A 72089-nucleotide genomic window follows, 5' to 3' on the forward strand; every position below is an offset into this window, starting at 1 on the left:
AACATGTTATTTATCACTGTAAAATGTTGAAAATACTTAAGATGATATGATGATATGTTTCAAGTTTTAAATACGTTTGTTTGAATTTATATATACTTTGTATATTATCGTGTAAATGTAATATAGCCGTTTTCCATTGTGCATTTTGTATATTAGTATATGTTATCATACTGATGATGTTTTCCGCTATTGTGGGACTTATGCATTTATTGTAAATAAAATCTTGAAAAAATATCTTGTTTTCCGAAACGTTCGTTTTAGCATTGATTCATTAAATACATTTTATTTGAAAATAACTAACGTGAAGTAAATTATTTACCTTAAAAGAAACAAAATGCTTTTTTGAGAAAACATGGGATACTTTAAGAGAAGATTAAAACTGGTTGGTATATTCAAATTGATCTGAAACTTAGAAAATGTTATTTCTAACACAATTTAGTCATTTTGTAGTATTCTCATTAATATTCATGAATATAGAAATTAGTTAATAAACATAAAAATACTGCTTATATAAGGCCGGTGTCTAAGTTCTATTATGCTAACAGTTTTATGATAAAGTTATGGTGGATTCTCACCTATACGGTTGTCATTTTCAAAAAATGAACGGAAACAGTGAAATAATATATATTTCAAAATAGAGAAAAGTGGAAACTTCACAGGTCGCTCAACACAACAAAAACGAAAATGTTGCAGGCTCGGTTTGATTGAGCCTGTTCATGGACGGTAGTGGAAATGCATGCTACCGTCCACGCCCTCTAGCCCCGGGTTGAGCAGAACTCAACATTTACACATGCTAAAAGTACAAAAAGCAACTTAGAGACATCCGCAGATGTATTCAAACGGCGGTGAACATAGAACCTTCAATGATACACGTGTTGAGGCGTGTAATTCCATGAAGAGCGGCGTTTGGTCCCCAGATAAAGTAAAGGGTTTGCCCCAAACGAGAAAAAACAATGGGCAGAACTAGACAAACTGGAATTTAGGAAGGGGATCTGAGGTTATGGAGCCTGCGTATCACAGGAACTGTCAAAGCCTTGTTTTCATTGGAACATTTTCACAGCTTGAAACAATTGACCCTACCAACAATTTACTATCTAAGAAAAATTGTCTAGAAATGGAGGGGCAGGAAAGGGTGGAGTTGCGTGGTAGACGTTGCTAGCCATTTACCTAAATACTTGTAACCTGATTAAATTGAACTTTTTAATATTAGATGGTGAATTATAGCTGCATTCTTCACACAAATAGTTATAATCTTTAGTTTCTACAAGCATTTTAGATAGAGGGATATTTTTGATGCTTTGTTGTAATATTCAACATCACTCTGCCTCTCTCTCGAGGCAGATATTGTGAAAATTTTGCTTCAATTATAATAATCTTTAATCTCTTTAAATGTTGATTAATTTAGGTAACTAGTCTATAGATAGTGTGGACAACAAGCTGAAATTAAATCATTGTAACTTGCGCAAACAGTGACGTTATCTCCGTATCTTGCGAGAAATCTACCTTTACCTATTATCTTTTTCTATTTCCATGTTATACTGATGCTTTTTACTTAAATATTTGTGAGGGTGTGAGGACGAACAAATTCTTATTTTCCTTTGAATCATTTAACTTAGTGAATAATTTCATGATGTTTTAACAGATTATTCGATGTTTGTCACGTACTTTAAAAATATTTACATGAAGTCAATTTAGAGACACTTTGGCATACTGGAATAACTCCCCAACCAGAGAGTAGACAAGCAGTTCAGTTATTGTCTCCTTAGATTACTCAGATTTGTTATATCATAATAGAGTGTAACGAAAATCAGCAGCGTAGCTTAATGTTATTTGTTTGGACAACAGGGCTAACCATCCGGGTTTAATTCATTGTCACAACTGATATCAGGACTAGTGTTTGCTTTTAAATTGTTTTTAATTTAAATATTTACTAAGTTGTTATATAATGGGGTTAGTATATTAAACTGTATCACTACATTGCGCTCTTTGTTATCGTCATTATTAAGAGAGAAAATCATTGTCTACGAATTTATATCAGAGATTGCTGCGGAAGAACACAAAATCGTTCTGAAAGTTTTAACGCTTTATGCGTAATTGTGACTGCATTTTGTTATATCAGTAATTCAAGATATGAACTTTAAGCTATTCACTTAACTGGGCAATAAGAGAAACTGTATCCTACTTGTTGCGATATATTTTAAGTGACAGCAAATACTCTAAAGATAAATATGCTTTTATCCAGTTAATCTCTTGGTTGTTTTTATTTGAAGCTTTCAAGTTTTATCTAATAATTGTACGCTCATTGTGATTGAGTATTCTGAATGATCTCGCGTGATTGTAAAGACGAAACGGCCGTAAAATGTCTCCCCGTTTTTCAGTCAGAACTGTTATACTTAGATCTCTTTAGATCGTTCACCGTATTGGCTTAGGTTCCAATACTCCCGCTTTAATAGTTTTCGTAATTGTTTACAACCCAAAGGCTATGTTGCCTCCTTTTGGCAGTTTTTGCGATATGCAGGGCCCCATAATCTCAAATCCTCTGTCTATATTCCAGTTTGTTTACTTCTGCCCATTGTTTTCTCGTTTAGAGCAAACCACAAATTTTAACTTGGGATCATATGTCGCTTTTCATCCAATTATATCTGCGTATCTTTGAAGGTTCAATGTAAAAAGCTGTATAAACTAACCTTTGTGTGATTCTAAATTTTATTCCAGTACTTGCATGGGTAAATGTTGAGTTCTTCTAAAATCGCTGCTTGAACGGAAGCTTGCATTTCCATCACCATCCATGAACAGGTTCAATCAAACCGAATCTGCATCTTTTTCATTTATGTTTTGTTTGGTACCCTGCGATACAGCAGCATTATTACAGCAGCATTGTTTGTGCCGTGTGACGGCCGTAAAGAGTCTCCCCACTAATATCAATCAGAGCTGTTATATTTTGACCTCCTCAGATGGTACAGCACGACATTCATGTTGTGTTAGTGTACTGTTTAATTTTTCAGCTTGAACATTTCGGTCTGGGTGGTTCCAATATTCCCGCTTTAATAGTTTCGGTATTGTTTAATCACCCTAAGGCTATGTTGCCTGCTTTTAAATATTGTCTTTTGGCAATTTCTGTGATCTGTAGGCTTCATTACCTCAGATCCCCTTTCTAAATTAAAGTTTGAAAACTTTTGCCCATTGATTTTCCGTGCAGGTCAACCCACTAATTTTAATTTTGGATGACAAGCAGCTTTTCATGAAATTGCATTCTGTTTATCATTGAATGTTTCATGTTTATCGCCGTATGAATTATCTGTAGGTGTCTCTAAATTTTATTTCGGTACCTGTCATATATGAAAATGTTGATTTCATTTCAACCCGCGGCAAGAGCGCGTGGACGGTAGCCTGTATTTCCACTACCGCCCATGAACAGGCTCAATCAAACCGAGCTTGCAACATGTTCATTTACGTCGTGGTGGCCGATCTGTAGTTTTCCACTTATTTCTATTGATAAGCATTTTTATCAGCAATCCTGTTTTTCAAATATAATCTCTAGTTTTTTGTACAATGATAAATTTGAAAACCGATAAAGCAAAATATCATACAAAGAGAAAACCTTGATAGAAGTAAAGTAGATAATTCAAGTATGTTTTTTGCCGTATTTGTGAAAATTTTGTAAATTTTAGAAACATGCTGAAACTTACCATCTTTAGGTTCAATGCCATAAACTTAGGCACATAATAAAGTGTTTTTAGGGAGGATATTAAGATTACAAGCCAGGAACAAGTCGGCACTCTCTTCATAACAAGTAAAATCGTGCAGCTTATCATCTTGAGATGAGTCTTATGATTGCATGTTATATAGCACACACATCGGGAATTTAAGACAATTATACAGAGAACTTTGGGATATCAGGTAAGACTTTTTTAACTGACCAATCCAACCGAATGTTCCGTTTTGATAGCACATGTGTGTTTACTTGATTGCGATCTAGTACATATATACACCACACACATCAGGGATTTAGAGAAAAAGTATACATAAAACTTTACTACGGTGGCATAGAGGGGACATAGGAAATATTTTATTTATCACGTGCGCACGTGTTAATTATCACGTGCGCACGTGTTAACGATCACGTTCGCACGTGTTAGCTATCACGTGCACACGTGTAAGCTAACACGTGGGAACGTGACAATTGACCAATGAAACTAATCGAAATATCAGACATTTTTTTCAAAGACGAGAAGAACTTACTTTATAAACTAAAGGTAACTACAGCTACTAAATACTTTGGACTTATTGCTGCAATCTTAGTCTTTGGTAATTGATCCTTATTATGTGAAAGTTACTTCCCCTGATGATAAATTCACCATTTGTTTACTGAAGACGTTTCAAATTCAAGTTGTATATCGTCAGTATATTTTGATGGTGTATAGCCAATTCACTGTACTGTAACTGTTTAAAAAGTTGAAAGTTGGCTAGCTACAATGGTGAAATGTTGAAAACTACCAAGTGTCATATAACGGTAAGTTAATAGAAGACCTTTCTGTAGAAAAATAAAAATGTATTTTATATTTCTTTGTGTAGACAGTCACACATGAACCTGTGGTGTCCATCACGGCTCAGTATAGTTTGGACATGACCTCTGAACCTGGACCTTTAGCGCAGTTCATTTCAAAAGGGGAAACAGGCAAAGTCTTGTTGAGGTTATCACGAAACTCGTGTTTACAAGTTATAGGCTATATCAACTGTGTTCCCATTGAACGTCAAAACAGTGCAAAAGGCTCTATGGTGCAATAGTTAAGACATTATGAATGACTTCGAATCGCAACACGAGTTGTTTGATATATTATTATTATTATTTGTTTCACTTTATTTGACTTAAAAATCATTATGCAAGCTCAGGAGTTACTTAATTCTGTTTGTCTTTGATTTTCCTTTACTTAAGTCAGTTTAAATGTATTTTGTTGCAACCTTTCTCATCGTTACATATCTGTTGTTTGTTTGTCTGTCTGTCTGTGTGTCTGTTTGTCTGTTTGTTTGTCTGTCTGTCTGTCTGTGTGTTCGTGCCCAATCAGCACGATAACGACAAAATAAAGGCGACTGCCAATCTTTCCTGGATAAACCAGTGCCCACATTTGGTCGAACAAACTGAAGGCTAACCAGCTTCTTTAATCAATGGTGACAGACAAATTACCGTGGAAAAACACTTTCGGAATGATGTGTAACAGAATGTTGTGGCTGGGTTGTGGATCGAACTAGTGACCCCCGTATTGTAAGCTAGGTGCACAACGACCAGACCACGTAGCCTGGCACCTCATTGTTGCTTTGGTTGTATATGTAGAATTAGCCTTATCGACAGTTCTGTTGAAGGGTGTTAATATGCCAGGAACATGTAACCTATGTATCTGATTGTGTTAAGTATCTTTTCCCTATATAGTTCAGATGAGATTAAATTGCAAATCTTATCAAATCATAAATGTACTAAAATATAGAGAATGAACTTGCAACATATATATCCAATAAATATAGGCAAAAAAGTCATGCAATGTAATTCAGAGAGAAAAAAGCAAGACGAAATGAAAGGCCATGCCGGGATCGAACTCGGAGCTTTAGGGTGACAGACCATATCCTAAACCCCTGACATATTCCCATTGTTAAGTCAACAGTGAAGAATGGAAGTCTACATAATCCTTGCAAATCATTATTTCAACCATTTTCAGCTGAAAATTATTCATATGATAATCTATAGGGCCAAATTCTTAAGTTAACTGATCATGACCTGGTGAATGTAAAATGTACTGTATGGTAGTCTAATGTTGTGTTTCTATGCATATCCCATTAATTTAGAGAAATAATCGTTCCAAAAAAATGTCAGAAAGTACTTTTTCTCATAGATGTTTATCACATGGGTTACTATCTCTCTCTGAGATTGTCACAGCGCTGACATAGGATAATTTCAAGATCAGGGTAGACAAGTATATGGCAATGAAGTATTCACAGTACTTCCAGAAAGGACATGGGTTTGTGAAAATATGCTGTGGCTTTCAGATGCAGAGACCATCTTGAGCTCTGGAAGGATAATGCAAATAAAATGTAAATATTTTTTTTATATTTGCAGCAGTATGTCTGACAAACTTAACGAATTTCTTTTGAAGAGAGGCATTTGGCCGGCTGTATTACAAAGACTTGTCGCTGATAAGGTATATAACTTATAACACTGGTATATAATTTTCTACTGCATACTGCGTACGGAAATCTGGATTATCAGGAACACAAATTACATTTCCAATGTGACTGTTCCTTTATAAGTTTCAGTAATGATAGATCTATATTGAACTCTCCACATAAGAAACTATAATTTTTATTTTATCATGGCCCTTGAGCAGCTATTATTATCAGTGGTTAGCAGTTAACTGTACAACAGACAAAACAAGCACATTTGTAGTATTTGGGGTAATAATATAAGACAAGTGAAAGGATCTTGTGTGGATATATGTGATTCTTTTCCTCAAGCTGTTGCTTGGAGAGACAGGATATGCTTGTTACATCAGACACAAACATACAATTGTGTACATTTTGATGCTAATAGTATTATTTCTAATAGTATGTCGTATTACGGATCACATAAGAGATTTTTGGAGACATATTCCAAATTTTTGAGAAAAACAGAAACAAGTTGCCCATTGAAGAATTCAAATTCATGACGAGTCCAAGTAAGGATGACAATGCTAATGAGCATTTCACTTAATCTGCACTGCATTTACGGTGATTACTTTGTAGAGATATTTTGCACATCTGCATTAAATTTAGATCCGCAAACCTGATATTTATGTACGGTATATTTCACTTTACGTAGGCCTGACACACATTGTGAAAATTTTGTATGGTCACCAAAGTCCAAAATGCATGGCTGACAGAATATCTAAAACTTTATAGCTTATCACAGAAGTTATCATCTGGTGTCAGAAATAGTTCCAGATGTTATCATTCTGCAAACATGATTTCTTCTAAAACTGCAAAATTACATTACAGTTAAATTAATTTTTGAGCTTAATTTTTTCAACTCATCCCTGTATCACTATTTAGCGTCCCATCACACCTCACTTTAAAGTGTATGTGCAACGGCATTAAGTGCATATTTCTGCTACCATTGCATACATATTCACACTACACATGAGTGTTTCTAACCGTCTTGACTACAATCAAAGTCATGTTTGGTAAATTTAGATGGGTTACAAGAATGGCAGTCCAAAAAAAATTGTAGAAGTTGGGTTTTGGGTTTTGTACAGTCACATCTCTTAAAATGTATGTATTGCTTTAAACTACACACGATCTTTAAATCAAGGCTGTTTTTAAAAAAATTGGAAACATGTGACAAAAACTACACCCTTTGGGAAAAGGGGAGAGGGGGAAATAACGAAAAAGGGCCGGCATGGATTGTATGTGAATTGCAATATCGTGTAAAAATAGCCATCTAAAAAATACATCCCAAGTAAAAGTAATTTTTAGATAAACCCCCTTTTCGTTTTTAATTAAAATAGGGAAATGGTGGGGAAATTTTTTATTAAAATCTTTTATACGGGTTTTTGTGGTCTATGAGGCAGAAAAAAACGTATTGACGACTTGAATATTTTATTTTCCTCATTTTGGGGAAAAAACTGAAACGGTAATTAGTACATGATAACATCCCCAATTTGTCATGTTTGGAAAACACTGGAGCATTGTATTTTCAGTATAAAGTTAACGACCCTGTGATGATAGCTAGCAACAGTTTGGCTAGGGGATATAGGGTATATAGATACCATGCCCCAAGTTGTAGGGGATAAAAACACGGAGCATAGTATTATCAGTACTATTTTTAACCATGTTTAGCCGTTGTCGGGGTTTTGGTAGCAACAGCGGGGGGGCGGGATATTTGAGAAATAAGTTAACCATGCCCTTTTAAACAGTTTAATGCTCCAGTAGCAACCGCGGGAAACTGGTAAATGAGTAATATAAAAAATCATGCACCAATCTTGTCCTGGTTTTTAACAACAGCATATACGTAATGATTGTTAAAATTTCCAAATGTTGCTTTTGTTCGATAGCAAAAATCAAAAGCCCACTTAGTTAACACAACTGTACAGGGTAGTATCTTATATATTTATTAGGGTTTAAAAAAACAGCTGGGCAGGTTTACGATATCTTAGTAACCTACATTGACTTTTGCCCTGTTGGGTTTTACAACAGAAGAGTTTGACATAACGTAATGACTTAGAGTACTGTACCAATTTGTTGCTTTTGCGACGGGGCATGTTTTATATTAATTCCTGTTCAACTGTTGTCCCTAAACCCAGCTGGAGAATGGAAATTACCAAAAAAATTTTATTCCTTTTCCAAACTGTATAATGATTCGGTAAAAAAGCAAACATGGTTAATACCAATTTATAGTTTTCAATGCCCCAGGTTGAAAAATTATAAGTACAACCCCCCCAAGGCGGCCCTCTTTTAAAAAAGGAAAAACGTTATATAACATCATCATAAAAATTTCCCTAACAAATTTTAACTATAAAATATACCTCCCCAGTTTAAAAAATATCCCCTTCCGAACAACAACCCAATAACGTAAATTTTTTGTATCCCCCAAAGGGTGTTGCTTAAAGGGGTTGAATGATGGTTTTTTGGATAAAAGCCATACTTTGATTTGGGTTTTTTAAACCCTCTGAAATTTTTTTCCTTTACGCTTCTTTTTGTTGTGGGCCCTACTATCAAATGGTACTTTGGGCTTTTAGGATGGGTATATAATAACCATGTTCGATTTGTTTCGCTGTTTGCTTAAAACGTGGAAAAGGGGTTTTATATCATACAGATTAACCATATAAAAAGCTTTACATAATCCACCAAAGCAAAGACAAAACGTGGTACCAATTTGAAAATTTCTGGCTGTGTTGGGGTTCAAAACAAGGGGGAAGGGTAAATATAGTACTATAGATAACCTTTCCCCAATTTGTAGGTTTGGTAAAACAGGTGAGCGGTATATTCATTTACAAAAACCCGTTCGGGGTTTTTTTTTTGCGGTCAGAAAACAACAGTGGGACATGGAATTGTGCACATAGTCCCCTGCCCAATTTGTCATTTTGGAACAACGGGGAAAAGCAGGTTTACAGTATTTCAGATGACCATTTTTCTGACGTGTTGTGGTTCATAAAAACAGTGGGAGATGGAAAATAGTTATAAGAAAACCTTTTCCCCAAAAGTTGTCGGGTTTTTGGTAACAACAGGTAGACATGGATATATCAGTTTTAAAAATAACAGTTTTGGGCTTTTTTTTGGGTTCAGAACACAGGGGGAGCATGGTAAATAGAGCACAAAGGCCCACGCCCCACTTTTTCAGGTTGGGTAACAACAGGTAGAGCATGGTAATTCAGTATTAAATAACCTATTCTGGTTTGTTTGGTTCAGTAACATCGTGGACATGGTAAATAGTACACTAAGATATCCAGCCCCAACGTTGTCAGGTTTGGTAAAAAAAGGGAAAGCGGAAATTATCAGATTTAAAGTGCCATGTTTAAATGTTTTTTGGGGTTCGATAACAGTGGGAGCATAGTAAATATTTTTACTATAGATAACCATCCCCCACTGTGCCATGGTGGTAAAACGGGGTTTAGAGAAATGGTATATATCAGTATTACAAAAAAAACCATTTCTGGCTTTTTCTGTGGTTCAGAAAAACATGGAATTGATAAATAATATCCTTTTACGCTCCATAGGATCTGAGAACGACCATTCATTCCCTCTTTTGACGCCCTTTTTGCTACCCAATCGAGCCTAACTTACAACATCTTGCAAATTCCCTGTAGCTTTGACTTTTGATTTTTACAATTTTAGTCAAATGATCGATACCCGGGTTACTCAGTCGGAAAGGCTATTGTTTTGTAAGCGGGGGGCCCCCGGGTTCGAGCCCTGAAATGCCCCTGACATTTTTTTACTCTTTAATTTCAAACAAGTCGTCTGTTTGGCTAAAATAAAAATAGCAAACGGAAACCAAAATATACAAAAGACGAATTGAAGGGTCGTTCTCAGATCTTCTTTTTAAAAGATCAAGTCTTTAGTAAATTTGCAACAGTGGGAGCGTGGAAATAGTACACTATAGTACCATGCCCCAACGTTGTCATTTTTTGGTAACAACGGGTAGAGCGGGAATATCAGTTTTTAAGATGACCGTTTACTTTTTTGTTGTTTTAGAGAAAGGGGGAGCATGGTAAATAGTAGTATATAGTAACCATCCCCCAATTTTTGTCAGGGTTTTGGTAACAACGGGAAAAGCATGGTATATAAGTTTTACAATGACCAGTTCGACTGTTTTTGGGGGTTCGATAACATGGGAGCATAGTAAATATTTTTTACTATGGGAAAACCATGCCCCAACTTTTGTCAGGTTTTGGGTTAAAAACGGGAAAACATGGTATATACAGTATTACAGATGACCTTTTCTGACTGTTTCTGTGGTTCAGTAACAACATGGGAGCCTGGAAAATAGAGACTATAGATAACCAGCTAAAAATTGCGGGTTTTGGTAACAAAGGAAGGATGGTATAATCATTTTAAGAACCGGTTCTACGTGTTGTGGTCAGAACAAACAGTGGGGACATGGTAAATATAAAATATAGATCCACCCCCAAAAGTTGTTTTTTGTAACAACGGGAAAAGCTGGTAAATCAATTACGAAACCCCTGTTCTTTTTTTTGTGGTTCGATAACGGGACCCATAGAAAATGGTAATAGATAAAAACCCCCAATGTTTTGGGTTTGGAAAACAACTTTTAAGCAGGTATATATCATATTACAGATAACCCATTTTCTGGCTTTTTTTGTGGTTCGTAACAACATTTTGGAGGCATGGTAAAAAGTAGCAAAATAGAAACCCCCCCCCAAAACTTTTGTCATGGTTTTCAACAGTTAGAGCGGGAAATATATCAGTATTACAGAAACAGTTTGGTGTTTTTGGATTCATAAAAACATGGGAGCAGGTAAAAAAAGGCACTAAAAACCTTCCCAACTGGTAGGGTTTTTGGAAACAACAGGGAAAGCATGGTTTACAGTTTTTCAGTGACCTTTTCGAGTTGTTGTGGTTCGATAACAGTGGGAGCATAAAAATGTGTACATAGATAACCACCCTAACATTTGTCAGGTTTTTGTAAAAACAGAAAAAATGGTTATATCGTTTACAGATCCCAGTCCGACTGTTGTTGTTTTTCAATAACATGGGGCAAGTAAAAAGGTATATAATGACCCCCCAATGTTGTCAGGGGTTTGGAAACAACATAGGCATGGTATAACAGTATTACAAAACCAGTTCGGTTGTTTTGGGGTTCAGTAACAACAGGGGGAGGGGGGGAAATAGTAGACTAAAAAACCTCCCCCAACTGTGTCAGGGTTTGGAAAAATAGGTAAGCATGGTATATTCATATTTACAGAGACCATGTTCACGGTGTTGGGGTTTCAGTAAACAGGGGGGCATGGTAAATATAGTATTATAAAAACCCACCCCCCAACTTTTTCATTTTTTGGTCCCAAAAAAAAGCATGGATATATCAGATTAAGATGACCATGTTAACTGTTGTTGTTGTTCAAACAATAGATAGTAAAAGGGGTTTTAAATAGATGACCAACCTAAGTTTTAGGTTTTGGGACAAAAGGAAGCAGGTATATATCAGTATTACAAAACCATTCTGGCTGTTCTGGGGTTTCAGTAACAACGTGGGAGATGGAAAAATGTGCACTTAGATAACCATCCCCAATGTTGTCAGGGTTTTGGGTTTAAAAAAGGGTAGGCATGGTATATTCATTAACAATCCATTTTGACTTTTGTTGTGGTTCGTAACAGTGGAGCATAGTAAATAGTGTATATAGAAACCCCCATGCCCTAACGTTTAGGGTTTTGGGTTTCAACGGGAAAGAGATGTTTAAACATTTACGAGAACCATTTTCAAATGTTTTTGGGTTAAATAACAGTGGGGCATAGTAAAAAGTGTACTATAGATACCTACCCTAAGTGTTGTCAGGGTTTTGGTAACAAAGGTAGAGCATGTATTATCAGTTTTACGAAAACCCTTTTTTGGGGGTTCTGTGGTTCAGAAAACAGTGGGAGCGGGGGAATAGAGACTATAGATAACCAGCCCCAACTGTTGTCTGTTTGGGGTAACAATAGGTAGAGATGGTTATATCAGTTTACAGGCCCCTGTCTACTGTTTTTTGTGGTTCAGTAAAACATGGGAGCATGGAAAAATATAGTATTATAAAAACCATCCCCCAACTGTGTCAGGGTTTGGAACAACGGGAAAAAGGGTTATATCAGTTTTACGATGACATTTTTCTGAGTTGTTGTTGTTCAATAAAGGGGAGATAGTAAATAAGGTATATGAACCATACCCTAAGTGTTGTCATGATTTTTAACAACAGGTAGAGCATGGTAATACAGTTTTACAGATAACCATGTTGGCGTTTCTGGGGTCAAACAACTGGAGCATGGAAAAAATTAGCATAAATAACCTCCCAACTTTTCATTTTTTGTAAAACGGTAACAGGGTTATATATCAATTACAGGACCATTCTGACGTTTTTGGGGTTTCGATAACAGTTGGAGATATTTAAATATGTGTACTATAATAACCATGCCCTAACTTTTTAGGGTTTGGATCAACAAAAGCTTTGATATCGTATTACAAGAACCCAAATTTTCAACTGTTTTTGGGTTCAAAACAGTGAGAGATAAAAATATGTTATAAGATCCCAACCCCAAATGTTTCAGGGGTTTGTAAAACAGGTAAGCAATATATCAGTATACAGATGACCATTTTGGCTGCGTTTTGGTTCGTACCAACGCGGATCCGATAAATATGATGCTATAGATAAACACCCCAAACTTTTTATTTTGGTAAACAACAGGAAAAGGGTTTTTAATAGTATTAAGTGAAATGTTCTGGCTTTTGTTTTTTGGTTTATATATGATTCTTTTGAAAAGTTGATAAAACGCATTTAAAACGTACTAATTTTACCATGCCCACCAGTACAAACGGGAAACGGGACAAGAGTAAAAAATAACCAAAAGCCTGACTTTTGTGGTTTGATAACAACAGCCGTGTGTATTAGGGTTTGGGTAGCAGCACGTAACATATATAGAGTACATAGGGAAAAGGGGGTTTTTATTTATCATACTTTGTTTAAAAATGACCAAAAGTAGTGGTGGTTCGTAGCGAAAGATTTAGTACGGGATAAAGTTTATAGATATGAAACCAGCCCCAACTGTTTCATGGTTGGTAAAACAAAGAAATAGTTTTTAAACAGTATTACAGATGAATAGTTATGGCGTTGTGGGTTTGATAAAAATCGGGGCAAGGTAAAAATTTCAAATAATCTGCCCCAACGTGTCATGGTTTGAAACCCAAAACCTAAGTACGGATCAGACTGCTCTTACTTTTTTTACTTATTTTTTGGGGGTTTTAAAGTGTCCGAACAAATTTTAGGTATATGGCGACTTTCCGCTTTATGGTGGAGGAAGACCCAAGGTGACCTCCGTGCATAATTTCATCACAAGGGGACCTGGGTAAACCACCGACCTCCGAAGCACTTGATGGGTCCTAAGAAAAATTAACGCCCCCGTTGGCTCGAACCCACAAACATCAGCTCTTACTTTGTTATAAACCAGACAACCCTTGGGCCTTTATATTAAAATAGGGTGAGAACATTCACTTTGTAACAAAACCCTGACAACAGTTGGGGCCTTGTTTTCTCCTTTTATAGTACTGTACAAACCAGTCTTTTTGTTGAACGAATCTGAAACAGCTGGGGCATTTTTAACCATAGTAATATCTAAGGCTGGTACAAACCCGCCACTGTTTTTACAAACCATGAATCATTAGGGCCGGTTTTTTCATTATCTGATACAGATTTGGCTCCTTTCCCTTGGACCAGACCATGACCACAGTCAAGGCATTTTTACCATAATTAACAGAAATGCTCTAATGTTTTACCCAACCCCTGCCAAAAGTTTGGGGTCGGTTTCTTAAAATCCAAAACAGCAATGCTCCAGTGTTGAACACAACCCTGACAAAGTTTGGGGGCCCGGTATCTAGAGTAATGATAAAACCTTTTAAAGGTTGTCACACAACCATTGCAAAGTTGGGGGGCCTTGTTATCTAAAGTACTGTACAGAAAAAAAAGCTCCCGGTTTTAAAAAAACCATGACAACAGCTGGGCCGGGTATCTAAAATACTGATACGACCATGATGTGCGTTGCAAAAACAACCATAACAAAATTTTGGGCAATTTATCTAAAATACTGATACAGACAATCCCAAGTGTTATAACACAACCCTGAAAGCATTGGGGCCTGGGTTTTATTTATACAGATACAAATTTTCTTTTGCTTTTGGGAACACAAACCCTACAACATTTTTTTCCCTTTTTTTCAATTTTATAGTACTGAACAAAAAAGTCTTTCTGTTTTAAACCCAATCATTACAACACGGGGCATTTTAAAAATAGTACTGATTTATACCATACTCCCCTGCGTAACCAAACCTAAAACAGCGGGGGTGGTTTATTTATACGATTGACCATCTCTATGTTTTACCGGTAAAAACAACAGCCCCAGCATATTTATCTTTTAAGAATAACTATGCCTAAATGTTGCTATCGGCAATAAGAAACAACCGAGCAGGTTTTTCTTTGTACTGAACAGACTATGCTCTTGCGTTGTACAAACCATGAAAACAGTTGGGGCCTTGTTATCTTATACTGAAAAACCATTTTTAGCGTTTTTAACACAAAACCAAGAAACATTGGGCCAGGTTTTTTTTGAATAATACAGATTATTTTTCCGGGTTGTTACCGGACCATGGCCACAGTTAGAGCCTGTTTACAAAATTACTGTTTCAGACCATGCCCAACTGTTGTTACACAATCATGCAACATTTGGGGGCTGATTTTCTATAATGAACCGCCCCGTGTAGGTTTTTAACCCGGGAAAACAAAGCCCGGGGCATTTATTTTAGTACTAAAACAGACCCGCTCCCCTTTGTTACACAACCTGACAACATTGGGGCTGTAATTTATAAAATTAATACAGACCAGCTCCTTGTTTTTTACCGGTCCCTGACAACCCGGACTTTTATTTTTGCACTGTATGGCCATGTTTTTGCTGTTAACCGGGCCAACGCCGACTGTTTTAAAAATTGATGATACAGGGGCCCTGCTCTAGTTGTAACCAACCATGACAAAAGCTGGGCCGGGTTGTAGAAAATACAACCATGCTCTTTTTTTGTTACACAACTAGAAATAGTTGGGACTTTGGGCATCACAAATATGTTTAAACCCTTAAGTGTTTTTTTTTGGCTGACCCTGACAACAGCCGAACCCGTTTATTATAGTAATAAGACCATGCTTATGTTGTAACACAACCCGACAACAGTTTGGGCCCCGGTTTTTCTTAGTACAAACAGATTATTCTCCGGCTATATTTTCCGTACCCTGGCACATCGAGCCTGTTTACCATTATCTACAAACCCTGCCCAACTGTTGTTACCAATCATGACAACATTTGTATCGATTTTCTATAGACGATCAGTTATGCTGTCCTTTTTTAACACAACCATAAACATGGGGGTCGGGTTTTCTAAAGATTGATGCAGACCATCTGTACCCTGTTGAACACAACCATGACAATAATTGGGGTTTGGTATTTTAAATATGGGAGACCAAGTAGTTTATAACACAACCATGACAAAGTTGGGCAGGTTATCTAAAGTACGATACAGACAAAACTCCAGCTAATTAACACAGCAAAGAAAGCATTTGGGCCTGGTTTTTTTAGTACAGAACAATCCTGCTTAGGGTAGTCAAACAACCCTAGAAATTTTTGGGGCCCTTTTTATTATATAAATACAGACCAAGTGAGCTGTTAACCCCATGATAACAGCCGGAAATTTTATCTATATCTATACTGACCCGCTCACTGTTGTTGAAACCTTGCAACTTGGGTGCCTGTTTATCTATGACTAAAACAGACCATGCTCCATTGTTGTTACCGACCCCCACAAAACCGGGCATTTATCTATGACGATACAGACAAAGTCCCGCTTGTTTCGGATCAAAACCCCACGGGGAGTTTATGTATAGTACTGTACAATCGTCCAGTGTTTTAACGCAACCTTGACAATTTTTTGGGCCTATTTATCATAGTATAAACAGACCATTACCTGTTCTTACCAACCATGCCCCAGTTAGGCCAGGGTTTTCATTGTACATACAGATTAGTCCCCTGTTGGTTTGCAGACCATGCCACATCAGAGCTTTTACCCCAAAATTCTAACAGAACATGCTTAACTGTTGTTACCCAACCAGCAACATTGGGGTTTGGGTTGGGGAAATCTGATGCAGGCAATGTGCGTGTTTTAACACAAACCCTGACAACATTTGGGGTCTGGTTATCTAAAGAAGAGCAGACCATGATGACCCGTTTAATTTTTTGATGATACAGACCCTGTTTTAGCGTTTTACCGGTCAAGCAACAGCCGAAACACATTTATATTGGAATGATATGATAGCTGAGCATGCTACCGGACAATGACAACATCCTGACATTTTTCTAGTACGTACAGACCATCCCCCAGTTTGAAACAACCAGAGAAAAGGGGGCGTTGGTATCTATATACTAATACAACCATGCTCTAGTTTGTTACATAACCATGAGAATTTTTGGGGCCTGTTAATTACCGTAAGACCATCGTAGCTTTTTTACCGACCCATACAACAGCCGGGGCATGTTCATCATAGTCCCAAAAGACCATGTCCAGGTTGTTACCCAATCATACAACAGGGGGGCCCTTTTATTTATGTTTTAAACGACCATGCTCAGCGTTGCTACCGACCATGACAACAACGGGGCATGTTTATTTTGACTGATTTATTCCATACTCCCCTGTTTTAACACAAAATGACCACATTGGGGTCTGGTTATCTATAGCATGATACAGAGCATGCCCAGTGTTGTACCGGGCAATGACAACAGCCCCAGCGTGTTATTGTAAAGTATAGATATGAAACTTTTGTCCCGGACAGTGACAAAGTCGTGCGGGGTTTCTATTTAAAAATACGCCATGTCTTTCTTTTAACACAACCAGAAAAAGTTGGGGGGCCGGTTACGTTTATAAACAGATTATTTTCCCGGGTATTGTTTCCGGACAATGGCACAGTCGAGCCTGTTTACAAAATACTGTACAGCCATGCCCTAAGTTGTTACACAATCAGACAAAAGTTGGGGTTGATTTTTATAGTATGAACAGACCATGCTGTAGCTTTTGTAAAAAAACCAGACAACATTTTTAGTCTGGGTTTTTCTAAAAATAGTAGACCATGCTGTACCTGTTAAAAAAAAACCAGACAATAATTGGGGTCTGGTTCTAAATATGTGCAGCCATGGGTTTTGCTGCTTAAACAACCTGACAAAAATTTTGGGATGGTTTTCTAAATACTGATACACACAATGTTCCATGATTAAAACAAAATGAAAGCAATTGAGACCTGGGTTATATTTTGTACAGTTACAGTCATGCTCTAGCTGTTACACAACCCTGACAAAAGTTTGGGCTTGTTTTATAGTAGATACAAACATACCGGTCAAAGACAACAGCCGGAGGGAGGTTTACTATGTACAGATACAACCATGCTCTACTGTTTTAAACAACCATAAGAAACGTTTTGGCATTGGATTTTAGTACTAATCAAACCTGCCTAGGCTTTGTTAAAAAACCAACAACGTTGAGGTTGTTATCTTAGTATTATACACACCCGCTCTTTGTTGTTACACAACCAGACAAAGTTTTAGGCCCTTTATTATATCTTTACAAACATCTCTATTGTTGTAAAAACCATACAACAGTTGGGGGCCCGGTTACATAGTGCTTGTACGATAATTACGTTGTTGCCGGGCCAGAATCATTTTCCCGTATTTTGAACAGATCTTGCTCGACCCTTAAACAGTGAGTCAGGCTAAAATAATTTCAAAAAAAAGTACAAAAAACGTTTTTAGAAAAAAAAAAGATGCAAATCTGATCAAATTCTGCACAGTTAACTTTTGTGTATACCATTCGATATAGCAATAATATTTCAAACGGTGCGTGCCGTAGAAAGAATTGTGAGACCTTATCTTCATATATATGTCAAATATTGAAGCAGCCATTTCAATGTATGTTGCCACAAAAAGTAAACTTACGATACCGTATTTTTTGCCTCCTAAATGACTTATAGGCTGCTCCATGAGGGATATGTCACTTGGTGAGAAAACTGTACAGCGTAACTAGGACTCGAACCCAGGGCCTTTCGCTTACTGGACGAACTCTTTTGACAGAGCTACCCAGTCCCTTACACATTTTATCCACTTCAAACATAGTTTGAATTTTAGAGAACGGCATTCATTTTTCTCGTTAGTTATCATAAGGGCAATGACTGTGAATTTAAAGGCTAAAATAACTTTAAAAGAGATATGTAAGATTAGAATTTTAATCAAATAAACATCATAATTTGGTTCAGGAAATACATGCTGTTTTGCTTCCATTGAAGTGCATGGCTAACTAACAATTTTAACTTGAAAGCAATGATGTCTACAAAAGGAAACACTAAGTTACAGGGAGTTTTGTTGCATATGTTTTATATTGAAACATTATTTTAAATGTTCTGCTGGCGATTTTTGTTTATTTGTATATTTGTCTACTTGCTTTACATGAATTAAATATTTTGAACCATACTTCAAAACTTTCTATTTCAAGGTAATTAATTATTTTGAACAAAATTGCATTAAACGTTACAGTTTCATGGTGTAAGTGTAACCTATGTATATAAGAAAAAATATACGAATTCAGATTGCACTAACCAGTTCCAGTTAAATGAAACTACTACATCGTTATTTCATCCGCAGACGTGTCCACTTGATAGTTTTCAAGGCCACATAAACGGAAAGAAAGAGACAAATCAGGCTAATAATCATTTTGTTGTATGTTACGTTGACAACCCTACTAAGTCATATTGTACAGTAGGATACGTCACAATATAGAACTTAAATGATATGTATAAATGTTGGAATTTCCGACATCTATAAAAAGTAACCAATTGACGCATGCGCATTTTGCAACCATGCGCGGCCTGTTGTCGTTATCCCTCTCCCTTGGAAAACTTTAAGCATTATAAAAATGTTTTGCCATGTTCTGGGTTGATTTATTACACTGGCACGCATTCAGATAGTGGAGCAGTCTGTCTTTACAGACGGCTCGTGGTGTAATTATACCCTGCATCACAAAGTGATGTGGGGGCTATACCGGAATGAAGTTGTTTGTCCCGTCACATAACATCACGTCATGTCCCATCCATCCCATATCATATTAAATGCAATTCCTCCTACAGTTGGCAAGGGATTTTGATGAAACTTTAAGGACATGTTTATCATGAAGTGTTTGTTGTTGTTTTATTTTATCAGAATATTATAGGAGGATTTATAGCCCTATGTTCATTAAGAACACCTGCATGCATGTTTTTAGTACAACTCCTTCTACAGTTTACAAGTAAATTGGATGAACATTTTTGAAAATGATAACTATAAGGTGATGTATCAAATACTCAAGTGGCCTTTTAGAGTGATTTCAACAGGAATTATAACACTTGGTTTATTGAAAATAACAAAATTATTACTGTGTGCAAGTTTGTCAGCTCAGCTTCTTCTACAGTTTATAAGGAACTCAATTGCACATTTTATGTTTGAAAACATATAAACTATGACCAGATGTAGCACATTGTTTTCAAAACAATACATTTATGATTTGGACAGGACCAGTTTTCAATAGTAACAGCTCTCATTTACTTCTGTATTGTATTCAAAACAAGCACTTTGTGTTGTGTCAAAGCTTTAGCGAGAGTATTCCTCACCATCAGTGATACCTCTTATTTGATGCAGTAAAGAAAGTAAATTTACATTTCAGTAAGTGTCTGATTGTTCCATTGTTCAATGTACATGTGATATACAGACTACATATATTTATAGATAGCACATAATAGTTCTAAATTTCTAATTGTTCATTACGCTTTTGTAGATTGACTGCAGTGCCATGCTGTTAATGGATGACAATACGTTGAAATCATACTTACCTGCGTATGGTGATAGAGTGTCGGCAATTGCTTTCTGCAGGTCTCAAACTGAAGGTGATCTGTCAATCACTGAAAGTAATCAGTGCTCAAATGCATTGAATGAATTACTTGGAAAATGGAAAAAGAGCGATCTACTCTCCGCAGCTGTGGTTTCAAAGCTGGAAATGCTTATGCGGAAAGGACTATAAGAAGATTGGAGCTAGAATGGATGGATTACAGCAACCAATCCATGTGTTATAAGCAAGTGAGGCAACTATGTGGAGGTGGTGTCCGCCATCTCACGGTTGAGAAAACACTTTCTTTAAAGGCAGTCCTTAACCATGCTTTAGATGCATTCTTTCCATCCGGCGTTTCCCAACGAGGTATTCTACAAGAGTTTGAATTAGAATTGAAAGACTTCCAATGCATGTGTGTCAATATGGAAAAGACAATCAACGAACTCTATATTGAGTCAAAATTAAAGATATTTCGGGTATATTTATATAGCAAAAAGAAGACTGAAAAGGTATAGTGAAATAATGTGTGCGACGAGTTACTAATGATTTACTGTAAAAGCACATAAATTATTTTCGCTGGGTCAAAATTTCGCGAATTTGCAATTTTGAGTATGTTTGCGAGGTTTAATATTCGCGAAAATGTGAAAATGGTATCATTCTTTAATTTGAATTATATTTACTGTGAATATTTACGCGGGGAACTATTTTAGCGATATTAGTATGTTGGGCTTCGCGAATATAGCGAAATTTAACCCTCGCGAAAATTTCTGCTTTCACAGTACTGGGCAGGCTAGGTTTTTCCTAAGGAAAGAAGTTGACTACGTTAGGAAAAACCGTGCCAGTCTAGGTTTTCCCTGGGGAAAAAAACTTAATGGGGGGAAAAACTGGGCTGTTAAAACGTGATGCCATGAAACCTTATATTGATAGAATAGTTTTAACATTCCGCATTTCAGCCTTACCCTTGCTTAAAGTTTAGCTGAATGAAACCAAACGCTCAAAACCTTTAAAGCTTTCCAACTGAATAGTGCAGTTACCATAGTTGATGTCATACGGATGTGGTATTCTCTTTTAAGTTTCAAAGGTGTAAAGAAGGCACTTGTATCCACTTATTATACCCACACATTGCAATGTGATGTGGCAGCTGTACTGAGTCATGACATAGATCAAGTAGCATCCCATGCACACATGCTAACAAAAAGACACCACACCAATTCTCGCCAAACATACTTCTATCCTCAGAATGCTTACAAAATATTCTTCTGTGTCAAAATGATCCAGCTTGCCTCTGATAAAGTGGTATTGTTGGGGTATTTATAATGAACCATAAGTGATAGTTCTATTCATAAGGTACTTTCTGCCAAACAGTGTAATTTAAATAAAGGTCTTATCTCTTGTCTTGTCAGGTAGGAGAAGAGGTGCACACTGCCACCAACAAGCCGTCCAGTACAGTGAAAGAGGTGGCACTAGAGGTTCAGAATGTGACCACGGCGCCGATTGCTGTTCGTGACGCAACTCTTCTCGCATCTAATGAGTGCATGGTAGGAATATAGTGGTGTGAAATTGAACTTAAGGTGCCATATCCACAGCCTGTTTATTTCAAAGTCTTCATATTTAAATCTAGAATATGTTGAATCTAGTAAATATTTGACATAAATACTGCTGGAAAGATGTAGATGCCACTGGAAAGGAGTGCCAATGTTGCTGCCATTTTGTCATAATTTCAATTCTACAATTTTGTACAAGTGATAATATTCAAGCTTGTAAATAAAAAAACTCGTGTGATATTTCGAAATATCAGGAATTTCGACATAAGCGATATCGACATAATGAATTCTAACTGTAATAGAAAACAAATTAAAAATATTCTTCGAGGTGATGAACAAACACATATAAAGAAAAACTGCAGAAATGCATTTTTTGTGTCTAATCATGGGAATAAACAAAATGTCTTGTCTGGTTCGTCCATTGGTCTGTTTGCTTCTTGGCCTGTTGATTTGCATGCAACACTGGTTCCTTTGTACACATGATCATCCTGAAGTGTAGCTGAATTGTAGATGTTTGTGATATATATTTCATTTTTGATTGCAGATTTACCTACTCTTGGACTTAGGCCATACAGTTACTGATAAAGCATCATTATGGCATATGAATATACTTCAGTGATCATTCTAATTTCAGTCTTCGTCAGATGAGCTTGACCAGCACACTGTAGTGTCATTGCCAGACTTGCAGGACTGGTCACCTCCCTCGTCTGGTATACAGTGCGAGTCACACAGATCAGAGACACTCCAGGCGTTTCGACAGGTAATAGTGTTAACTCTTGTTTAATTCTTTCACAGTTGTCCCAAAATTCGGCTTAGAAATGGTCCAGTTGTAGATTTTATACAGATACATTTACAAAATCATGCTTCAAATAATGTCTGCTTTTAGGGTCATAGAACTTTGTTTGATTACTTCAGGTGGAATATAAACATTAAAGCGCTTATCTTTTCTGCAAATTCTTGCTCTGGGTAGATGTTTATCTTCCTTTTCCATGCTTGTGTAGCATTAAAACTAAACAATAACTTTCTGTGTCATCTTAACCTTCTAGGCCACCACCAATGCAATGTTTGATAACTCTACCTGGATTAGCACAATATGTTCACCCATTAACAATGAGACGTTGATGGATTATCCATGAGGACAAGAGTAATTTTAGAGGGGAATTTCTACGTATAAGAAAATTAACTCAGTCATGTATATTTTATGCTGAGATAATCTTGATCACTTGGCATATATACATTATAAGCAGTATACTTAATACTTTGATAAGCATTCAACTAGTCGACATGTTGTATTTACAAACAATTCGTATGAGAATAGTCACTTAATTAAAATAAAAAAGTCATTTCAGTATTTAAATGTCTTTCAGGAGAACTGCTCAGATGACATTGAATTAGGAACACCTACTGTGGTGACAAATAGGCAGACGTACATGGTAAGAGTTTGTTTCCAGTAGTAACATTTTCTATAAGCATAACGGATGCTTGAGGGGACTTTTGGATCCTGCTAAGAATTCGAGGGATAGATGCTAAGTGCTCGAGCATTGCAACTGAATTGCAACTGAAGAATGAGGTGTATTCCATATAAAAGTATGGTATTAGGACCTATTCACCGAATTCATTATCAAAAGCTTTCTACAAGCACGCCAGTGGAAGTAGGACAAAGATTAATATATGGAAATAGATTTTATTTTAAAATTTCAACCAATGTTTATTTATTTTTATTAGGAGGCTTGTGGTGCAGCTGATACAGCACACATAGAGGTTATAGACATACCAGCTCCTCAGAGAAGACAGTTTAGTTTGGTAAGCTATAAACAGATATAATCGTACAACTAAGAATTAAACCTGCTGTGACCATATAATTCATTTGAAGAAGTTTGGGGCAGTTGCCAGTGTCCTTATTTATTAAAGATATGGTTCAATGGTTTGAAAAATATATGACAATGTCCGCTTGTCTGCTTATCGCTATAATATAATTTTTATTTTGGCTATTTATATGGTGGCTCACCTAAGCACAACAGGATCATTGTGAGCTATTGTGATCGCATTTCATCCGTGGTCTATCACGTGTGTGTCTATCAACTTTTTCTTCAACAAAATGTCAAAATAATCCACTCAAACAGCAGGGCCAATTCTTTTGAAAATTTACAGCAATGATCGTTCAGATCTGCCGTAAATTGTCTCAGGAGCTAAAAATAGACAGATCTGTTCTTGTCGTGAATCAACAGCTGAATGCCTCTAAATTTGTTCATATGCATAGCTATAGTGGGCAGGGCTTATTTCCCCTGCTAGAAGGGGAAAGGATATAGTATTCCGTTGTCCGTCCTTCCCCCGTCTGTCCAAGCAGTTAGGTATTCATGTGGCTAGAAGAACAGTAGAGAACAATAGATGCTATTCATTCTGTTTCTCTCACGTGGCTAACAGAACAAACGGGAGAACAAGAGAGTGTCCACATAAGTATCCTTTCCGAAGAATGTCCATCTGGTGGTCCATCTTACCGTTCGTCAGGTGCCATATCTAAGTAACTGTCAAATGATTTCAATTATTCTTGCTACAAATATATCATCATGGTGTGAAGAGGGCCTTTAAGTTTGAATATGATCATACAAGTCACCCCAGAGTTATGGCCGCTGTAGGATGACCTTTCCATTGTCATGGACCTTGACAACATTCAAGGTCATTTGCATTTAATCAAATTTCAAAAATAATTGAAGGCCCATTTCACATGTGCAGCAAAATTTTGCTCACATTTGAAAAGACATTAAATATGTAAAGATCCCATGTTTTGTAGTTTTACAAAATTATCTCCATTGTTTTTTTAGTACTCTACAAGTTAATATCTCTGAAGTAGATAGGCAGCACTTTATGAAACTTTAAAACAAACAATCATTGAAGGGTGCCATTCTGTTGACTTTGGTTCCAATCATCTCATTAGCTTGACTACCGTATAATGTGGTATAAGTTTCATAGATTTGTCTAAATTTTATAATTTTGCATACTTAATTTCCACGGATTTCAAGTATCAAATACTGCAATTATTTTTATACCAGCAAAACACTGAAACTGTATACCATGTACTGTCTACATTAGCTTATTATTGAGGTATAAGAGTGTCAGTGTTCTTCTGTCTAGTCAGGATGGGTATCAGGGGATGTTACTCTTAATACAGCACTACAGTAAGAATCAAATCAGTAAATAAATTTTAAATTTCTAATTGTTGATTGAACTATCGCCTGAATACACATCTGCATCTTACATCTTTAAACCTGGGTCTACCTTGACAAATAATTCAGTAGAAGTTAAACCACTTGGTTCTGATATTGGGGGTCTGATGCGGCTTGCCAGTAGTCATGATTTATTTTAATTGACATCTCACTTGAGTACAATCAAAATGAAATATATTTACCTCCCAGCGTAGAGTGTCTCCTGCTGCCACAGTAATATACAGTGAATCAGCTGATATGTCAGGAAGTATTAACAACCACTCTATAGAATCTGATGCCGTCACAGTAGAAGATCAGTCTTCCAACCAGACAAATGATGCTATGTCAGCGGAAGAGTATTTCGGACAAGATGACATCCAGTAGGCCATTGAAGAAAGTTTGTTTAGTATTTGTAATATGTAAGAAACAATCTGATGCAAACTAAATGAAGTTAGAAGTAATTAGTCACATTTTATTGTAATACATAACTTTTTACCAGCTGATAAGGGAATAACAACTCTGCTCAGGTCAGAAAGCGTGACTGTCTTATCCTTAGGTTGCCATATTCTTAGCTGATCTGATCACACTGTGCTAAAGATGAGCAATATGTTGATTGCCATGTGTCTGTTGTGTGCGTGTCAATGCATGAACAATTTCTTCAAACCATATCAGTCTGATCCTTTGGTGGTCGCCTCCAAAGATTGTACCAATTGCTCTGGTGCGTTCATATTTAGGTCATGGGAATTAGTGTTGCGCCTCTGCCTGTTGGATCTCTTGTTATTTGAAATCAGTTGTGACATTATTTTCTGAGTGATGTCATTCATTTACAGCAATAAGGAAGAGAAAGACAGTTCACTGTTGAAGAAATGGGTTGACAAAGCACTACAGCCCTCAGAGCCACAAACCATAGTTGTTCAACGGGAGAGACTGTTACAAACGACGTTAAGAGTTGTTGGTTACTCTACTTTCAACTGGTCACAGCCGCTGCGAATAGTATTCTCTGGTGAAGATGACCAAAGAGGTCCAAAGATAGAATATCTCTGGTACATTTCAATTTATTTGTTCAAATTGCTTATTTGGTGACTGCACAGCTGCTTCATAACCCTTCAGAGCTTTCTTACTTCAAATAATAACAAATTGATAACAGAAATGTTTTTGAGTTTATTCGTTTTACTCAGTATATTCCTTTGAAACATTCATATTTACCGTATTTGAATGTCAGACATAGCTCAGGTAACTCTCAGTGCAGTTTTACAATGTATATACTTAAAAAAGTATGCTTGATATTATTTTAAAATTGAACCCCTTCAATGTAATTCTTTTCATGGCTTTTATACGGTCGTTGATAGACGTATATTGTGCATGTGTTATCTGTCCATTAACTATGTATATCTTACTTTGTGTTGCCGCAACTCCACTTACAGTTTTCAAAGGACTCCTTTCTGACATTTTGTGCACACTAAACAAGGTCTGAACCTGTGCACCTTGGATTGGAATAAAGATTCAGCATTTTGTACAGCAATTATGTTACGTAATAGATAACATAACATTACATAATTTTGTTAGCATTAAATGTCATAATACATTTATAGCCTCGTATATTACAAAAATTCAATAAACCTGTAGTGAAGACATGAATTTTCATAGAAGAACAAGTATTGACATGGTAAAAAACATTGTGTTACATAATACAGGTGTAACACTTTATTGCATGTTGCTGCACCTTCTGCTCCTTCAAACTTCATCAGTTTCATCAAAAATGTTTGGAAATGAGGTAACCATAACTTTTCCTGGCTTTTTTTAGCAAATTATCTCCCTTTGCACTTGTCTATTATTTTCATATTACAGTAACACTTTAAAATATTGACAGAATATCTTGGAACTTCAGACATACACTCAGTGTAGGCTGTCCTTTACAATGATTTTGTTTGTGACCTTGACTTTGACTTCATGCAAGATCCTTAGGTCCTTTGCATTTAATCAATATCAAAACTTGTAACTTCCAGTATTGATTGAATGCCCATTTCTCACATGCATTAATTTTTTTTTTTTGCTCTCTTTTGAAAAAAGAAATGACAGTACATATAAGTCTTAGAATTCTGTTTCGCTCATTTCTGCCTAAGCACCTTTGCTTGTTGATGAACCCGCTTGTGATGAGCTCTAAATAGTTGTCACGACAGCAGTTCCTTGTACATGTATGTGCTCCCGTCTGTCTGTCTGCCCCGAAAAAATCTGTACTTAGGTGGCTTTGAGAACAATAAGTAACAGTAAATTATCTTTGATGTCATTCAACATGTTTTGGGTTTATGTGGCTTTTTGGATTTAGGTGGCTAAAACTAACAATAGGGAGAACAAAAGATTAGCCACATTAGTACCAGTTAATAAGAATGTCCGACTGTAACTCCTTTGTGCATAGAAAGATTTCAAAATAACCTAACACAATTGTTCACCAGGCTGAGACATGTTGCACTCAAGACACAGATCAATAGCTAAAATGTCAAGGTCACGCTTAGAGATTTAAGGTCTAAAATTGGTACAATGGACTTTGTCCGGACTCTAACTTCCTTATAGATTAGAATATTTTGTCATGTGCAAAGTGCTTCATGCATTTCCATATGGTGTCATCCTGGAAATAATTGTACAAAGGACAGTGAGATAAATGAGTTTCTTTGTACTTGTATTGCTTTAGGTTGCTGAGCAAAGCTGTTGCTGAGGCTTCCTTGTGTGGCCCTGAGGGAAACATAATCTTCGCCCATGATGGTGAAAAGCTTGAGCGCATGACATTTGAAATGTATGGTAAATTGACAGCATACAATGTCCTTACTGGTGGACCAGGCCTACCGATGATCAACACCATGCTGTACTCCTTAATGACTGACCAGGGCATAAAACCCCATGTAGACATTCTTACGCTTTCCCAGACCAAGGAAATTTATCGCATTAAGGAGGTTTGTAATTTGTCAGACTTTAAAGTTTAGTGCCTATGTATAGGTCAGAGATTTTGTCAAAAAGTTGTGAGAAAACCAATTATGTTCACCCAAAATCACAGTGATTTTAGCATGACAACCCCATGATAGTGGCTGAAATTGTTATTAACATATACAGGCATTTCGTGGCTGCTAGGAACAAATAAGTCGAGCTTACATACATGTACAAGTCTGAACTAACTTTTCAAGTAACATTGTATGTAAAAAGGAAATGTATTCCTTTATTATGAGTATTGCAACGTCACCGTGACATTTTGTTGCCAATTCTTCAAGACATACCTAACATGTTCAATATTGCTTGCTGAAACTTTACATGTGTCTTCGGGGTTATAAAACTAGTTGATAACATCAAGTCCCATAACTCTGGTATGCATTTTGGTCAAATTATGTCCCCTTTTGAACTTAAAACTCTTTATATATTTAACATTCTGGGAAATATTTTCCTACTTCTGGGACAATATTTCGAATAGTCGAGCTTGGCTGGCTTACGGACAGCTCTTGTTATTTAGGGGCCCAGACTGTCAAAAATAAATGTTTACCATTAGGTATATGGGCATTTTCTCAACAATTTAGGATTCCTGCCCAAAATTTAGGGGCCATAGGCTACTGGGCACCTCTTGATTTATATCCCTGTATAAGAATGGAGAGATTTTCACTCCTTGACAGTGACTTTGTGGTTCTATTTCTATCATAACAAAGTAAACAATAGTATAGTTTCCACATTTTATCCAGATCCTGGACAGCCCAGACGATGAGAGATTTAAGTCGGTTATCGACAAACATGCTGACTGGATTATTGATCAAGGCTTACTTCATACAAAAACAAAATTGGAGAAGAAAGATAAAATAGCTACATACCTGCTGAAAAACATACTTTACTACAGGTATACGTTGATGTATTTTACTGGTGTATAAATGTCAAAATGAACAGTACCCACCAAAAGAAAGTATATACTGCAAAAGAGTTTTAAAATAATTTGAATTTAGGTCTTGAAGTTTTATATATATATATATATATCTGTAAAAAAATAAGCTTGTATTTCACATTTAAATATGAACAGACAGGAAACATTCCGTATTGTACCTTTTAAATTCCGTATTGGACCTTCTTTATTGTATGCTGCCGGACTAGTTTCATTAATATGCATGACCTGACACAGTTCTATAAATAGCAAACATAAAAACTTCATTTAGTTCAATTTTAGTATTGATAAAAATTGAAGATTTCTTTCAATAACAAAACCGCAAGCAAAAAGGTATAGGTATAATAAAAGGGTCATTGTAACAGCAGCTAGGTCTAGGATTTTTGTATTCGGCTCTGGTAGATTTTGCAAGGTCAGATCACACTTGGCGCGCCTCGTGAGATCCGATCTGGCAAAAATCCACTCGAGCCCAATACAGCATCCCAGATCGAGCTACTGTTATAATAACCCTATTATATATCAAGATGATTATTATATTGTCTAAAACATAATCTTACTCAGTTGTTATGTAGTAGAAATCATATTTCAAGATTTGTGCAAAACTGTATATGTTTGCTAACATTACAAACAACTGACCACCTTTTCGAACGATTGATTGTTGGGATAAATGCACAGCTGAATTTCTTATTAGGCCGATAAATGCATATCCATGACCATATAACCACAGATATCTTTGGATGTTCTGGCTTAAGACCAAAAAGGTTAGTACAGGGATATTCCAAATGTACCTAAGTGGTTCATGTCACAATTTGAGGTCAAAGATCTCATATAATGTACTTTCTGCTTAATATACTGAATAATAAGTAATATGTGTGTATTTTACAACATGATCAGTATAAATACTTGCATTTTTTTCAAATTTGATTTATATCTAATGGTCAGATCTTGCTCGAATTTGTTGAATAGCGACAAATATAGCACAATTTAATGCCTTTTGAAATTAAACAACAGCTGCTTGTATTGTGCAACGATAATATGTTTGCTGAACTGAATGAACATTCATTGGGAATTCTTGTTAAACATAGGAAGTGGATAGTTGCTTAGTAGACCAATTTTATTATACCTTCAAGTGTGATGATTTCGGTGCTCATAGTTCAGCCATGGATCATTGAGTAAATCTGAAATATTATACTCTGTGTCCTTTTCATTTTGCCATTTGTTAGAATTCTTCAGAGAGCGGGTATTTTTATATATAGGCATAATAAATGAGTCATGTTCTATAACCAGCTACACTGCGCCAGGATCATGACCCCTTATTTCTTGAAAATTGCTTGAAATGGCAATAGCCCCTTAATAAATCATGGTTGCACATTTGAGAGGAGGGAGAGCATACATGTTTTACAAACAATCCTTGTTAATAATAGAAAAACCTTGTGACCTCTCTAAAGGCCATATTTTTCATGGGATCTATATGAAAGTTGGTCTAAATGTTCATCTTGATGATATCTAGGTCAAGTTCGAAACTGGGTCACGTGCCTTTGAAAACTAGGTCAGTAGGTCAAATAATAAAGAAACATTATGACCTCTCTAGAGGCCATATATTTCACAAGATCTTCATGAAAATTGGTCAGAATGTTTATCTTGATGATATCTAAGTCAAGTTTAAAATTGGGTCACGTGCCCTCTAAAACTAGATCAGTAGGTCAAATAATAGAAAAACCTTGTGACCTCTCTAAAGGCCATATTTTTCATGGGATCTATATGAAAGCTGGTCTAAATGTTCATCTTGATGATATCTAGGTCAAGTTCGAAACTGGGCCACGTGCCTTCGAAAACTAGGTCAGTAGGTCTAAAAATAGAAAAACCTTGTGACCTCTCTAGAGGCCATATATTTCATGTGATCTTCATGAAAATTGGTTAGAATGTTCATCTTGATGATATCTAGTTCAAGTTCGAAACTGAGTCACGTGCCATCAAACACTATGTCAGCAGATTAAATAATAGAAAAACATTGTGACCTCTCTAGAGGCCATAATTTTCATGGGATCTGTATGAAAGTTGGTCTGAATGTTTATCTTGATGATTTCTAGGTCAAGTTCGAACGTGGGTCACGTGCCGCCAAAAACTAGGTCAGTAGGTCAAATAATAGAAAAACCTTTTAACCTCTCTTAAGGCCATACTTTTCATGGGATCTGTATGAAAATGGGTCTGAATGTTCATCTTGATGATATCTAGGTCAAGTTTGAAACAGGGTCATGTGCGGTCAAAAACTAGGTCAGTAGGTCTAAAAATAGAAAAAACTTGTGACCTCTCTAGAGGCCATACTTGTGAATGGATCTCCATAAAAAGTGGTCAGAATGTTCACCTTGATGGTATCTAAGTCATGTTTGAAACTGGGTCACGTGCCTTACAAAACTAGGTCAGTAGGCTAAATAATAAAAAAAACCTTGTGACCTCTCTAGAGGCCATACTTTTCAAGGGATCTGTATGAAAGTTGGTCTGAATGTTCATCTTGATGATATCTAGGTCAAGTTTGAAACTGGGTCAACTGCGGTCAAAAACTAGGTCAGTAGGTCTAAAATTATTAAAATCTTTTGACCTCTAGAGGCCATATTTTTCAGTGGATCTTCATGAAAATTGATCTGAATTTTCACCTTGATGATATCTAGATAAAGTTCAAAACAGGGTCACGTACCTTCGAAAACTAGGTCAGTAGGTCAAATAATAGAAAAACCTTGTGACCTCTCTAGAGACCATATTTTTCAATGGATCTTCATGAAAATTGGTCAGAATTTTTATCTTGATAATATCTAGGTCAAGTTCAAAACTGTGTCACATGAGCTCAAAAACTAGGTCACTATGTCAAATAATAGAATAAACGACGTCATACTCAAAACTGGGTCATGTCGAAAGAGGTGAGCGATTCAGGACCATCATGGTCCTCTTGTTAGGTGTATTTTGACATATCTGTACCTTGTAAGAATTTTTTTTTCTTTTTGGTTAAATTTCTTTCCTTTGTTGTTTCTGTCCTTTGGACTTAGATAATTTTTCTGAGGACCTTCTTGTCCTCAAGTGCAATGATAACAGGTGAGCGATATAGGGCCATCATGGCCCTCTTGTTGTGTCTCTCGGGAGTCATTAATACCAAGCCTAGTTGTGTACATTGTTGGCATGTTCTTCTAGGGTTATTTTTTAGGAGTTGAGGCCCTTTTATTTAGTTGAGTATTGAATGCTTGCCCATGCTATTTCTCAACAACATGTGGACCCGCTGTTGTACTGGAATGATTTTCTGCAGTATTTCTTCAAAACATAAAAAATTTAGAGGGGTGGTGGGGGATGGAGGAGACATATGTTTCTGTGACAACAACTTCTACATACAATGTATATATATGATTAAGAGTGAAGCATATCGTGTATGCAGATGTGTGTTTCTAAATGTACATGTACTTATCATATGATAAAATGATTGTCAAGTTTCAGTTTATGTTGTTCCTTGATTAAAGTATGTTGATATTATTACATTTTTTAACAATGTCTTTTTTCATAAATGATTATCTACAGAGTGTTTTATAATATCTGTAATTTTGATTTTACACTGTCTGTTGCTTGCCAATCAGTCAGTCAGTTGGTCCACGCGTTTACTAAGTTAACTGAGTTGGTCTGCATGAAAGTTTACAACAGTGATCTGTGGGAGAGCTGCAGCATGTATGTCGTTTCTATTTGTTACAGCATTAGAGCACCAGAGCTAACAATAGAACAATGATGATCTACTAGTCATGAAATATTATGATCAGTTTTAAATTGTTGCCATATTATTCTCAGGTGGTCGGTCGTGGACCATTGTGGCCCTATTTGTTAGTTGCAACTGAATGTTGTAAAAACATATGTTTATTTTTTTATGTAATACTTCCAGTTGTTTGAATATCAGTTAAGTAGTTATTGTTTTCATATAGCTGACAGTTGTCTAGACTGAGACATTTTATGAGATTATGTGTTTACCAGTCCCTGTTTGTTTTCAGATGATAGAAATAGTGTGATGTATGGAACAAAAATGATACACTATCTTAGACTTAATTGGCATTTAGTATAGTTACATATGTTTCATGTTTACAGTCTGTGATTCATTGATTTACTGATCTCAAAATAAAAATCATTTGTAGTATCGTTTTTGTTTATCATTGATTACCATTGAAAAGAAATGAAGGTTAAAAAAGGATTAGATAAAAGCATTTTTAAAACTTTTAAATAAAAGTATTAACATAAATAGACTTATCAAGTTGCAAACTTGAAACTTGTTATACATGATCAACACAATGTGCAAATGTACACGAGACTTTTGGTGCAGCTCAGAGTCATTGCCCGGGCCTTGGACTTAAAGGGGATTGCTGATAATCCTATGTGCCATCTTTAGATCAGGCTTATTAAACCATACATTAAGGTGAAAAAAGTGTGAAAATTTGATATCAAATAAAAAAGTTATGATGATTTTTTTTTAATTTCAATATTTAACATAAATGGATGCCATCATATTCACCCCTCTGACGTCATCAGCTGTTTTGTACAATATTTTGTGCAACATATCTACTTTTATTAACCAAGCTAGCAGTATGTTTCAATTCATTTTTGGTATTACTACACATGTAATCCAACAGTAATAGGTGTGTTTCACCTGCAGAAACATTGTGAAATCTTATATAAATAATACTAAATAATGTTCACATAAACTGATGACGTTCCAGGACACTAAAACAAGCGTCCCTATACCGTGTTAAAGGTCTATTTTTGAAAGCGCCATAATTTCTTAACCTTTTCTCTGATTTACAAAATTCTTTCGCTGATGCTTTTGTTTTAATAAGAGTAACTCATTACGATGTTTACTGGAATTGTGATAATTCCATTTTTTATAAAATCACCATAATTAGCATTAGCAATCGTGTAAAGTGAACTACATCTACAGCTTTTGCAATAATGGGTTGAAATTTGGTACCCTTGATAAATATGAAGTGGAAATGTGCAAGTGACAATTTAAATGGGGTAAGGGTTGTGCATGAGTTATAGCCCTTGGACTGTAATCAATGTATGTAGCTTTTGCAATATTAGCAAACTACTTTTGCAGTTCTAAATAAAGTATTGGTTTGAAACTTTGTATACTTGATCAACATGAAGTGATGTGTATGTACAACTGTGCATAGCTCTGGTTATGTATGACAGAGTATTAGCCCTTGGATGTACCCAAAATCATTGTATTAGCAAAATCAATCTTGAGGAGTGAACTACTTTCACAGTTTTCAAAATTGTTATATAAAACTCTGTATACATGAACATCATTAAGTGCAGATATTTGTGACACTATTTAGGGTCAGCTTTGATTTTAGGCGGAGTTGCAGAGGTATGAATTTCATCCAGTGATGGTTCTTGCTGTTTTTAAATATGAGGTCCAAGTGCAATAACTCTGCAATGTTGGGTAATTTAAGTAGGATTTCAATGAAACTTTGTTTACATTATCATCAGCGTTTGTTAATTGTTATGTTTGAGATATTTTATGTCGACCGAGACTGCTATTTTTTGTATTTGGATGTATTTTGTGCTTCCGAAGGACCACCCTACCAGAACTGATCTATATCATGGAGACAAAAGAAAGATTCTTGATGCACAACTATAGATCAACAACATTCAGTGAGCCGTGTCTGCACTGTTAGTTTTGGTTCGACCCATAGAATAGGTAGTAATGGTACTTTGCGAGGTTTTCATGATCTATTCATCTGATTCTATCAAAGCATTTGCCGTGACAAAGAGGTCTAGCAGTAAAATTTACTGTTAGAACTAATCAGAATCCTCTCACCCTAGTTAATGGGTATGGCTCAATCAGAGGTCGTTGTGGATCTACGCACATTGCAAAGTTTAATTGAAATCCACGAATTGTTGAAATAATTTGCACTACAGATTTCATATAATACTAGTACATACGGGCCGTTCTCTAGGAAAGCCGAGCTTATTGACATATAATTATTACATAATTTGACATTAAAACAACGCAAATTAATGCATTTTGTTATGTCTTTCATCAGTAATCTAGATACTTATTACAGTTCATACTAATAAAGAGGTTATCATTTCTGCAGAAATTTTATTTTAGTGCCAGCTGTTGCCATGGTGATATTTATTATTCAGTAACGGTATTCAACACCTTCGAAATCATGGGTTAGTTACTTTGAAGAACCATTAAGTCCAAAAACAGTAAAAAAGTAATTGTTTGGCGCATTTCATTCCAGATGGTATAAAGAGAAAACAACATAAATGTATTTATGATGTGAGTCAATAGCATACATGACACGGAAATAAACCTTAATTAAACGGACGTCATTACGTTTGCATAGCGTTTGTTATGTCACATTTATTAACTCATCAGATGGATAGATGTAAGGGACCATATTTTTGGAGATTTTGAATACGATAGTTTTAAATTTTCATGAAATATTAATTAAAGTGAATACTATGTAGTTGTGCATTTAGCTTAATCTCTGTTACTTTATCAGTAAGCCCCCTTTTCCATTCTTAAATTGTAAGACCAGTTTAAAAGAAGTGCTAAAGGAAATATGTCGCACACTACAACCTATAAAGATGCTTATGTACACAAAGTTTCATTAAAATCCTATTGAAAAATAGGGAAGTAGTTTATGCTACAAATTTCCTCTAATATAATTCACATAACTAAACTTGGCGATGATTATGTATACCAACTTTCAATGAATCTGACTTCCCAGTGATTTCCCAATTGTAAAGTCGGCCAGTCCTAGTAATGACACTGGGCTCTGTATCATAATCTTTATTACTCAAGCAATATACAGACATAGCAAGCAAAATGTTACAGGAAAACAATGTACTTATACATGCCATTTAACATAAAACGATGGAATGTCAGTCCTTTCTTTTAAAGTGTCGCCAGTATTTCTCTTTGAAGATATAAATATAAATCTGTAGGCTCTTGACAGGTCTGTGTGGGTGTAAGGTTGTGCTCCTGCATGACAGCCACGCAAACTTCATACACATCTTGATCACAAGGAATAACTGATCGAAATTCGGCTTCTCTAGAACACGCTGCCATATCAGCCTCCGAAACCGCTACAATCTGATTCTCTGTGTTCCACAATGACGGGAAGAAGTACATATTTTCTGGTCGACCAAATGTCACCATAACATTAGACGATTGTTCCACATTCGAAAGGCCATGTCGAGTTCGTCCTGCAACGTGAAACAAAACTGAAATATTTTCGACTATCTAGTACCGTGATTGAACTACGACAGCCTATACACTTTGAAAATAAATTTGACCGAAATCACTATATACATATAAGGAAAGTAAGCCCAGCCCATACTGGCCATGTTTTTTGATGAATCGATATTTATTATATGTCTATATAAATTCTGCAAAAAATCACCTTGTATTTCACAATAAAATATGAACAGGCAGAAAAAAAGTCCGTATTGTACCTTTTAAATTCCATATTGTACCTTCCGTACTGTACGCTGCCGGACTACTTTCATTAATATGCATGACATGACACAGTTCTATAAATAGCGCACATAAAAACTTCATTTTGTTCCATTTTAATATCGATAAACATTGAATATTTCGTTCAGTTACAAACAACAAACAAACAAGGTAGAGTTATATGATAAAAGGGTCATAATAACAGTAGCTAAATCTGGGATTTTGTATTCGACTCTCGTGGATTTTGCAAGGTCGGATCACACTTGGCGCTTGCGCGCTTCGTGAGATCCGATCTGGCAAAATCCACTCGAGTAAATACAGCATCCCAGATCGAGCTACTGTTATAATAACCCTATTATCTTGAACGACGAATCACTAAATACGTTATATTTACAGAGAAAACAAGCCTCAGACCAGACAGTTGTGGCCACTTTTTAACGAATCAACACGCCTTGAGCAATCTTTAACGGACACACGCACTGACAGACGGAAACAGTGATGTCAACAATGAAAGCATCTACAGGAATGATCCCATGATATGTACCGAGCATCTGAGATTCAATTGCTTACCATGTTTTAACCATATTAATCTGTCAGAACTAAACTAATGTTCTTGATTCTAGAAGAAAATAATATTCCAACATTCTGACAACAAAGAGCAAAGGACATTTTATCAGATATGTTGCTCAGCAATGAATTGATAAATGATGCCGCGGCTATTCCTGTTTAGTTCTGGGATAAATTAATAGTTTGGAATTACCTGAATTAATGCAAGGAAACAAAACTGGACCAAGCTTCTATCGATGAAGTTTCCACTAAAATTTCCATGATCCTGTAGGTCTTTTAACCGCTCGATCCAGTAATGCATATGGTGTCTTCTTAGGTAACCCCACCAACATTCAATTCTTTGGTTCGCTGTACTGGCTCCATCGATATAAGATCTATCGCTGTCAGGAGAATGGCGCCTGAAAAATGTTTGGAAATTGCGGATGTGTCCATTCTCTGTCCCATAATCTCCTCTAACAAAGCGAGGACACCCAGCAAATTGTTCTTCTACCTCGAGAAAGTAGCCACCGATGACTCTGGGGTTATTATTTGTGTTATACACATTCAGCCAAATCATACGTCTGGAAAAACCACAAATACAACCGCTTATACAAAGCCCAAACGGCTTGAGTTTATCATAGCCATCTAAGTGCCAAATGAAGTTTGGACCAGCAGCATAATAAGCACGCATGCGAAGACATCTTGCTCTCCGCAGAGACACACCTACCGGGTCCAAGTGATGTAAAATGAAACGCACATCTTCCGTTCGTACACTCAAACCATTTTCATTACATCTAGCTGCCATCATACGATATCCGTGCAGTTGACCAGATTGCCGAAGTTCATTCTGTATAAAGTGAATTGCGCTATCGATGTCTGTAAAATTTCGTCTTTTCAGTCGAAGTAACTTCATTATTCTCTTCAAATGCCGTAGATTGATGCCACCGCCATAGTCCTTATTTAAAACATACCGAAATCCCAGTATTTCAACCCTTTTTCAAACAATTTACCGATTAGCACTTCCCTATAACCGACTTCCATTATGAAAATGGCAGCTCTTTCACGTTTTCTCATTTGTCTGCTATCACGTACGCACGTGTTAGTTATTACGTGCGCATGTGATAACTAAAATATTTCCTATGTCCCCTCTATGCCACCGTACTTTAGGATAAAAGTTAAGTTTTGTATTTAAACCTTCTAATCAAGCTAAATGTTCATTTTTTTATAATTCTCGTTTCCTTGATTGCGATCTAGTTCCTTTGAAATATATGGAAGCGAAACCATTACTAAGGTCGTGGTGCTCGACTGGTTGAAGTGTTGTTAGCACACGTTTGCTGTTCCAGTTCACACCGGAAAAGGATTCTTTGCTTTAGATATCCGTTACTTGAAAGTATGGAAAATGGACGGGTTAAACAATTATACGTTTAAATGATTGTACTTCATTATGTGGCAATTGATTGACTTATTACATTATACATGATTGACTTATTACATTATACACAGATGCTCTTTCCAAGGACAGTGTCAGAAGTATTTTGTTCTATTCATTATTTAGAAAATTTGTGTCTTTTGGGACCGTTTCCTTCAATTTAATTGGCTAACAGAATTTTTTTACAAGTGTGTAAACAAATTTATTCGGATAGCTTTTGTGCTGCTCCCGATGTTGGACTATTGTTTTCGCTTTTTATTTATACTGCCAGTACAGAGATTTGAAATAAGTTGAAAACAATGACTATGAAAATAAACGAAAGTAATAAATGTCACATGTTTTTTTTTGTTTTACACACTTGTAAAACCCGAAACCTCGTAAACATATCAACGATAACGGCCTTAGGTTACGGGTTTTACAAGTGTGTAAAACAAAAACAAAAAATGACATTCATTCCTTTATTATTCGTAAAAGTGTATTTCTTTGTTCGAGATGAGTGTGTGTTAACGGGAAAAAATTCCTGTATTAACAAGGCGGTTGACGTGCTGTTAAAACTTAGCCAATATTTTTGAAATGCTGCGCCAAATTGTGTTCATGTGAACTGAAACTTAAATTGATATACACAAACATGGTTAGTAATAACGAGAAATAATAGTGTTAGTTTAAAGCATTAAAAACATGCTTTTTGTGACGTTGATTATTTGTGCGCCCCAGTCGTGGATATCTAAAACATGATGACCGTTTCCAAGAAAAACAAGATGGTAATTGAAAATTGAACTGGAATAGTAAATTTATCACCTATATTAACAATACATTCAGTTTTCGTGTCATTTTTTTGCAAGAGTACCGACAGTATTCTGTGCATTAACGTATAAAAACTAATTGGGATATGATAATCCCTTGGACTTATGCACACGTTAATACACAAAATCGTGTATCATACATATATTCTCAATATGACTTTAAAGCCCTGCTCCACAGCTATTCAAATTCTTTCGTGTGTATGCAACCCATGATTTTCATGCTTTTTCATTGACACTTCAAGGTTAAAAGGTAGGACGGGAGCAGGGCTTAAGGTAAAAAAGAAAACATAATCGGACCGGCCCTATATTTCATATGATTGTTGATTTTTTCAATTTACATGTAGAAACTAACCAATATAAGAGCATACTGAAATTGGTAATCAGTAAGCGTAATTACATATACTTGTTTGCCGCGAACTGTTGACAGAAACACAAGTATTATAGTTTGGCATCCAAAAGATAGTTCAGCTGTTGAAAACTGACATATTGTGACCTCTATGTTGCGACATGTGCAGCATTCCATGTTAGACCGACACATTTGAAACACTGAGAAGGATCGGGATATTTTGGTTAGGGTAACAAGTATACACCGAATTCCAATCCCCCGCCCCCCTCCAAAAAAAAACAAAAAACAAAACAACAACAACAAACAAAACAAACATAAAAACTCAAGATGCGGATCTATCTGGCAGCATTTAACGTTTAATATATATATATATTAAATTCCGTTTTCTATGTGAGGGGGTAATAGATTCAGAATATACATATTCCAATGTACATGTGGATGAATTTTTCTTGATATTTTTTCAACATTTAGCTTTGATCATAACACGCTGGAAAATGACGAAATCGATACTTTATGTTTATGACCACTTGATTATACAACAACGTTGAATTTTAATCGAATGATCTCTGAGGCAGATTGCCTTGTTACCAGTGTAAATCCAACTAGTTAAACCGTAGAAATGTATGGTAGTTTGTGTTAGTTAATGTTTAAGCTGCTACAATCTCATGTTCGTTTATCTCTGTCCCTCTGAGTACAAGTTTTATCCAGGTTTTAAGTACATGAACCATAAAATGTATTACATTGAAAAAAGAAGGAAAATATGGATATTTAACACTTTTCATTGTATTTCGGTTTCAACAGTTATCCGTAGAAATCTGTGTAGTTGATATGTTTTAGCATGCGCTGTAGCTTTCTAAAAAAAAGCTTAAAATGTATATGTCGCGGGCTCGTGTTTCAATGGTTACGCATTTTCTTTCATTTTTAAACAACAATGTATGATAATGTAGGGATAGCGCATGTTTTTTCGTGTTATAACATCTGCAGAATCAAGTAAAAGAATATAATTATTATCCCACAACGTCATTAATATCCATGAAATGCGCGGCAAAGTCTACGTTGTTTTTTTCATGTTGACGTCATTTCCTTTTGAATAATCCGTTTTGGGGCCGTAATACGTTTACGCTTTGCCACGGACGCGCACATATAAAATGGTGTAATAACAGCACGCGAGCGCGAGATTCTCTCTGTTAACACACGTTTTCTCTCCTGTTAACGCCCCCCCCCCTCGCCCCCACATCCCCCCACACCCGGGGAGTGACAAAAAACAGCATTTTTAGCGCTAGCTTTCTAATAAAAGCTTAAAATGTATATGTGGCGGGGCTCGTGTTTCAATGGTAACGCATTTTCTCTCATTTTTGAACAACTATGTATGATAACTGGTTATTCGACAGCTTCAATGTCACACAGTTAATAAATCAACACGGAATATCAGGGTAATATTAGTGGAATGCTCAACACTTTACATGGTACCCTATTTATCTTAACGTTTAGAGTAACCATGGCCACGGACATGTTTAAAATATCTTGCTTTTTATCGTAATATCTTTGAAAGAGATTAAATAAAATTACTTTTCTCGTTTAATGTAGTTTTAAAATATTTTATTTCCAAAGTAAGTAATATGCTTTTTGTACGATTTGCATTTATTCAATAAAATTTCAAACTTACAGCAGTACTCCTCATTTGACATTTTTATGGAAAATCATTGTGCTTGAAATTATTGTTCTCATGGCTAATGTTGAAATACAGATAAAAAGCTGAAGTTAGGTTCCTAAAATAGACCAGTGTCAACGCCTTTGAATCTTACATTTAGATGTATATAGATTACAGGATTTGTTTCCATGGTAACATTAACTTAATTCAAGAAATCAATATTTTCTACTGAAATTTGAACAATTTTAGAGCATTGTTTATGTATATATTTAACAAACTATCAATGAAAACGGCAAAAAAGTATTACAAATAAAATGGCCCAATTTTTATTTGAAAATGGCCGTAATAAGTAACTTTTCACCCAGCTATATTCCCAATAACATAACTTACCATCATCCATTTTCTTACATTCTCATAACATTTCAATATAACTACACAAAAGCCGCAAAACATTGATAATTATTTAGAGCGAAAGACTCATTAAAACATTTTGGCAAATAATGGCTGTTGAAACTAGTTCAACTAAAAAAAAGGCTCAGAATTACGTACTTTCAAGAGAAAAGCTATTAATTTTGCGCGGTTACTGACACGTAACTTCATGACGTCGATGACGTCATTTTAGGGCAACAATTTTTTGTAGCGTTTCTGCGGTAATTTATTCATTATTTCCGCATTATCATACCATTAAGCATCAGATCAGTTAAAGGTTAATGATTCTTTTTCAGAAAAAGAAATAAACAAACACATTTAGCTTGTCGTAAACGTTGTCATAAATCCTTAAGTTAGCTTCCGGTTGGGCATGCGCACATACAGATACTAAGGTATCCTACCTTCTTTGATGTTTAATCATAGAACCTAACTGTATCAGCTAAACCCCATTGCAATACGTACATACCGAATCTGAAATTAGATTTATGTAAATATTGAGATTAAATTATAACATTTAAAACAAATACAGTGCCAAACTGTATATTAGACAATAAATGTATTTGTGTACAATTATGAAATCTTAAGTAGTTCTTTAATTTCAAATTTAGTGAAATATAGGCATACTATGTGGGAGTTGACGTCGCTTGTTTTATGTGCGAATACATTTTTTATTTAAAAAAATAAGACTTTATATTGTAAACAACGTCGACGTTATTTAAAGCTTTATTCTAACATGACTAGATTTGTCTGCCAGTTAAACAAGGAAGGAACTCAAGATCTGTATATTCTGCGATAAATAACGGTTGGCGCGCGGACCGGTAAGAGAGCATTATGACGCCAATTATGACGTCATATTGCCGTATGACGTACGAAACATTACTCCTTGTGTAAATGAAGTCCAGCATAATATTTATTACAATATGTCAATGAGCATGTCAGAATAACAAGAGCTGTCACAGGAGACAGCGCGCTCGACTATTTCGATGTTGGATAGTGAAACTGGGCACATCTGAGGAAACTAGAGCTGTCACTGGAGTGTTTAATGACTCCAATTGTGGATGAAGATATTACACAATAGCCTCAGTCTATGTCAAAAATATCAACTTAAAGTAATAAGAGAGGTAAAAATAAAATCTATCAAAACACTATATAAGTATATCCTAAGCAAAAGGGGCATAATTCATTAAATATTGGTGCCAGAGTTATGTACCTTGTGTCATATGGTGTGGGTGATGATGTTGAACAACTATTTTAAGTTTGAATCAAATCCATTCAGTAAAAACAGAGACAGAGTGAAAGTGCATCAAAACTTTAACCTAAAATTCTAAGTTAAAAGGGGAATAATTCATGAAAAATTGTGCCAGAGTTATGCATCTTGTGTCATATGATGTGGGTGATGATGCTGAACAACTATTTTAAGTTTGAATCAAATCCATTCAGTAATAACGGAAGTAGAGTGAAAGTGCACCAAAACTTTAACCTGAAATTCTAAGTAAAAAGGGGGAATAATTCATAAAAAAATGGTGCCAGAGTTATGCACCTTGTGTCATATGATGTGGGTGATGATGTTGAACAATTGTTTAAGTTTGAATCAGATCCATTCAGTAATAACAGAGATAGAGTGAAAGTGCATAAAACTTTAACCTTAAATTCTAAGTAAAAAGGGGAATAATTCATGAAAACTTGTGCCAGAGTTATGCACCTTGTGTCATATGATGTGGGTGATGATGTTGAACAACTATTTTAAGTTTGAATCAAATCCATTCAGTAATAACAGAGATAGAGTGAAAGTGCATCAAAACTTTAACCTGAAAATCTAAGTGAAAAGGGGGGATAATTCATGAAATATTGGTGCCAGAATTATGGCCCTTATGTCAGATGATGTGGATGATGATGAGGAATAAATATTTCAAGTTTGAATCAAATCCATCAAGTAATTACAGAGATAAGTTGAAAAAAGAGAAAGTGCACCAAAACTTTAACCAAGGTGGGGACGCGGAAAGACGCCGACGCCGACGCCGACGCCGGGGCGAGTAGGATAGCTCTCCTTATACTTCGTATAGTCGAGCTAAAAACAATCAATGCCTTCTTGTGATTTATCGTGTAACTTACCATGGTTCGTCGTTCAGATGCTTCAGTATTTAACCACTCGGGCTAACGCCCTCGTGGTTCAATTCCTACGCATCTGAACTCTGAACCGTGATAAATTAGACGATAAACCACTCGAAGACCTTGATTATTTGTTAATTTCACCAGTGTATTATCATTTTTATGTAATGGCTTTATTTCACTCCCGCGACGTCAAACATATGATAAGAAAGATTTGGCTTTAGCCGTTTGCAGGAAAGATGTATCCTTTTTCTGGATTATTGTGTCCATTCAATGTTACTGTGAAGCATATTTTCTGTGTGAACCAATGTTAGGGTGTGTAAGTGATGTAGTACATTTCTTATGTAACTGTAGAACTGTTTTGTTGTATCGCTGTACAAATATGTTCGCCTAATCGCTCGACTTGCTTTGTAATAAGCTGATTGCAGAGCTCCAGGCCATGCTAATGAGTTAATGCCTGTCTCTGTAAGCTCAGTCCGCCCGCTAAGCTCAATAGGGAGAGCGCAGATCTAGGAATGGCGGAGTTGTGAGTTCCCCGGGCGAGGCGTATACTCTCCGTGGTGATTTTATTGAAAGAAATTGTGCCTGAAATCATTCGTCCTCTACATCTGATTCATGTGAGGAAATTAGCAGTCACTTGCGGAAAAGAGATCTGTACTGGTACAGAATTCAGGAACACTGGTTAGGTTGACTGTCAGCCGTCACATAATTTAAATACTGTTAAAACGCCATTTACCCAAAACAAACAAAAATAAAGTCTCTGAAAGCTCATAAGAGCAAGACTATTTGTCGCAAAATCATGATATTGAAGAATTTTCACTTTTGATCATCTGATATATGACAGTGCAAATACCACAAACTAGTGATTCTATACCGTGGTTTACTGAAAGATATGTTTATCATCCAACTCTTTAGAGAATATACGTCGAATGAACCTGAGAGTCCAGTATTTAAACAATAAATATAATCGCAGCTGCTGAAGGGCAAGACTATGCTATGTGATATTATAATCACATCAAGAGTCCTAGCAGCATCATTGACGGCGCCGGCGCCGGTGGAGCTACAAAGTAAATCAGTACCTAGCCAGAATCCCATAACATGTCAATGCTCGAACAAAAATAACCTTTTTTGAAAAACACACTTTCAAGGTTACAAGCGCGCCTGCTGTTGCTGAATCAGTCACTTCATGCAAATGACAAACGTAGAACGGAGCAGATGAACTATGTTAATGAAGTGTTAGGAAGCATCAATGTGGACATACTTGAATGTAGCCAACAAGTGCGCAGGTGTATGTTAGAATCTGAATCTACACTTTGTGAAAAGAAGAACCTATTAGAAGGTACAGTGCAGTCACTGAAACACCTCATTTACCATTCGAGAATGAAGCTGCCGAGGATCATGTGGTACAGAACCTGTGGGGATGTGATGGGATGGAAGCCCTATCGCCAAAATAATACTATTGACTTTTAGCATCCCAAACGAAGAGGAAAAAATAACGTTTGTGTACTTTGATTTCAGAAATTATTAATTTATTGACAGACTTTTCAAATTTGTTTCCATTTGGTGTTTGCATATATCCAGGAATTTGAATCTTATTAAAGGCCTACAATTTCTCTTTTGGGATCTGTCGCTGAATACAATTAGTGTACGTCTAAATGTCGCAGCAGATCTTTATGCGAAAAAGAATTCCGGCTAAAGCACGTTAGCTGTTCACCATGTAAATCGTGTGAAGCCATTCGAAGATATTACAGTAACTTGATTAGTCTAATGGAGTGAAGGTTAAGAGTCAACATGCACTAACAAATGTAATTTCATAGAACGATAGTTATATTCTCACGAAAACAATTTTTATACACTTAGAGATTACGTTCATTAAGAGTGCATTTGTGTGCGTTTTTCAGATTATAAACGCCATTTAATGCTATGATGCCCTTGAATTTGTTTTACATGGAACGTCCTTAGATTTATGTCTAGTGCATCCTATCTCAGTGAGATATTAATGAAGAACGCAATAGATATGTGCGGTTTATCTCAAACACTGGCTTTATTCTGCACAAGTTAGTCATTTTCGTAGTATAACAAGTGATTACAATTACCATGTATTTAAAAATTTGTTACAACAATAAAGTAGGCAAATGAGTCGTTGGTATCATGTAGCATGAAAAATATGACCAATGTGTTTCCGATGACTATATATTTTGAATTCAGTATATATTTCAGGTGTACATGCCATGAATAAACTAACTTACAAAGTCTATGTTGAGTATATAAAATATACTGTATTATTTATATAAGATACATTCTGTAAATGGTGTGACGGTTTTCATGAGTGATTTCAATAAAAAAAATGTTGTGCTAGCTTAAATGTAAGTGATTGAACCTTTTTAGCCTGTCCGCTAAGCTCAATAGGGGATCGCATGTCTACGGATCGCGGGGTCGTGAGTTTGAGCCTTGGGCGAGGCGTATGTTCTCCGTGACGATTTGATAAAAGACATTGTGTCCTACACCTCTGATTAATGTGGGGAAGTTGGTAGTTACTTGCGTAGAACAGGTTTGTACTGGTACAGAATCGAGGATCACTGGTTAGGTTAATTGCCGTCGTTACATAACTGAAATACTGTTGAAAAACGGCGTTAAACCCAAAACAAGTAAACAAACTTGTATTTTTTTGTATATTTTTGTCTGTTGTAACTTTTACAATGTGAATACTTTACCCACGTATGAAGGTGCAAAGTACAGTTATGTGTCATATGATGATATTTATAGTTATTGAACACATTTACATGCCGTTAGAGGTGTTAGACTTAATGACACATTCTGAAATATCTCTAGGCTCACACATGTTTTACGTCTGCACAAGTTTATATTGACTCTAAAGGTGAAATATATAATGATAATAATGTACACTGAAAAAAGGCGATCAAACAGCATCTGTCAATTTTATTGTCTCGCAGTGACTTTGCTAATCTTAAAACGTGCGTTTTTGACAAAGTCGGTTTTGCTCATGCTTATATATATTTCATGATATTGAAAAGTAGCGCTGAACGGTCCCATTGAAAAGTGTTTAAGCCATTTTATAGGGAATCAGGGACGCTGTGGTTAAAAGGCTGGACAAAACTCCGGTGGTCCAGGTTCGATTCCTGGTCGCGTCTGATATCCCGAGTAGTGTTTAATGCTGGGCGATTTACATAAATTGATACGGTTTCCGGCAGTTTGGCCTTGACTTGATGCTGAGGAAGTAATATGACACTTGCCGTGGGCTCGACTGGAAATAAGTTGCTCCATCCATTCCAGGTAGACTTTCGCCGACCACCCACATTACCAAGAAACATGTTTACATTTATTCTTTATTTTAACGAGTTGTTGAGTTACAATGAGAAGATGCAATCACTTCGGGGAAATTGGTGCAGAGAAGAAAAAACGCGAGATTACGTCAATATTCATTACAGGTATTCTAAAACCGCAAAAAGTACATATAGGTGTATGAATAGTAAGTGTGTAGAAAATTGATAAACGTTGAAATTGATAGCGGACAGTTTTTGAAAATTGTAAACTCCAGACAAAGGAAATCTCAGTCTAAAATGACAGAAGAGGGTGATTAGGGACAGGAAAATCTTCACGTAAGAATGGGATATGTACTTTCAAGCTTTATATGCGCCAACAGAATAGTCTGACTTTAGCGACGTATAGGCACAAGCTTTGAATACAATTGTCCAGCAGCCGTTTAATAACTTCGCTACAGACCAGCTTGTGAGTATTCAGCAGCTAATCTGAAACTGAAATTGATTAACTTGATTAAACGCCTATTTCTATACAATGGCATGGCCAATGGCGTTGTTCATTTAATTCACAAACCTTAATGATATATACGATGAAATGTAAAACCTCACAAAACACCTGCTGTTAATCGATACTATTTATAGAAATGGTCTATGGTACAAGCTCATTAGTGAAGATATTGATGGTAAAATGTTAAAATTGTTGAAATCAATGTATGAAGATGTACATTCATGTGTTAAGCATATGAATTCATTGTCTGATTTTTTCAAGGGGAAATAACTTCGTCGATCTTGTTCTCATTTTTCCTTGAAACGCGTTTGCAAAGTAATATATTTTCTGGGGTTAATCTAGACCAAATATGTATATACCTTATTTTATTTGCGGATGATTGGCTATTGTTAAGTGACACGCCTTAAGGTTTACAATCTCATCTAGATTTATTGTATGATTATTGTAGACTTTGGAAGCTAACGGTGAATATCAACAAACCCAAACAATTTCATCACTGAGTGTAGAATACAAATTGACGATAACCCTAGTTTGACACTGTTTAGAGAGTTCGAAACTGGTCTTAAACATAGACAAATACTGTCAAAGATGTCTTCGCACTGTTTGAACATTGAAAATAGAAGGCTATGAATATTGAGAGGCACAATAGATTGTGTGAGCTGTGTGATAAACTAACCATTGAAGACGAGTTTCATTTTGTGTTGCAGTGTGATGCCTTTAAAGACTTGCGTATTAGCTACATACCTAGATATTATAGACAGAGGCCAAATATGTTCAAATTCGTGGATTTAATGAAAACGGACAATAAACGTTTACTCCATAACATTGCTCTATACTTTTCAAAAGAGAAATGATTTACTGAATCGTTAATGAAATAGACACTCTCGTTAAATATTGCTATTATTGTGTTTATTTGTAAAGGTTATTTCATACTTGTAGTATTTGTTACCATGCACTGCTAGTATTTATCATTGTTTATGTCTATATGATGTATCATGCATTCGACTAATGAATTCTCTGTTCTGTTCTGTTTTGTTATTCGGATCCTGCTGTTATCGCATATAAAACAATTATCAAGAAAATTTATATATATATACCTAACCCTAACCATATATATATATATATATATATATATATATATATATATATATATATATATATATATATCAACGAAATGCCTTTCAAACACAAAATTTTATATTTAGCATTCATTTTAGCATTTATATATCGAACTATACAGGCGGTATTTACGCCGTTTAATATTGTATTGTTTTGATTTATGCTACCCTTGAAAAGGCTTTTTTAAAAAGCCGAAAGCGCTCGGGTTTATAATAATTAAACTTTTGACACTGTTTGAATATATATTTTCTCATACTCTCTCTCTCTCTGTATATATATATATATATATATATATATATATATATATATATATATATATATATATATATATATATATATTCGTGTGTATTTAGGGCATCAGTAGCTGTCATCAATAAAAACATACGGACAAGTACATAATTAGGGTCCCACCTATTCAGATGTTATTTAAACTTCTAACAAACATAAGTTTATCACATTATTTGGAGAGAAGTACACATGACTGGTTACCTTATCTTCGAAATTAAACAAACATAATTAATAATGCTTATTGCATGTTAAAATAGCAACAAATCGTAGTTCGACTGAAAGCATCGATTCGCAAATTGTCAAAAAAGTTATAAAATTGCATGCATGCAATAAGGGGAAACGTGGAAATTTTTTGATATACGGGTGAAGCCTACATTCTAAATCTTTATCTTGTCAGGGACTTAAATTTGTTCCTCTGCGTCATCACTGAATTTTTGCTGCACTTTTTTCTATCAGTATGTGTTTTTAAATTACTAGCCCGTGAAACGGTTATAAGTATAAACGAAACAAAAGCAAAAGCGGTGGCAGTCGTATGTTTTTACTGATGATCTGAATACACACAATTGGGATCTTAATATATACAGATAAGTGTCGTTCGAACGAGATAAGATGTCGTGCGCTCGAGATAAAGTGTCAAGCGTTCGAGATAAGATGACAAGCGTTCGAGATAAGATGTCGTTCGCACGAGATAAGATGTCGTGCGCTCGAGATAAGATGTCAAGTGTTCGAGAGAAGATGTCGTACGCACGAGATAAGATGTCGAGCGTTCGAGATAAGAATTATGCGAACGAGATAAGATGTCGAGCGCTCGAGATAAAATGTTGTGCGCTCAAGATAAGATGTCAAGCGCACGAAATAAGATGTCATGCGCACGAGATAATTTAATCCATAAAAATAAAAGCATGTCCTAAACACACCACCGCACAGACGGATTATCACTTGAATATCAATATCAAAAAGACAGCATTAGTCAGAGAAAATGACATACTAACGCTCACTTGACATTTGCTTTTTTACATGCAAAATCTGAAATTCTGTCAGTTTCAACATTTTCCGGGACACTATTTTCTTTAAATAAGATTAAGACAATTTACTCAAACCACTGTGTATTTTTATTAAATCAATACCCCTTCAGTATATATAAATAGAATAATTTATTTTTAGTAATACTGTTTTTAAACATTGGCGTGATTGTATTGAAAAACAAAAACGTTTTTATTACCGCTAAAATTATTCTACAAATATAAAATTTATGTATTCGTACAATAAAATTGTGTTTGTTATTGTCATGGTTTTTCTAAAATGATCTAAATACTGGTGTTGAAATTAAATAAACTTCTACAAAGTGCGTTTAAACGAGGAAAGTTTTGTTGTGAATACGTGAAAATCTGAAAACATTAACCGAAGAAATCGACAACGGCTTTGGACATTTCGAGGTAAATTCAAAGGAATAGACAAATATAGCTTACCAGGTAATTTTTGTTTAACCTATATCAATCTGTTTAAATTAGTTAAGTGTTTCATTGCGAGCGTATACTTCGATTAACCCCATTAATTAGGTTTCGGTGTGCTTGTACTGTCTGTTTCCCTTTTGTTGAAGTGAGATAGAGATCATTATTAACTGCAAATAAGTTCGCCTTATTTATACAATTATTGTAAACTGAATGCTAGTATTTTATATGTAAAATGAATTGCGCAATATAGAAATACTTAAATTTTTATATGCACTTATTCTACAATCTGTTAAACACAGGCAACCAATCTCGCTTGTCGAATTTTGATATAAAGAAATCATCAAGTACAATGTACACATGGTTGACTACTATAGGCAAATCCTGTAGCGACAGGCTTGATAAACAACTAAATACACCGTGTAAATTATGTCTAGTTTATTTTCTTATCTAATCGTATAAATTCCATCAAACACAGTTAACCAACGTGCGTAACCTTAATTAAGTCAGTCCTTCTTAACAATTCTTCTTTCGTTCGCTGCGCCTGCCTCACTGACCGCCTTCCAGTACAATTATTTCTACTCTGTTTGACTGTGAAACCAGGGGTCGTGAGTTCGAGGCCCCGCACCTCTAACTAATAATTACTAACATTGGGATTAGAGTCCCGTGTATGGGTGCTTTACACCTGGCACGCTAAAGAACCAGGGCAGATTCTGGAATCGGAGCGTCTTCTGTGTCTTTCACTATCCTCCTACTAAAATTACATAACAGTCCTCTGGAGGAGCCGCCCGTATGGATTTCTGGTGGCGACTATAAATACGCTTGCATACACACCGCTGTGCCTGCCTTACTGACCGCCTACCAGTACTGTTACTTCTACTCCGTCACGGAAAGGAAAAATATGGTCAAATAACACTAAATAGGTAATCAAGCAGCACTTCCCTGCTAGTGGGATAATGGCGAAAAAAAACTCAATGTTTTCCCAGTTAAAGTGGCATTTTCATGTTTTATGTGAGCCAGTTCCTGTTTTTATTTCATTTTGGACCTAAATTTATTAACTACTGTACAGACTTTAACATCAACTTCTGCAAAAAATTAGATTTGTCCAGACATGGGTATAAATGGGCTATTTTGGTCAGATTTTGATAGAAAATGGACGCTTCACTGCAAATGCTGCGGAAAATTGTGTACAATAAAAAAATCACATTTTCACTGTTTTGGGTGTATTTGTTTCAGAAAATTCATATTCAGAGTTTAAATATTATCCATTCATAGCTATCAGAGTAGAGAGTATGTATATTTAACTGTGTTTATGTGTTATTTTCTTGCACATTTGAGTACAAAAGAAAAAAAAAAGGCAAACATAAGCTCCAACTAGGAGAAATGGTTAAATATTTTCGAGGAAAAATTGACGCATTGACATGCTTTACTGAAATTAACTGCATTAAACCTTAAAAAGAAAGATTTTATCAAGCAGAAACTTTGCATTTTTCATGCAAATATACTACTGTTTCTATATAAATGAAGCTGACATTATTACAGAAAGCCACTTTTTCTTGTCATGTCATCAACTGAACGTCATATACGTACCTAAATGGTTCATTAAATACTTTTTCTTATTACGAAATTAAAATGTTTTAATTACATTGGAATTCATTTGTTTGATTTTTAAACAATGGAGCTGCTAAGTTGATGTTATAGCAATGCTACTAGTGTCGTTTTAAGTCTCCATAGACAGGAAAATTGTTTTATTTACGTAATTAATCATAGATTTTTTTTAACAAAATTGTAATATCTATTTTATTACAATACAAAATTATTTTTGTCACAGGTCAAATACGTTTATTGCGTGTTGCAAAATATGTAAAACACAGAATTATAATATAAGATTAGTAAGAACTGAGAAGAACAAACCATGATAGTGTATACAAAGCGTACGGACCAAACTTACTCATTTGGGATATTGATATTTGTTTTTCGTGCTTTGTTGGCAAATAATACACGGTTTTGAGTTCAGATGCGTAGTAATCTTATCACGAAGGCCGAATGTCTGAGTTATTACATTAAGACGCACCTGAACAAAAAAAAAACGTGTTTTATTTGCCAACAAAGTACGCAAGCACTAACATCTATTTCCATTCTTACACTTTCGAATTACACCAGGAAGGGATACTAATCTAGAATTCTTTTTAGGCGTAAATGGACGGAGTAAACCGGAATAGCCAAAAGGTCATTTTTCGAAACGTGTTTTAACCGACAAGACAATTCTAGGTAAAATCCTTCTTTGTTTATATAAAAGAAAACCTTAAAAGTGTTAGAATTGTTACATATGGCTTCGGAAGTTAATTTAGTTGAAACCAATCAATTAATACATTTATATTCCCCATTAGGGACAGTGCCCCTTAAACCCTAAAAGCAACGGAAGGACGTTGGTACGATGTTTAACAATCGAAACAACGATGTTTTTCAATGCACATGTATGTCTAAAATCGTTCGTCTGTAGTGTATTCGTGGTCCTTCAAACTTAAATATTAATACATCTCTTGAATATTATTAACTCTGGTATTATAAACTTTTGAAGGTGCAAATAACGGTTTCTTAATGTCTTTTTGCATTTATGTCGTACCTTTGTACTAATGCTTTTAAAATGGGTTTGTTTAATCGAGTCTATTTGTATGCACTATTTACAATTAGCATGATACTTGAAGATTTTATCCTGTCTTATACAACCTTTACAGATGTTAATCTAGCAATGGTTCGATCATTTCATGTTCTAAAGCTTAGATTTATAGCTTTATTTGTAGCAGGCTGATAACTCAAGGTAACCCATAATCCAAATTTTAAAAAGATTATTTAAAACAATATTCCCTGATTTGTCACAAAGGTTAAACAAGTATCCAAGAATAAATTTTATTTGCTTACATCAGCGATAGTATTTTTATACCCGTAAAAGTGAAACATTATTTTCATTTTTTTACATGATTCCCTGTCTGAAATGTACGGTGGTATGTTTAGGACATGCAATTATTTTTCTTAAGATTAAATTATCTCGAGCGCACGACATCCTATCTTGAGCGATTAACATCTTATCTCGTGCGCACGAGATCTTATCTTGAGCGATTAACATCTTATCTCGAGCGATCAACATATTATCTTGAGCGATCAACATCTTATCTCGAGCGATCAACATATTATCTTGATCTAGAGATAAGATGTTGATCGCTCAAGATAAGATGCCGTGCGCACGAGATAAGATGTTGATCGTTCGAGATAAGATGTAGATCGCTCAGGATAAGATGTCGTGCGCACGAGATAAGATGTTGATCGCTCAAGGTAATATGTTGATCGCTCGAGATAAGATGTTGATCGCACAAGATAAGATGTTGATCGCTCGAGATAAGATGTTGATCGCTCAAGATAATAAGTTGATCGCTCAAGATAATATGTTGATCGCTCGAGATAAGATGTTGATCGCTCAAGACAATATGTTGATCACTCGAGATAAGATGTTGATCGCTCAAAATAATATGTTGATCGCTCAAGATGATATGTTGATCGCTCGAGATAAGATGTTGATCGCTCGAGATAAGATGTCGTGCGCACGAGATAAGATGTTGATCCCTCGAGATAAGATGTTGATCGCTGAAGATAAGATGTTGATCACTCGAGATAGATGTTGATCGTTCAAGATAATATGTTGATCGCTCGAGATAATATGTTGATCGCTCAAGATAATATGTTGATCGCTCGAGATAAAATGTTGATCGCTCAAGATAATATGTTGATCTCTAAAGATAATATGTTGATCGCTCGAGATAAGATGTTGATCGCTTAAGATAATATGTTGATCGCTCAAGATAATATGTTGATCGCTCGAGATGATATGTTGATCGCTCCAGATAAGATGTTGATCGCTCGAGATAAGATGTTGATCGCTCCAGATAATATGTTGATCGCTCAAGATAAGATGTCGTGCGCACGGTATAAGATGTTGGTCGCTCGAGATAAGATGTTGATTGCTCAAGATAATACGTTGATCGCTCGAGATAAGATGTTGATCATTCACGATAAGACTTCGTGCGCACGAGATAAGATGTTGATCGCTCGAGATAAGATGTCGTGCGCACGGGATAAGATGTTGATCGCTCAAGATAAAATGTCGTGCGAACGAGATAATTTAATCTTAAAAAAATAGCATATGTCCTAAACATACCACCGTAGAAATGCGATTAAATCTCGCACGTATAAAGTTAATATTCGAATAGGTAGTGTTATTAAAATGTGCGGTGGTGAATACTTTTGTCATTGTTGTCATACATGTACTGACCAAACTTACACCGTTAGTGAAATTACGCAGTGACACAACATTTAGTATCAGTTTGATTGTGCAGCACTGGTATTATCTATATGACAAAAACTCAAAAACTGTAATTTCATTTATTCTATCAATGGACCGAATATAACAGGGAATGACAGCAGCCATAAGGAAGACGCAAAATTATCAGCCATTTTAAAAGAAAACATTAAATAAAGTTTTTAATAACTGATATTATCATAATTTCGTTGGCAGATGAGTTAGCGTCCGACCATATTAGTCTGTCATGCCCACTGCAACTAAATTATCAGTATAAATGAAAACTACAACACAGTTTAGTGGGAAAAGGCCGCGACTTTATTTAAAGATTTCTCATGGCAATTAGCAAGGTGAGATAATGTTTAAAATGCACATACTATACAAACAGCTAAACATGTATAGTGAAAATAACTTAATTTCATTTGCCCCAGTGACAACTGCAAAGGTACAAGCAAAATACATTAAACATAAATAGTACAAAATTACTTTTCTTATAACAGAAAACAGTAATCAACAATTTTACATTCTGATAATAGGAAAACAAACACAGAGCATCAAAATGTAAATGTTATTCAAATATGTACAAATGCTTTACGTGATGCCGTCATATCAATTAAGATTCATGCCACAATCGAATCTGTATATTAAATAATACAGTTAAAGCCGCTACATTTTGTCACGTTGAACAAATTCGATTGTATATTTCTCAAACGGAATACGAGCCGCCCACGAAAACCCCCTCCCCAATTTTAACTAGGACAGGAGGAAACGTGTTTCCGTAGCCAATGTATAACATATTGAAATGCTCAGACTATTCCTCGAAATAGTGAAAAAAGGAACGAATTCAAACATGCTAAAATATATATTTCAATACCCCATGACTATCATTTTACTCTAATTATTTCGTGTAATTGCCATGCCTAACTTTGCAAAATGTGGGAGGAGAAGAACACCAAAATACATGTAAATGCATTTTATATACTCTTTATATAACAGTTTATGAATTAATTTGAAATAACGCTGCTCATCATAATCAAATGCACCGTATGAAGGAAAGATGCAGGGGACAGAGACATACAGGTAATATTGGTGCACTTTACTCATGTCACTGACCATTTATGCAACTAAGGGCCCGAAGATAGGTCTGCACTGTGAAAGGAAGGCATGTACAGTCAAATGAAAAATTCACGTATAATGGGGGCGAGCAAAACATGCGACCCAGATGTCTATAGCAGACCAGCCATTGAGCAAAGTAACTGAAAACTGATATCAAGTCGAGTCTCCAGACTACAGAATCCTACTGCCTTCAACCTATGACGTCATCTAATGACACAAACTGATGTCCACCTTCGACGTCAGGTAATGAAACAGAATAGTGACTTAGATAGCACACCGACTATGTTGGAATGCCATTTTGTTTTAAATTAGTTATAATGAACTCATATTTAAACAGTATTCTACAATTGCCTTGGCTCGCAGTCCTCGACCGAATTATTTAGAGGCTTTTAGCCAATTATGGCCGAGAGATTGTAAGCTTTCATTAAAACACAAATGCAGACCCACAACTGAGACTTATACGTCGACAAACTATGACAAGGCTTCTGCTAACACTGTTAAGGCTCATGACATTTTCCCCAAACAAATATAAACCACTGCCGGTGTTCGACAGCTGTTCATATTGGCGTACCATTAACCAAGGCTAATAGACTATTTCCTTCACTACACAGAACACTAACGAAAACATGACTATTCAATTTACTTGATACCATTCTGAATTAAAATATTACTTTCGAGTAATACTATTACTTTAAAATTAATGCATATGGCTTTGGTACTCCTTTACTCCCACAGTGCATTTTCAAATTAGAATCAATATTCTATGAAAACGTTATAAAGCCGCGACAAACAATAACGTTAACATATATCTATCAGTTTGAGTTTTCTGGCATTCAACAGAACATTTACGAACAACATTTACTAACAGCGCTAACACTAATGTGCCTGATCCTATCGGTATTTCATTTCATTTCTTAAGTAGTTCTCATCAACAATAATCTCACAAAATCCATGTCATTATTTTTATACATCCTCTCAAAGAATTATCGTAAACTTTATTGATACATCCTCTCAAAGAATGATATAACTAAATTATTGATCAGTCACTACATAGCTGTGTGTGTTGTTAGTGGGAATACAAGTTTCTGCTATTGTCCTGTTCCCTTATGGCATATTCTATGATCTGAAACAGATCTACTATGCAGAAACCTGAAAAACAGATGAACAGAAGCAGCAAAGATTTCTGATTCACAATACAGTTATAAGCAATATCAGCAAATATGGGCATGGGAGGGTGGGATAAATTCGGTGAAAGTCTATGTTGTTCCATTGCTGACGAGGATTGAAATGGCCAAGCAAACGTAGCAAATCCAAAAACAAAATTCGGGCTTTTTTCATTACAAAATGCTTCCAAAATACAAAGGGAAACAACTAGCGCGTGACTAAATACTAAAATATTGTTCTCGTCGCGACCTAACTGGAACAGGGGTCCATGAAAAATAAGCAGGTTTATTATGCACAAAATGCAACATAAAACCCAATACATAAGATAATATCAGTACTTTAGTCTCCATTCATGAAAAAAAATATTAACAATATGATGCAAAATGTAGTCTTTAAATTCATTCAAATAAATTACTGTATAGTATAACATAATATATATACGTTACCTCACTCTGCAATATCATAAACAAAACTTCGGTAAGATTATAGATATTGGAAAAACAACAAATATATCAGTTTTTAATGGATTATATCTATCAATATCGACCCAGAGTTTGCGATTTCCAATTAATATTTATTTAATCCGACACATTGTCATACATGAATTGAATTGTTGAATAGTAGACATTTAAGCAATTACGAACAAAAGCATTATAAACAATATAACAGAGATACGTTGACAATCATGTATACAATATCATCGCTTGAAACTATGAAATTACTACAGACGGCCAATCTATACGAGTTATTAAAAATACTTAATGTGGTTAAACAATAAAACCTCACATACGCAGCACCGCGTTGTCTCAAACGCCGTTGATTTGGATGCGTAATAACACCTGTTTTGTTTCCTGGGAAGGTATTCATTTCGTTACAATCGACGTAGTCTTTTGTCAAGTGCAATCATAAATATTTTTTTAAACAGTTTTGTATATTGTCTACAATAACTGTTCTTTGATAGCTTTTTAAGGACAGAGCTTGCAAAAAGTTAGTTTATTTTACGCATGGTATATGTAAATTTCCTGATATATATATTTGTTAAGCATTAATTCTAATGGGAACTGACATCATTAAATCAGTTATAATATCTAGATGAAATGCATTATCCGTTCTAAAATGTGAGCTTGGTCAATCGTTAGCTGAAGATAAATACTTCTGCAGTTAAAAAGAGTATGCTGAGACATCCAAAAGAAATCGACAAGTTCAAAGAATGTACTGTCTATACTACACTAAATTAAAACACAAACAACACCTTATACATAATAAGACGTGCTTATTAAGACAGTGTAAGTAGCCGGATAATAATAATATATTCGCAAAGTGATGTGATAATGATTCACAGTATTATCATTAAAAAATGCTAAATCATGGTATAACAAAAATACCATAACTCTTTTGCCTTCGAATGAAATAGACAAAAACATGTATCGGTATTTGAGTTAAGACTGACTCAGACTGAATCGCTCAGAAAAACACTTATATAATATATAAACATTTTTAGAAATTTCTCAGAGAAACTTACGTCTTTTGTCAAATGTCAGATTGCTGAATGTTGGACCCCATTCATATTGGGTGTGTAGACTCAGCTATCAATAGTGAGATATTTCTTCATTTTCTCAAACGTTGAATTGATAAAGTAGAACAAAAGAATGAATATCAAGATGGCATTATATATTGATTTCGTCATTAGATTACAAAAGATTAAACAAAATATCTCTCACAAATTGTTTAAGAATTTACTGCATACCATCTTTACCAATATTTTATCTGACCATTACATGTTCTGCCGTACTGTCCCGTTCGACGGCTACTCAAAATATTCGAATAAAGTTATCTCCCTTTGAAAATGAATGCCATTTGTAAAGAAATAAAGATACACAATTGCTGAAAACTGTGTTCCACTTTATGTGAAATTTCACCACTCGCACGCTATTGCAAATGCATCAAAACGAATATATGTAACATTTCTTTGAAAATGGTGAGTTTTTAAAGGCGTTTGACTGTCCGGAAGTGGGGCCCCTTTAGGGAGTCCTTTTCCGAAATTCAATGTTTATATCGGTATACCGACACTTGTTTCGTAAAGGAATATACATGTTTTACATGCTGTTCAATTTTCATGTCAAACAACTCTTTCTTTCTATGATTTGGTGTTGTTTCTCAAAACGTTATGCTTAACCTAACCTATCCTAGATTCTGTACCAGTACAAATCTGTTCTCCTCAAGTAACTGCCAACTTCCCCACATGAATCAGGGGTGAAGGACGAATGATTTCAGACACAATGTCTTTTATCAAATCGTCACGGAGAACACACGCCCCGCACGAGGATCGAACTCACGACCCCGCGATCCGTAGACCGACGCTTTCCCTACTGAGCTAAGCGAAAGTGGGAATATTGGAATCACCCAGGCCGAAATATTGAACAGTACCAATAACACGACATAAAAGCCGTGAATGACCTGAGAAGATAAAAATAAAACAGCCCTGATTGGATGTACAAGGAGACATTGTACGGACGCCATACGGCACAAACAACGCTGCTGTGATAATGAAATAGAAAAGTTGAAACTCCACAGGCGACTTAACACGACAAAAACGAAAATGTTGCAGGATCTGTTTGATTGCGCATGTTCATGGATGGTAGTGGAAATTGATGCTACCGTCCACGCCCTCTAGCATCGTGTTGAGCAGAACTCAACATTTACACATGCTAAAAGTACAAAAAACAATTTAGAGACATCCGCAGATGTGACGGTGCACATGGAACCTTCAATGATACACTATGTGTAATTCCATGAAAAGCAGCGTATGGTCCCCAGTTAAAATAATGGGTTTGCCCTAAACGAAAACGCAATGGGCAGAACTAAACAAACTGGAATTTAGAAAGGGGATCTGAGGTTATGGAACCTGCATATCACAGGAACTGCCAAAAGACAAAATTAAAAAGCAGACACCATAAACTTGATAACAGACAGAATGCTCTTGGATTATTTTATACAAACTCATGCAGTAAAACATGATTATTGAAATGGTAACGTAACATGTGTCGTTTTATTCAGTAAGTAAGGTCTTGATTTCCGAACTTTGCAATAAAGTTACAGGTTTGTCACCCATAGAAGTATCTACCAGCATTACATATAGCCCCGCTTATAAGTTACGAAATGTACCTAAACCTTGCACTTTTTAGTAGAAGCTCATGATAGTATATTTGTTCAAAAGCAATGTTTGACTGGCATTTCTGGATATGGAACACTCTATTCAATGGACACTGACGACCGCTTATCAATATCTAGTGACGTCGTAGCAAACAAATATGAAATTTTTATTTAAAAATACAAGTTTGCTGAAAGGTGTGATCTTCGATACACATAAACTATCGTAGCAAACTGTTTTTTTATTTTAAAGACAGAAGCATACTGAACAATTTTAGATTAAAAAATATTTGAACTAAGGATGCTTTATTATATTTTATTTCCTCTTTTGTTAAAAGGTCCAAAAACCAATTTAATTGCCCAAGAAAATAATTTAAAGTTTTCTACATATTTTCTTACATCATTTATTTTAACCTAAGATATATTTTGTGGAAAGTATATCAAAACCCTATAAAACTGTATCTTTACTTTGACATAATTCAAGTCAAATAAGCCAATTTTATCTTTTTTTAGATATGGGCATACACACTGGAGAGTGCCAAAAATGATCAGCTTGTATCTGTGCATTTATAATCAAACTTAAGTCTATTGCGTGATTGCCTTAAAAATTCACCACATGCACAGCGCCTCTACATCCTAGTGGTAGAGCATCAGTTTCGATTGCGGGAGGTCGTAGGTTCGTTCCCTGGCTAGGTCATACAAAATGGTTCCAGCGGCCACTTGCTAGACTGTCAACATTAAACTCCCATTTCATACCCTTGTGACGATAAATTCGATCAGAAATGAAATGTAGGGAGCGACAAATATAATTTCTAAAATATCTTGGTTGCGTTTTATTCTTACAAAGTTTCTTCTCATATATTTGATTAATTATCTAAGTGTCAAGCGGCAGTCGTAAAAAGCCTTTCTGTACTTGACTTCGGTACTATTATGTTTTCGTGTGCTTTTAGACTATGGGGTCAGTTCAGGATATCCGTAAAATAGAATTTCTTACCAGCCAGTTCTAGTGTACGTGAGAGTGTCGAACATTATACATCTCTTGAAATGATTCTGTTAAAATGAGTTTGATATTTGCTTAGTTGCGTCATATGCTCCATATGACATTCGCATATATTTTCGTCATCGTCATAAGCGACATAGCTACGGTCCTCGATTCCTGATAAGCGCTTGTAAAAAGGAAAAAGATGCTGAGTGGTTATTAAAATTTTGTTAAAGTTTTTACTACGATTTCTATCAAGTACAATGTTGTTAAATGCACTCGGGAAAATAACCATCTAAGAGTTTAGCTGTGTTAGTCTTTCTGCCATCACTTTATTCTTGAATTCTTGGGTATTCTGTAACCAGTACCATTCAACATTTCAAACATATAAAATATTCAAAAACAACAAAAAAAAAAAAACATAAAAAAATCTCGCCTGCTTACGTTAAATGAATGACCAACTAAACACAACTGAAATTGAAACAATCTAGCAAAACACTATCTGCCCTGGCCATTCTAGTGATGTAAAATACCAAAATACACTAACTATGCTAGAACAACCAAGCCATGCTCAGTATACTCTCACTTTGGAATCTTTTATTCTAAGTCACAGTCGCCGCCATATGTGCAAAGTGCAGTGCACTTAAGATTCGCCTTATAGCATTTGCATCTCCTTCTACATTCCTTTAAACAACTGCACCGAATTAACTCAGAGCATGAAAATTGCACCTGAGGTATGTCCATACTGGTTCACATTTTTATTGCCATATTTCTATCCCCATTGTAATGGACTTGGTAGGTTTGGCTGCTTTTCTAAAGCTTGACCCCAAACTTGTCCAGCCTGAAAACTTGCTCTCAAGACATGCTGCTTAAGCGCAGCCTGTGTGGGAGGTATTTCTTGTAATGACCTTGACCGACGAGAAAACAGATATTCTCTTGCCTCATTTACAGTTGCAATAGGGCTCATTCGGTCGTAGTTAAGGACAATAAATCTTTCGATCGCATCCATGAACTTTTTTTCAAACCGTGATGGAACTGACGACAGAGAATAAAATACACCAGTAACTTATGGAAACACAGACAAAGTGTCCCATGCTCTCTTTTTTCCTTTGCCATAGAAAAACGAAACCACGTCACATCCAGTGATGGCGTGAAACATTCGAAGGGCTATGAGCTGGTATATACCTGAAATGTTTCCCAACACCAAATGCAATCCACACATTTGGTAACTGCAGATCGTTTAGAAACGACACTACAATACTACAATATCAGTATCAGCAGTTCTGATTATAATGTTATTGTGCCCTGATCTTACAGTGTCAAGCAAATGGACCATTATTCTAGTATCGGCCTCCTCATGTGTACATGGCTCAAGTTTATCAATGTCTCTTCTGGAACACAAGACTCGCTTGCCGTGAGTGCAGTAAACAGCTCTGTTTCCCGAAGAGAACGCAGCTATAATAATTTCCTCAGAGAGTAGTAAAAATAATTCTTTTTTGTTATCATCTACCCTGAGAAACGACTGCCAATTGCCAGGTACTTTAGTGGACATCAGGACTATGCGCCTTGTACCGTGACCACGTTTATCTCTGGCAGCGGCTTTTAAACTGCTCTCGAAGTATCTGTCCCAAACTATGTCAATTCTTTGAATGTTTTGAGTTTCTCTGTAAATGAAGGCCATAAATCTATTGGCTTTGTACTCCCTAAAAGTGCTTGAATCAAGTGGCTTTATCATCTGCACAATAAATGCGCCATCAAATATTTGAGCTGTTGCGTTTTCAAAGTCTTCTCCTGCACACCTCACTAATATCCCTAAGCACTGTAGCAAATCTGATTTTGTACCGGACCTCATTTCTCCAAGTTTTGAAATAGAAGGTGGCCATGGCTGGATTTTGTGCTTGAAAAACTGACTAAGAACACCATCCCTAGACTGACAAGCGATGTACAATCTTGAAAAGAAGTTACAGTCCTCTTTGAGTTCGCCGCTATTTTCAGTAAAGGGATTGTCCATTTCTTCAAATGTGTTTGTCAGGTCGCGAATTTCTTGAAGAAATGTATTCTGAAAGCCTGTTCTCTGCTAGTGATGAGCATTTGACTCAGAATCCCGGTCAATGTTTTCAAAGTCATTTATTATTCTGGAAATTTCCGGCCCAGCAACCATCCATCGTCTAAGAGCAGATGGATTATCTAGCAAACCTACAGCGCCGCCATCACCTTTTATTTGAGCATTCATTTGTTCATTGTGCCTGGTCAAGTGCAATAGCCGAAAACGCACGACAAGATCGTCTTTCAACAAAATTTCCAGAAAAAAACTCTTTATACAACGATGGGTGAGTTTGCTGCAAATGTGTCATGTCACGAAGATGTACAGTCAACCATCGCGAAAAATTGACGTGATCCAGTGCAAAAGACAACGGTAAAAGTTCTGAGATTGCTTCTGTGTATTTGTCAAAGCAACCGTCTCTGATTGAACCTGATTGAACCTAAATATTAATTCGAGTTCTAAATTCAGAGCCCAATAAAAGACTCTGACAAATCAGAATGTGTTTGTGTGTAATTTGCATACGCTTTGCGCTGCAGAATGGATAACGTGGCTGCTATTATTTGGTGTGCATGTCTTGTTCGTGACACGTGTGAAGCTTTAAGGAAAGAGTCAGCTATGCCGCTAGAAGCAATAACAGCAGTTACTATAACGTTTGTCCAACCACTTCCCTCGAGCATATCGCCTAACAGTTTGAGAGCATTCATTTCAATATGAAGCCCACCAAACAAGATCAAGAATTTGTCTTCCCCATGTGTTTCAGGACAGTTCCACTGGATCTTTTTAGCGATGGCGTAGAGGGGTTGATCCATGACAATAACAGGTACTTGACTTTTATTTAAATATTGTGTAACCGTAGATACTACGTTCATTGCATGTTTAATCATGGCAACAGAATGTGCTGTTTCGTGTAATAGAGGTAAGAGTTTTCGGCCGTCTAAGAAGTGACGTTTTTACGGCACAGTACGCTGACCATGAAACAACATCATCCACATTGATGCGTTCTTTTTCATTTATATCTAGAACGTGTTCCAACCACTTTTGTTCTGAAGTCAAATCAGGTTGTTGGCCAATGATACTAGAGAGTTTGAGATTTCAACCTTCGCCTTCCCCTTCAACGTCTCTTGCGAAGTTAACGTATAAAGTTGAAGATCGATTAAAATTCCTTGAGATTTCAAACATTAGAATGAACCTTACTTCTTTTAATCCGCCCATTCAATTTGTCCGTAATTATGATCGTTTAATCATAGATATTAGAGCGATTACCAAAAAAAAAAAAAAAAAAAAAAAAAAAATCAGACGATAAAACAATGTGAACAATGTAAAAAATCGTTAGTGTTGCTCCAAACATTTAGGTTTTATATAAAATTATGTCAGTATAGTCAGTATACAATGCACGATTGTAAATCATACATGAGAGGAAATAAAAATGATTATTACATACCTAAAATTATTTTCCATTTGGGTTTCAATGGACCGCGATCGTGCAATATTTTTCCATATCATGACGTTGAACGCTTTCATATCGGACTAGTCCCAATCCTTGACTCTAGTTACCTCCCCTGACGGTGCGTCCAATGTGGATCTCGTTTCTTTAGATTTTTTGTTGCTATTGTGTGTTTGTTTAATTTGTAATTTATGCAACATTTTGTTTACTTTTACACTTTGATTAATCTGACCTATTAGATACTAGCATGTAGTAACTTATCAGACTGAAATGAAATGAAAGTTATAATTACGTCATGAGTTGGGCTAATATAGGACGTGAAATGGTTTCTTAACGTTGTAATGGAAAGAATCGCGTGATGTCCATGGCGTCCACGCGCACGTTGCGACAACAAGTTGACGTCATTTTCGCGGAAAATATTAATGCGCGTCAGTTTGATTCGTTATGGAATTAACCCACAATGTCCCTCTGCCAGGCTCTGGTTCCGTGCATTTAAAGAATGGAGTTATCCCATACGGCTAACAGGAAACTTGTCGCATCATGATATCATCGATCTGAAATTGTCCGATACTTCAGAAGAATTTCCGTCTTACTAGTACCATTTTATGTTTATGATTAAAACGCAATTGTCGTATTAAGTGTCCGACAGAAACAGATTGATTTTATTTGGATGTGAAAATAAAATGTTCCACCAAATGATAATCGCGCGTAATTATTATTTTTCAAGTAAAATGACTGTCATGCCATGTGCCTCCACCCAGATTTCAGTCTTTGATGCCGAGTATGTGGACAGAGTAGATGTAAAAAGAATGATGTTTCGACTATCGTGATATCACACCTTCGGACGTTCAAAACTTCACTTTATACGACAAAAAGGCCCATCTGGTATGATCGATACCGCCTGGGGACACAAATACGCCGTAGAAGTTAAAGTTTGAACAAAATCTCAAAGTTTCTCAAAATCAGTTGATAACTGCATACTTCCAGGTTCAATTCAATGTATTTAGTTAAAATCATTAGCCATACAAAACTTCATTATTCTAATACCTATTGATAGTGTTTCGCATCAAATTTAGTCTAATTATATATATGGATAACCAAATAACTTAATAAGCAGAAATCCTGAAACTAAGCTTTTTATTTCGCATAGTAATAAAGAGAAGTCTTAGGCTTACGTGATAATACATGGAAAACTTTAGTAGAAACGTGTGATATAAATAAAATACACGCATATCGGTGACGTTTTACCCAAATATATATGAGAGACGTTGAAGGGGAAGGCGAAGTTTGAAATCTCAAACTCTCTATTATCAGCTTTAAGACTTCCGATGATCGGAACAACTGGATCATTATTTGGCAACGCTGCTGGAAGTACACCTCTGTACGAATCAGGAAATTGAGATATTGTTTTCGGTAAATCTAGAGTAGTATCTATCACTGGAATATTTCTGACAACACCTTGGTCGTGAACTGAAGAATGTTGCATCAGGGAAATAGCCGTGACGTGAAAGGAATCCTTTGATGTCGTAGAACTTGGGTTGTGGTCAATATTATCAACAGCAGCTGTGGTAAAGAGTTGCTTACGAAGTCTTGGTGCACAGACAGTGTTTGCAATATCCGTTGAGATATCAAGCATTCTGATGTATGAAATACATAGGCCCATTTTGTGAAATATGTCAATCAGGGTTCTTTTTCTAGTTTCTGCATGTATTTCCAGTGCCAAATATATAGGCAACGGTGTCTCTCGTTCCTTGAATGCCTTAAACCCTTTATCTCACTTTTCTTATTTATCACTTTTAATGTCACAGTGTTAAAAATCAATAACTGAGAAAGAGATAAATCTGTACATCTGTTTCTGTTATTCTCATCAAGATCTTCTTGGATTTTAGGGCCATAAAGTATAGCATTCATGAGAGTAAGTACTGACAAAGGTATAGCATCCTCCTGACACCCAACGCCAAAATTTCCGTCAAAAGTTTGACACTTGCTTAAAATATCTTTGCGTATTATCTTGGCAGCATGCATGAGATGCAAGGCATCTGAATCATAATCTTTCTCTGATACAGTTTTAGGACATCGCTTACATCATCGTCAAAAGCAAGCATAATTTCACGACCATTTTTATACCTTAATGTCAGGACTAGCCCCAATAATGCAATCTTTCAGGCGGGGGGTATGGACCTGAACGGCAGGTATTCAAAGTTTATCTAAAATTGAAGCTTTTGTTCCCAAGATCGGATATATTGAATACTGTAACATCTCCGCTTGCCCTGCTAGTTTCAATATAGCCGGCTAATTCAGCAAATGCTATTGCTTTGAGTGATTTTTCATTTGTGCTTGTATGTTTTAACTTTTTCTGCATTTCTGTAAAATCTAAAGAGGCATTTATTGTGATACTGAGCACCTACTGCAATCATATCACTACCTGAAAGTTTAGATAACAATTTTCTATCTCCAATATCAGCGGCATACTTTCGTACTTTGCAGTCAAGATCGAGAGTAGTAGCCCTATGGAGTGTATCGGAGCCATCATTAGAGTAACAGAAAAAACAAGTGTTTCGGTCATAATTAGCTACCTAAAGACCTTCTGGTTTTCACGGAACTTTCGAAATCACATTCTGATTTTCGTTTCCTTAGTTTTTCAAGCCTAAGATTGCTTATCTTATTTCTGCATGTTTTGTGCCACGATGCACTATGAGAAACTAGTGTCTGAGTTATATCATCATCTTGGAGCATCTTGGCAACGTTCACAGTAAATGGAAATGCGTTCAAATCAATAAATTGTGCAATATTTTCTGTAACATATTTATACCCAGCACCAAAATCTTTTCTTTATAAATATGCGGGACATTGCAGTGGCCGAGACGTTTTCTCTTGGCAAAACATGCACAGTTTCCAGTTAATATTCAAGCCTTCGTCTGTCTGTGATGTTCCCGCCACAGCTCTGTGGTATCAATAAATGTGTCTTAATTAGTCATATTTTCCCAGACGTAATATAAAGCAGATTGCTAAAATGATATAAAAATGTCAGAAAATCCCTACCTTGGGCTTGTACGTACAAAATAACGGGTCAAAATATAGTTACAGAACCGACCTGCTCAGCGTCTACAAAACTAAACAAGAAATATCTTTAAAAATGATGGCCGGCGAATTGTAATAAGGAAAGAAGCTTATGAATTTTTCATCTAACATTCATCTTTCATCTAACATTTTGCAAAACTAAACACCGCACTTTAACAATTTAAATGGTTCTCTTTTAATTTTTCGCAAAGTTTTCGTAGGGTTGCAATTTTGTTTCGTTTATCCTTAGACGAATAATTACAGCAGTAGTTTGATGAAGATTCATAAAGCGGTTCATGAGAAGACATCATTAAACGTGTTTATAGTTTTAGCTAAATTGGCCCCTTTCCCCATTTGTAACAAAATAGCAAGAGACCTTACGATATTGTTACACATCGAGTTTGATAAAAATCCATTACATTTTAATGGTTATAGCGAAGAAAGGCATACCTACTTTTAGCTATAGTGGTCCCTAATAGGGCCCAGGTTCCTATATAAATAAATTTGCAAGAGGACCTTATAATGATGCTCTAGACCAAGTATGACAAAGATCCACCAAGCTGTTCATGAGACGATTTCTGTTTCATAAGCAAAGTTTGACCATAGTTATATCACATAGATAAACAGTATGCAGCGTACCTTCATTTCAGTGTAATGAGATTCAGTCATTATATAGCATATATATAACAAAACAGATTTCAACTGAGTTCAATATTTGCATACCATACTAAAGAAAGATATTCATATATAATAAATCAGTTAAATAATTTATAACAAATATATCAAAGCAAATAAGTACTCATTTTAATATGCAATCTGAATAAGTCACAAAAGCAAGAAACCTTTTCATATACAGACGACAATTGTAACAAGGAAAATCTTTTAAAAAGCACTTCTCTACATAAAAGACTCTTATCACACCCTTATTCATGTGATACGCAGACCGTATTCAGCTCTTTCTTTAATTTGATATATGTTGGTATTTGAATAGGTTTTTCTCATATTTATTAAACTTACTTATCATTTTGAGATATATCAATATTCTTGCTAAATATACTGAGCCAAAGTTAGCTTTAAAACTGTGAACAGCGTCGTTTAGGATAAACGCTTTGTCTACATTTCACTCAGCGTAGCACAATCAACAGAGTGAAAGAAATTGACACTCTCGTCCAATCAGGCAGAGTGTTGCATAAATCTTCCATTTTGATAATTTATCTATAATGCGTTATCAAGTAGTTTGATTTGCTAACTGAAGTCACGTGGCATAGGTAACGAAAACGAATTTAGACGGCGTCGCCGAAAAAAAGACGTATTTGGCACTATGTCTTATTGAAAATGCACAGTATCTACCTTAAGCTATCAAGTACCAAATAACGGGTCAAAGTATTACAACAGAGCCAACCTTCTTTGCGTTTACCAAACGGCTAAAAGGGAAAAATGATGTATTTGGCACTATATCTTATTAAAAATAGGAGATATATTTAACTTTTTTAATTATTTCTAGGATTTCCGGGCAACACAAGACGACTGATACATTAGCTGTCTGTGTGAAATGTGTTTTACACGAGTGAACGACTTTCAATAATATAATGAAAGATTATCACACCTTTTCCGCTAATCAGTTTGTAAAGACAAACAAACAATTAATAATGTTGGTAAAAATCAATAAATTCGATTATCATAATTTTTAAAATACAAGATTATGGTATAAAATTCTTTAATAGAAAACAAGAAAGTACATAAATATCAAAAGGAGAAAGTGTCAAATATCGTTAAAATAATACTTTGACTACAGATATTTGCATTATATTATTACCTCCCTTTATCACTTGTTTAAAACAGAAAAATGCCCTTTATGCTTTTTCATTTTATTTTGTATACATGGTTATGTTTGAAATGTTGTTTTTAAAACTTAACACTTCATATATTTTGCTCATAAAAAGAAAACACATATCAATTTGGTTTATATATTGCTTTCGAGTTTATCTAACTCCGCTGTTCAGTTTGAAATAGACGATGTATTTATTTTAAAGTTTTGTTTTAATATTTGTGTACCGTAAAAGTTTTTCAAAACTTCATTGTTTCATTTTCAATCACTTTCAGGCCAAAACATTTTGGAAAGACGGCCCAGGCTCCTATAATGCTGAAACTGAGCGGTTGGTCACGCTTCAGTGAATACAATGATAATATAATTTTTAATTCCAGTTTTAATGTTAAATTATGTTGGAGACATAACATATAAAAAAGCAAAGTCATTGGCTAAGAAATAAAAAAGTTATGGCCGTTTAAAGTTTTCAAATGGAGATACATGTAACATTTGAGTTGTCTGCCCTTGTCTATATCTGGACTTGAAAGTGAGTGTTCCATATCCAGTTTTCATTCTGACAATATTATCGTTTCCAATGGACAATTCTAGTTTTTTTTTAAATTTTCTTTGCTCTGATAGCCATAGTCTTTGCTTCTATTCAATAATAGCATGTGATTACAGTATATTTTACAAAAGCAAGGGATCGAGTAGTAAGCTAATAATAAGCTTTTTTTTAGAAACTCTTTCCCAATATGGTTTGTATATATATGAACTATATCACTACATTGTGCTCTTTGTTATTCTCATTGTTAAGGGAGAATACCATTGTCATCCCCGCTTTGATTGTTTTGAAAGTTTTAACGCTTAATGTGATATTTTGACTGCATTTGGTTATATTAATTATTCAAGATATGAACAATAAGCTATTCACTAAACTGAGCAATAAGAGAAACTTTATCCTACTTATTGCGATATATTATTAAGTGACATATGTTTTATCCAATTAATTTCTTGCTTGCTTTCATTTCAAGGTATTAAGTGCACATACATTGTGAAATGGGGTATGGGGAATGATCTCGTGTGCTGGTAAAGATTAAATTACAACTAAAATAAAAAAGAAAAGGATCAAAATCCCACTTGTATTTAACACTGCATGAATTGTCAACATTTTTTCCCATTGTATACCATTTAATTGAAACAAATATCTTATTTCTGTTGCTGGAGGTCGTCAAACCAAGTCTTCAACATTTTCATTTATTTCGTGTTGTGTAACCTTTGACTTTCCATTTATCACAGCAGCGTTGTTTGTACCGTGAGTCGGCCTTAAAATGTCTACCCGTATTTTGAGTCAGAGTTATATTTCGATCTCTTCAGATCGTTCACCATTTCGGCTTAGGTGGTTCTAATACTCCTGCTTTAATGTCTTTCGTTATTATTTAATCACCCCTAGGATATGTTGTCTGCTTTTGGTAGTTCCTGTGATATGCAGGACCGTGTGGCGGCCGTAAAGAGCCTTTCTGTAATTTCAGTCAGAGCTGTTATATTTTGATCTCTTCAGATCGTCCAGTGCGACATTCATATTGTGTTAGTGTATTGTTTTATTTATCAGTTTGAAAATTTCGGCTTGTGTGGTTCCAGTAGCTCTACTTTAATAGTTTAATTACCCTAAGGCTATGTTGCCCGCTTTTTTTTATTTTTTCTTTCGGCAGTTTCTGTGATAAATAGGATCCATTACGTCAAACCCCCTTTCTATATTCCAGTTTGTTTACCGCCGCTTTTAATGGAATTGCACTCTGTGTATCGTTGAAGGTGCCATATATACCGCGGTAAGAATTAGCGTTTAGGTATCTCTAAATTCTATTTCGGTACCTGTAACATGTGTAAATGTTGAGTTCTGCTCACTCCAGGGCTAGAGATCTTGGACTGTAGTTGCATTTCCACTGCCGTCCATAATCATAAACAGGCTTAATCAAACCTAGACTGCAGCATGTGGTTTTCCATTTTTTTCTAATGATAAGCCTGACGTAGTTGGGTATTTAAGCTTATTGTTTTATCAGGATATTTATCAGCAAAACGTTCTTAAAAATAATCTTCTTTTTTGTAAATAATAAATAAGAAAACGGAATAGCAACAACTCCCTACAAATAGAAAACCCCAGCAGTAGAGAATTCAAGTATTATTTTCGCCGTAAATGTGATTTTGTAAAATTGAGACACATGCTAAAACTTACCTTATCTTTAGATTCATAAATATATAGATGATAAAATACATTTTTGTACTTTGAGAGAGGACATACAGATTACAAGTCAAGAACAGCTCGTCACACTTTCCATAGCAAGTAAAATAGAGCAGCTTATCATTTTAAGATAAATCTATTGATTACATGTATACACCCCAAACATCGGGAATTTAGGGCAATTATACAAAGGACTTTAGGATATCAGGTAAGACTTTTTTCACCTCTCCAAGTCAAGACATTTTTCAGCCCTCCAAAGCAGCTTAATTTTGTGTTTCCTTGATTGTGATATACCACACAAATCAGGAATTTAGAGAAATAATTATACAACTTTAGGATATAATGTAAGTTTTTTTACCTCCTCAAATCAGTTAAATGTTCACTTTTTTATAATTCATGTGTGTTTCCTTGATTTCGATCTAGTTCCTAAATATAAAAGATGGAAGTGGAACCATTTCTGAGGTC

General features: G+C 35.6%; 2 protein-coding genes across 2 annotated transcripts; both read left to right on the forward strand.

Moving 5' to 3' along the window:
• Window positions 1-6107: 6107 nt before the first annotated feature.
• LOC123524937 (uncharacterized) lies at window positions 6108-26681 on the forward strand. The gene is made up of 9 exons (XM_053522113.1): window positions 6108-6191; window positions 20111-20670; window positions 21565-21699; window positions 22340-22465; window positions 23073-23138; window positions 23431-23508; window positions 25119-25288; window positions 25739-25951; window positions 26603-26681. Exons 2-9 carry the CDS (start codon window positions 20281-20283, stop codon window positions 26679-26681), a joined length of 1257 nt encoding a protein of 418 aa, XP_053378088.1. The 5' UTR covers window positions 6108-6191; window positions 20111-20280.
• A 688-nt stretch (window positions 26682-27369) lies between these two features.
• On the forward strand, window positions 27370-28810 carry LOC123546542 (uncharacterized). Its single transcript, XM_053522117.1, has 2 exons — window positions 27370-27856; window positions 28628-28810. The coding sequence occupies exons 1-2, from the start codon at window positions 27686-27688 to the stop codon at window positions 28808-28810; spliced, it is 354 nt and encodes a 117-aa protein (XP_053378092.1). The 5' UTR covers window positions 27370-27685.
• Window positions 28811-72089: the final 43279 nt, after the last annotated feature.

Source organism: Mercenaria mercenaria, chromosome 1, assembly GCF_021730395.1.
Source record: "Mercenaria mercenaria strain notata chromosome 1, MADL_Memer_1, whole genome shotgun sequence".
Classification (NCBI taxonomy): domain Eukaryota; kingdom Metazoa; phylum Mollusca; class Bivalvia; order Venerida; family Veneridae; genus Mercenaria; species Mercenaria mercenaria.

Excerpts from the sequence above, each read along its gene's own strand:
- LOC123546542 (XM_053522117.1), top strand. The coding sequence starts at position 27,686 with ATGACATTTGAAATGTATGGTAAATTGACAGCATACAATGTCCTTACT. Across the intron at positions 27,857-28,627 it reads AAATTTATCGCATTAAGGAG|ATCCTGGACAGCCCAGACGA; the intron begins GTTTGTAATTTG and ends CATTTTATCCAG.
- LOC123524937 (XM_053522113.1), top strand. The coding sequence starts at position 20,281 with ATGGAAAAAGAGCGATCTACTCTCCGCAGCTGTGGTTTCAAAGCTGGA. Across the intron at positions 25,289-25,738 it reads TTCGGACAAGATGACATCCA|CAATAAGGAAGAGAAAGACA; the intron begins GTAGGCCATTGA and ends ATTCATTTACAG. Across the intron at positions 25,952-26,602 it reads CCAAAGATAGAATATCTCTG|GTGTAACACTTTATTGCATG; the intron begins GTACATTTCAAT and ends TACATAATACAG.